Genomic DNA, 52419 nt, shown 5'->3' on the forward strand with positions numbered 1-52419 from the left:
GGTATCAGGGACATCACCGTAACTAAGGTTTGAGGACGCGGTATCAGGGACATCACCGTAACTAAGGTTTGAGGACGCTGGTATCAGGGATATCACCGTAACTAAGGTTTGAGGACGCCGGTATCAGGGACATCACCGTAACTAAGGTTTGAGGACGCTGGTATCAGGGACATCACCGTAACTAAGGTTTGAGGACGCTGGTATCAGGGACATCACCGTAACTAAGGTTTGAGGACGCTGGTATCAGGGACATCACCGTAACTAAGGTTTGAGGACGCTGGTATCAGGGACATCACCGTAACTAAGGTTTGAGGACGCTGGTATCAGGGACATCACCGTAACTAAGGTTTGAGGACGCTGCGCGGCATCAGTTTGGTATCAGGGACATCACCGTAACTAAGGTTTGAGGACGCTGCGCGGCATCAGTTTGGTATCAGGGACATCACCGTAACTAAGGTTTGAGGACGCTGCGCGGCATCAGTTTGGTATCAGGGACATCACCGTAACTAAGGTTTGAGGACGCTGCGCGGCATCAGTTTGGTATCAGGGACATCACCGTAACTAAGGTTTGAGGACGCTGCGCGGCATCAGTTTGGTATCAGGGACATCACCGTAACTAAGGTTTGAGGACGCTGCGCGGCATCAGTTTGGTATCAGGGACATCCCCGTAACTAAGGCCAGGATGTTGTGACTCATTCATACCTGTATGACCAGATGGATCCATGCTGACTGTACCTGTGCCCCAGGTGACTCACACAGACAGGATCCACAGGTACAGCCCACACCTCTCTACATCACCACGATAACCAGGGCTGTGGATGAGAGATATAGCCCAGAGAGCAAGCACACACACACCACAGTGATATCCCTAGCAGGGGTGACAACACACACCACAGTGATATCCCTAGCAGGGGTGACAACACACACCACAGTGATATCCCTAGCAGGGGGTGACAACACACACCACAGTGATATCCCTAGCAGGGGGATAACACACACCACAGTGATATCCCTAGCAGGGGTGACAACACACACCACAGTGATATCCCTAGCAGGGGGGGTGACAACACACACCACAGTGATATCCCTAGCAGGGGGTGACAACACACACCACAGTGATATCCCTAGCAGGGGGGTGACACACACACCACAGTGATATCCCTAGCAGGGGGATAACACACACCACAGTGATATCCCTAGCAGGGGGATGACACACACACCACAGTGATATCCCTAGCAGGGGGGTGACAACACACACCACAGTGATATCCCTAGCAGGGGGTGACAACACACACCACAGTGATATCCCTAGCAGGGGGACAACACACACCTCAGTGATATCCCTAGCGGGGGGTGACAACACACACCACAGTCATATCCCTAGCAGGGGGTGACAACACACACCACAGTGATATCCCTAGCAGGGGATAACACACACCACAGTGATATCCCTAGCAGGGGGGGATAACACACACCACAGTGATATCCCTAGCAGGGGGATAACACACACCACAGTGATATCCCTAGCAGGGGGGGATGACAACACACACCACAGTGATATCCCTAGCAGGGGGTGACAACACACACCACAGTGATATCCCTAGCAGGGGATGACAACACACACACACCTCAGTGATATCCCTAGCAGGGGGGTGACAACACACACCACAGTCATATCCCTAGCAGGGGTGACAACACACACCACAGGGATATCCCTAGCAGGGGGGTGACAAGTGACTCTCAGCTGCCTGTACAACTCTACCAGCTATCAGCAGCTCTGTGTGTGGGTGAAACAGGATGGTAAGTGGATGTGTCAGACAGGATGGTGTGGATGTGTCAGACAGGATGGTGTGGATGTGTCAGACAGGATGGTGTGGATGTGTCAGACAGGATGGTGTGGATGTGTCAGACAGGATGGTGTGGATGTGTCAGACAGGATGGTGTGGATGTGTCAGACAGGATGGTGTGGATGTGTGAGCCTTTGTTACTCTGCTGCCCTAATGACCTCTGACCTCATCCTACTGCACAAAAAGCCCCCTCTACTCATGGTGGGATCAGTACTGTAATGATTTATTAACCTCTGACCCCTGACCTCATCCCTACCATAAGCCCTCTACTCATGGTGGGGTCAGTACTGTAATGATTTATTAACCTCTGACCCCTGACCTCATCCTACCATAAGCCCTCTACTCATGGTGGTGGTCAGTACTGTAATGATTTATTAACCTCTGACCCCTGACCCCATCCTACCATAAGCCCTCTACTCATGGCGGGATCAGTACTGTAATGATTTTAGTGAACAACGACAGTGCAGCTCCCTTCGTGGGTCTATAGTATGGGTTGTGTGTTGTCTCAGTCAGTGGGGGTTGTGTGTTGTCTCAGTCTAGTGGGGGTTGTGTGTTGTCTCAGTCTAGGGGGGTTGTGTGTTGTCTCAGTCTAGTGGGGTTGTGTGTTGTCTCAGTCTAGTAGGGGTTGTGTGTTGTCTCAGTCTAGTGGGGATGTGTGTTGTCTCAGTCTAGTAGGGGATGTGTGTTGTGTGTTGTCTCAGTCTAGTGGGGGATGTGTGTTGTCTCAGTCTAGTGGGGGTTGTGTGTTGTCTCAGTCTAGTAGGGGATGTGTGTTGTCTCAGTCTAGTAGGGGTTGTGTGTTGTCTCAGTCTAGTGGGGGTTGTGTGTTGTCTCAGTCTAGTAGGGGTTGTGTGTTGTCTCAGTCTAGTGGGGGGATGTGTGTTGTCTCAGTCTAGTAGGGGATGTGTGTTGTCTCAGTCTAGTGGGGGTTGTGGTTGTGTGTTGTCTCAGTCTAGTGGGGGATGTGTGTGGGGGATGTGTGTTGTCTCAGTCTAGTAGGGGATGTGTGTTGTGTGTTGTCTCAGTCTAGTGGGGGTTGTGTGTTGTCTCAGTCTAGTGGGGGTTGTGTGTTGTCTCAGTCTAGTAGGGGATGTGTGTTGTCTCAGTCTAGTGGGGGGGTCTGTAGTAGGGGGGGGGTTGTGTGTTGTCTCAGTCTAGTAGGGGTTGTGTGTTGTCTCAGTCTAGTAGTGGGGGTTGTGTGTTGTCTCAGTCTAGTAGGGGTTGTGTGTTGTCTCAGTCTAGTGTGGGGTTGTGTGTTGTCTCAGGGTTGTGTGTTGTCTCAGTCTAGTAGGGGTTGTGTGTTGTCTCAGTCTAGTGGGGGATGTGTGTTGTCTCAGTCTAGTGGGGATGTGTGTTGTCTCAGTCTAGTAGGGGATGTGTGTTGTCTCAGTCTAGTGGGGGGTTGTGTGTTGTCTCAGTCTAGTAGGGGATGTGTGTTGTCTCAGTCTAGTAGGGGTTGTGTGTTGTCTCAGTCTAGTAGGGGTTGTGTGTTGTCTCAGTCTAGTGGGGGGTTGTGTGTTGTCTCAGTCTAGTGGGGGTTGTGTGTTGTCTCAGTCTAGTGGGGTTTGTGTGTTGTCTCAGTCTAGTGGGGGATGTGTGTTGTCTCAGTCTAGTGGGGGTTGTGTGTTGTCTCAGTCTAGTAGGGGTTGTGTGTTGTCTCAGTCTAGTAGGGGATGTGTGTTGTCTCAGTCTAGTGGGGGGTTGTGTGTTGTCTCAGTCTAGTGGGGGTTGTGGGCTCTGTATATAACACCGGTTAAGCTAATTATCAGGCTAGCGGGCAGCCGGCCTAACGACCCTGGGCCTCTGGAATGTCAGTATATACACCACAAAGATTTACACCGACTCAAATTACACCAACACCATTCCTCACATGTTAGCTGGACCTTGCATTGTCCCCGCATCACGACCTGACCATAGTTACCTTGTAGCTGTACCGTTGAATCCAATACAAAACCTACTTCCCTTTCAAAGGAAGAACAACCCCTCTACGTTAGTTATCTAACTTTAACTCTCGCCTTAGTTTAACCATCATCACGGTGGCCATGACAGAAACTATTGATCATACATCAATTCTGCCAATCGTTGAACACGATGACATCTATCCTAATCAATGACCTTGTTATGTTCGCTAGGACGTTATATTGTGTATAGGAGTTATTAACGTTATATTAATTAAAGGGCCTACACTTTATTTTGCCTCCTTTTGAAACAAGTGCTGTCAATGCAGAGGCCCAGTGTGGCACAATGGGTTCAATCCGAGTGGATACGCCCTCGACCAATCAGGAGCCGCCCTGCAGAAAGTTTGCCTTATATGGATAGAGGGGGGTTGCGACGTATGCGGATATAAAACCCGGAGCCTTGGCAACACTTCCTCATTACGTTTCTCACTGCGCAGGAAGAAGGGAGTAAAGAGACAGTTTCTCTGATTAACACCGGTAACTTTTCCCCACTAAAACACAGGTAAGAGCTGTAATACTGTGTTTAAAAAAAATGTTATTTATGTTTAATTGTTACATTTCAACGTAGACAACTAGATAAGTTAGTTATCTGGTTAACTTGTACCGTTTTCAGTGAACGCTCCTAGCTAGCTGTCGTCGGTCCGTTTACACAGGGTTTTAAACGTTTTTTTCCCCGTCATTTTAAAAATGAAATTTATATATATTTAATTTGATTTGTATCTATTTAATTAAATATTTGATTTATCTAGCTCAACATCTGAGTGGGTGTGTTAACCGGGGTCTGTCTTATCGTTGACATTTGGTGTAAATTAAAGTAGTTTAATGGTTCCACTGCTGAAATGACTTCCGGTTGACCGTTTTCCCGATAATGGAGGTTGACTTGTTAAACTCCCTGTTGAGAGGTTTCAAGGATATCTGTTAAAGTTCACCTGCATTAAAGTCAGGCTGTTATTAACTCATTTTTAAAAGTGAGGTAAATTACTTCCTATATGTTGAGTATTTTTATGACTATTTGGCTCATATGAGTCAGTGTTTTTTTTTGTAGGTCAATGTGTCTTTTTTTAATAGGAAACATTTCACACCAGTTACAAGCCTAAAACATATTGGCATTTAGTGTGATCTGAAAGCACGGAAACATCTCCCTGTGTAACCATATTCAGGATAGATGTGACCTAGCCTGGGTTATTGTCTGGCTGTTTATCCCGGACCAGGGAGTGGCCTCTGTCAGACTAACACATGTCAGGGGACGCTCCATCTATTGCCTTATATGGCGACGCCTCGGCCGAAAACACACAGCCTTTTGTCTAGAGGCGCTGTCTGAGTGCCAGTCATCAACTCTGTCTATTTCTACTCTCTAGTTTTACAACTTAACTACACAACTAACCTTTATGCTGAACCTTAAATTAAGCCTCAAAAGCCAATTTAGTTAATGCTTTTTTATGATAAAGCAAATTGAGTGGTTGTAAATGCTGAGTGAGTGAATGGTCTGGATTGTTGCTGTTCAGCGCCACCTAGCGGCCGGTCACTTATAGTACACTGGCTCAATAGTGACAGGCAGGCGACGCACCCCGGTAAAGACGTCAGTCTCATTTCTGTCTTTTTCTTCCCGGTGCAGAAATGGAAGATGAAATCGCCGCCCTGGTCGTTGATAACGGCTCCGGTATGTGCAAGGCCGGTTTCGCAGGAGATGATGCTCCTCGGGCTGTGTTCCCCTCCATCGTGGGTCGCCCCAGACATCAGGTAATTAACTCGGCTATTTAACTGAAATATAACAACTTTATCTGCTATACTTAATGTGGAAACTGTTACATTGCTATTGGAACTAATTTTTGTCACCATTTGACGTTGTCTCTAGTCAACATTACACTGACTGCGTTGTGTAGTGTAGTACACTAGTATGGTTCCCTATAGAATATTTAGCATGTAATTTAATTTTCTGTTGCTATGCAACATCAACCTTAAAAGGTCAGTTCCAATCAACATCATTAATACTGTAGATCAGCCTTAACATTCCATGGAGTACATTGTCACTGACCTGAGTGTGTCTCCAGGGAGTGATGGTTGGGATGGGCCAGAAGGACAGTTACGTGGGAGACGAGGCTCAGAGCAAGAGGGGCATCCTGACTCTGAAGTACCCCATCGAGCACGGCATCGTCACCAACTGGGACGACATGGAGAAGATCTGGCATCACACCTTCTACAACGAGCTGAGAGTGGCTCCAGAGGAGCACCCCGTCCTGCTCACTGAGGCCCCCCTCAACCCCAAAGCCAACAGGGAGAAGATGACCCAGGTAATGTCCCCCTCCACTGTTCACTTCTGCCCTCTCCTCCTCACTCTCCTCCTCCTCCACTGTTCAGTTCTGCCTTCTTCCTCCTCCTCCACTGTTCACTTCTGCCCCTCTCCCCCTCCTCCAGGCCCTCTGTCCTTACAGCTGATCTGTCACCCCTCTGGAAGCTCCAGGTCTCCTGTCTGTCGGTCTGTTCTGCCTCTCTGCACCCTGCTGACTGCTGGATTGACTAGATTAACATGTAGGGCCGCCTGGCCTGTGGGGCCGTGCTGTGAATTAGCTACTCTAGTGGTTTATATTGACGTTACATCATGTAGGAATGGCTGCTGTGTTTCTTCACTAATGACCGTTTCCCTCTGACTCACTGGACAGCATGTTCTACAGGGTGCTGTGACTCCTGTCTCTACTGTAGTCCTCCAGCACTGTGACTCATCCCTCTCCTCTCTCGTCTCCAGATCATGTTTGAGACCTTCAACACCCCTGCCATGTACGTGGCCATCCAGGCCGTGTTGTCCCTGTACGCCTCCGGCCGTACCACCGGTATCGTCATGGACTCCGGTGACGGCGTGACCCACACAGTACCCATCTACGAGGGCTACGCTCTGCCCCACGCCATCCTGCGTCTGGATCTGGCCGGCCGCGACCTCACTGACTACCTGATGAAGATCCTGACGGAGCGCGGCTACAGCTTCACCACCACGGCCGAGAGGGAAATCGTACGAGACATCAAGGAGAAGCTGTGCTACGTGGCGCTGGACTTTGAGCAGGAGATGGGCACCGCTGCCTCCTCTTCCTCTCTGGAGAAGAGCTACGAGCTGCCTGACGGACAGGTCATCACCATCGGCAACGAGAGGTTCCGCTGCCCAGAGGCCCTCTTCCAGCCCTCCTTCCTCGGTGAGTCTCTTAACTAACCTCTCTGGATCAGCTGATCCGTTCCATCTGGCAGCCATCTTGTGTTGCGTTGCCCCGTAGTGACGGACATTTTGTCTCCTCTCTCTCCAGGTATGGAGTCTTGCGGTATCCACGAGACCACCTTCAACTCTATCATGAAGTGTGACGTGGACATCCGTAAGGACCTGTACGCCAACACTGTGCTGTCCGGAGGAACCACCATGTACCCCGGCATCGCTGACAGGATGCAGAAGGAGATCACCTCTCTGGCCCCCTCCACCATGAAGATCAAGGTGACTAAATAAACCAAGTCCATATCTCTGAACCATCGGTCTGCTTCCTCCTGTAGTTAGCAGCATTACCTGATGCTAGAACTACAGTGTGAAGGTCTGTACTCATGTTAATGTGTCGTCCCCATCTGTCTCTCCTCCAGATCATCGCCCCTCCAGAGCGTAAATACTCCGTCTGGATCGGAGGCTCCATCTTGGCTTCTCTCTCCACCTTCCAACAGATGTGGATCAGCAAGCAGGAGTACGACGAGTCTGGTCCCTCCATCGTCCACCGTAAATGCTTCTAAACAACCCGACCCGTACAGACTCTCTCCTCCTTCCCATTCCAATGAAGACTCTGAGTCGGTGTTGCCTGTTAGATCTCCCTCCACTGGCGTGTCTTCTCCTGCTGTCGGTCTGTCTGAGAGCCTCCCTGTTTGGCTGGATGGACAGGATGTGATGTCGTCGTTGTCTGACGGTCATGACTCTCCACATGTCCTGTTAGTTACAGTCTAATGTTTATGTTCCACCTTATTGACCTCTATGGAGGTGTTGCTGTCCACCCCTATCCCCTACCTAGTGCGCTAGTGACCAGGGCCCATAGGGATCTAGTGCATTACCTAGGGGATAGGGCTGTATTTGGGGCTTTGTGTGGAGGGGGGGAAGCTTAATGTAAATGATTTAATTGATATAAAAACAATATTGTTTTTGTATTTTCAGTCTTATAGATACATGGTCCAGTTTGTTATGCAAAAAAAGGTTTGACCATTCTGAGAGGTGTTTCTCTCTCTGGGGGGGGTGTAGGGTGGGGCAGGGGGCTCCTGTTGTGGACCAACACAACTAATAAAGTGCACATGTCTATTGAAATGGTTGTATTCTCTTCTGCCTTCCTCCATGGTGTTGATCCGGTTGTACTGGGTACCGGTCTTTTTTGGTAACATCCTGCTCCTTTTGCCTTACTGCCCTGTGAAGTAGTGACAGAATTCAGAACATGGGCTGTTACAGTGTTCTCCCTGTACACCAAGTCAGAACCGTAGGAGAAATGAAGGCTCTTACAATATTACACTTCTCACACAGGTTATAGTCAAGTAAAGAACCAAGTCAGAACAGTAGGCTAAATTATTAGGGTGAGGCACATGGGCTACTAACCGCTTCCTACACAACACAGTAAGTATTACTTAGCTACAGTATACAGATCTCCCTGCATATTACATTTCTGCAGCAGACGAGACCTTTTCAGATAAGTTCCAAAAGTGTTTTCCCGGTTGTCTTGAACTCAAGTCAGATTTTGCATTTTAAGTCAACAGTTTTGAACGTGGCACAAATCATCCAGACTGCATCACATGAGACCAAGATTGGGAGTCCCATAGGGTGGCGCACAATTGGCCCAGTGTCGGCCGGGTAGGCCTTCATTGTAAATAAGAATTTGTTCTTAACTGACTTGCCTAGTTAAATTTAAAAAAAAATAATTCATTAATAGCATGGCCAATGTTTAATTTTATAATAGGAAAAGAGACCCTTATTCTTAGACTTGACTAGCAGGCTAATGCTTGCAGTTAGCTACTGATTCCTTCCAAATCACTCCTTGTTGAATTTTGCGATTTCCAACTTGTGTAATGTTAATGGTCGATGAGCACCGATACATTTTATCTAAGTTCTCATATATCTTATGACAAGGATTTGCCAGTAGATTGTCGCCTTCATAATGATGACTGCTGAGATTGTGAAAGTCTGACATCAGTCCAATCAAAGCTACTGTAGTTTAACGTGATTTGATGTCATTTTATCTGTGGCCAATGACCCGGAGCCTTCTTGGATGGGCACTTCCAATGTAACTATGGCAGCACCCAAGGGGCTTGATTTTTTTGAGCTCTACCCTTGGACTCCATGAGTGACACAACACTGAGCCAATTACAGTGCAATGTTCCTATTTTTCTGGCTTTCCTCACTACCACAGAAAGCACTGAGCTGAAACACCTGCATTTTGGAGCTGCCTTACTCTAGAAAACAAAAAAGAGACCATGTTTGTATGTGGCTTTAACTCAATTATATTGTTTGCAAACTGATATGTGACACGTATTAATGGCAAAACAGGCAAGCCCCCCCAAAAAAACCCACATGTGGGGCTCAAAACAGGGACCTGCCATCAAATCAAATTATATATATAGCCCTTCGTACATTAGCTGATATCTCAAAGTGCTGTACAGAAACCCAGCCTAAAACCCCAAACAGCAAGCAATGCAGGTGTAGAAGCACGGTGGCTAGGAAAAGAACCTAGGAAGAAACCTAGAGAGAAAGGCAAAACCTAACAGAACATGGAAGATGTTCAAATGTTCATAAATGACCAGCATGGTCGAATAATAAGGCAGAACAGTTGAAACTGCGTCACTGCGATCCCCATTCTGTCACAGACCCTGTAATGGCTACATAATAGATTCACAGATGTCACACCTTTCCATCTCTAATGAGCAAGCCAGACAAGATATGATCTTTCCTCTTAAATAGGAACTTGTTTCCCATAATGAAAACATCAACAATAATTGCCAATTGAGGCCCTAAAGGAGAATTGAAATCATTTATTTATTTTATTAGCTAGTATGAACCATTTTGGAGTGAAATTACATTCGTTTTTTTTTATAGGGAAGACAACCCTCTCTGGGGAAGACTTTGTAGGTGTGACTTCCGGAAAATGTTCCGTCCTCAATGTTCCGGTGAAACGCAGCGTTTTACTTCCGGTCGTTCCAGTCACATGAAGTTCTCTGCTGGTAGACATGCACTGATTAAAAACACACACAAAAAAAACTATGACTTCGTCTGTTAACGGAAGAGTATTGGATGAAGATATGGACAATCAAATTGTACAGGTTGGTTAGAATAAACCAGCGTAACGTTAGTAAAAACGAGCTAGTTTACTGTTAGCTGTCTACCGGTGTTAGCTTGTTAGCTGTCAAATGGAAATAAAGGCGTTGTGTGAGTATGATATTTGGGTGAAAGTGTGCTTTTGATAGCCGGTAACTGGCTATTCGGCTTAATCAGGCTGGTAATACGCAATTCATGTTTAATGTATAAGTTAGTTACAGTCTAAAACGACACATGAAAATGTTCCTTAATAGAGATCTGATCTGGTAGGTATATTACATGACTAAAAGTATGTGGACACCTGCTCGTCGATGGGCATTAATGTGGAGTTGGTATAACAGCCTCCACTCTGCTCGTCGATGGGCATTAATGTGGAGTTGGTCCCCTTTGCTATAACAGCCTCCACTCTGCTCGTCGATGGGCATTAATGTGGAGTTGGTATAACAGCCTCCACTCTGCTCGTCGATGGGCATTAATGTGGAGTTGGTCCCCATTTGCTATAACAGCCTCCACTCTGCTCGTCGATGGGCATTAATGTGGAGTTGGTATAACAGCCTCCACTCTGCTGTCGATGGGCATTAGATGTGGAAGTTGGTCCCCTTTGCTATAACAGCCTCCACTCTGCTCGTCGATGGGAAGGCATTAATGTGGAGTTGGTATAACAGCCTCCACTCCACTGCTCGTAACGATGGGCATTAATGTGGAGTTGGTATAACAGCCTCCTCTCTTCTGGGAAGGCTTCCCACTAGATGTAGGAACATTGCTGCTATAACAGCCTCCACTCTCCTGGGAAGGCTTTCCACTAGATGTTGGAACATTGCTGCTATAACAGCCTCCTCTCTTCTGGGAAGGCTTCCCACTAGATGTAGGAACATTGCTGCTATAACAGCCTCCTCTCCTCTGGGAAGGCTTTCCACTAGATGTAGGAACATTGCTGCTATAACAGCCTCCACTCTTCTGGGAAGGCTTTCCACTAGATGTAGGAACATTGCTGCTATAACAGCCTCCACTCTTCTGTGAAGGCTTTCCACTAGATGTGGACATTGGGACATTGCTGCTATAACAGCGTCCACTCTTCTGGGAAGGCTTTCCACTAGATGTAGGAACATTGCTGCTATAACAGCCTCCACTCTTCTGGGAAGGCTTTCCACTAGATGTAGGAACATTGCTGCTATAACAGCCTCCACTCTTCTGGGAAGGCTTTCCACTAGATGTAGGAACATTGCTGCTATAACAGCCTCCTCTCTTCTGGGAAGGCTTTCCACTAGATGTTGGGACATTGCTGAGGGGACTTGCTTGATGTTGGGCCATATTAGACTCATATTCAGGGTTCCAATTCAGCGAAATTCAAACCTCTCAGATGTAAAAAAAAAAATACTAATAAAAAAATTGAGCAAATTTGTCAGGACTGAGAACTCAGGAACACTCAACATGTTTTGGAAAGCCGTTCTTGCAGAATAAAAACAACAACATTGTTTCGATTTTCAGAAGACTGAAGTGGGTTTTGCTCTAACTTTTTTACCTGGGCTTTGTTCATTTCTTTTGTTCCTGACAAACTTCCCAGGTGACAAGCATACCCATAACATGATGCTGCCGCCACCATTTCTATATTTAAGTGTAGACTTTCTATAGACGCTGTCTTTTTGTTTTTTGTTTTGGCTCTAAAAAAGTAAACAATAACAATAACTAAAAGTTGGGTAAACAAAACTTTCCTGTGGATATTTTGTGAAAACTTTCGAGCCGCTGAAGGACAACCACAAAGACAACCTGTATGTTTTACATTTATTTTTATTCATCATTCTCTTCGCTTGAAAGGAACATTTACATGACATTGCATTAGTGTCAGGCTGTATGTACCAATGAATTGTTTTTACAGCCTGATTTAATCAAGACTAGTAGCTAGCCAACTGTCACACCACGGGCTAGCTAGACTTGTGTATTACAGCCTGATTTAATCAAGACTAGTAGCTAGCATACAGTATACAGTGCCTTTGGAAAGTATTCAGCCCCAATGATTTTGGGGCGGCAGGTGCCTAGTGGTTAGAGTGTAGAGGAGGTAGGTAGCCTAGTGGTTAGAGTGTAGAGGAGGCAGGTAGCCTAGTGGTTAGAGTGTAGAGGAGGCAGGTAGCCTAGTGGTTAGGTTAGAGGAGGCAGGTAGCCTAGTGGTTAGAGGTAGAGGAGGCAGGTAGCCTAGAGGTTAGAGTGTAGAGGAGGCAGGTAGCCTAGTGGTTAGAGTGTAGAGGAGGCAGGTAGCCTAGTGGTTAGAGTGTAGAGGAGGCAGGTAGCCTAGTGGTTAGAGTGTAGAGGAGGCAGGTAGCCTAGTGGTTAGAGTGTAGAGGAGGCAGGTAGCCTAGTGGTTAGAGCGTACAGGAGGCAGGTAGCCTAGTGGTTAGAGCGTAGAGGAGGCAGGTAGCCTAATGGTTAGAGCGTACAGGAGGCAGGTAGCCTAATGGTTAGAGCGTAGAGGAGGCAGGTAGCCTAGTGGTTAGAGCGTACAGGAGGCAGGTAGCCTAGTGGTTAGAGCGTTGGGCCAGTAACCGAAAGGTTGCTAGATTGAATCCCGGAGCTGACAAGGTAAAAATCTGTCGTTCTGCCCCTGAACAAGACCGTCATTGTAAATAAGAATTTGTTCTTTAACTGACTTGCCTAGTTAAATAAAGGTTAAATAACAAATAAAAACGTCTAGATTGAGTACTTGGCTGCCAGAGCCAGTCTACCTCTGAATATAACATAACATCCTACATACAGGGAATTTAAAAAACATTTTTATTTCACCTTTATTTAACTAGGCAAGACAGTTAAGAACAAATGATTATTGACAATGACGGCCTACACCAGCCGAACCCGGAAGACGTTGTGTCGCCGCCCTGTGGGACTCCCAATCACGGCCTACACCAGCCGAACCCGGAAGACGTTGTGTCGCCGCCCTGTGGGACTCCCAATCACGGCCTACACCGGCCGAACCCGGAAGACGTTGTGTCGCCGCCCTGTGGGACTCCCAATCACGGCCTACACCGGCCGAACCCGGAAGACGTTGTGTCGCCGCCCTATGGGACTCCCAATCACGGCCTACACCGGCCGGTCGGGAGCCCTGCTTCAGTGATTTAAATTCTACATATCCTCAGAGGGTAGAGGGAACTCGTATCAGTGATTTAAATTCTACATATCCTCAAGAGGGTAGAGGGAACCAGTCAAAACAGCTCATCAAGTCTGTCAGTGAATACTAGGGAGAACTGTAATTCTGTCTCTCATTCTGTCTCTCTCTCTCTCCCTCCACTCTCTCTGTCTCTCTCATTCTGTGTCTCTCTCATTCTGTGTCTCTCTCATTCTGTGTCTCTCTCATTCTGTGTCTCTCATTCTGTGTCTCTCTCATTCTGTGTCTCTCTCATTCTGTGTCTCTCATTCTGTGTCTCTCTCATTCTGTGTCTCTCTCATTCTGTGTCTCTCTCATTCTGTCTCTCTCTCATTCTGTGTCTCTCTCATTCTGTGTCTCTCTCATTCTGTCTCTCTCTCATTCTGTCTCTCTCTCTTTCTGTCTCTCGTTCTCTCTCTTTCTCTCTCTCTCTCTCTCATTCTGTCTCTCTCTCATTCTCTCTCTCTCATTCTCTTCTCTCTCTCTCTCTCATTCTGTGTCTCTCATTCTCTCTCTCTCTCTGTCTCTCTCTCTTTTTTTTTTCTTCCCCAGGCTGTGTGTGTAGAGGATGGGATAGGGGTGGTGTCGGGGTCGATCGGGATGTCAGACTTCTCCGATGAGATCTTGTTAAGTATCCTGTGCTATGTCTCGACCTCTGACCTTGTGAATAACGTTTCCCGGACCTGCCGCAAGCTACACACGCTCTGCTATGACAAGACACTGCTGACCACGGTCACACTGTCTGAAGAATACACGGTAACACGCACACACACACACACACACACACACACGCTCTGCTATGACAAGACACTGCTGACCACGGTCACACTGTCTGAAGAATACACGGTAACACACACACACACACGCCACACACACACACACACGCCATACACACACACACGCTCATACACACACACACTGCAACAAATGATTTTATCTTAATTCTCTGACTTCTCTCTTCAGGCAGATGACGGCGCTATTCGCCAGGTGCTGAAGCATCTATCCAATCACGTGCAGTCCCTCAGCCTTAGCGGCTGCTATTGGCTGTCGGGTTCAACCATCGACCGCCTGATTCGCTGTCGCTCCCTGGTGCGTCTGGACCTATCAGGTTGTCGCGTCACCTCCCTGCGTCTGTCCCGCCTCCTCTCATCCCTCCTCCGATCTCTCGCTTTTGACGTATCGCCTGGCTTCGATTCCGCCCAGCTGAGTGGGGAGGCCCGTGATTCGCTGTCTCGGCTGTCGGAGCTGAGACAGACGGTCCTGACGCCGAGTTACGGGGTCGTTCCCTGCTGCTCCAGCCTCTTCAGTCTGCAGCTGCAGCTGGACATACTTGACGTCACCAGGTGGCACCTTTCAACTGAAACCTCTCTGGTTTGACTGTGTGTGTGTGTGTGTGTGTGTGTGTGTGTTTATTGTGTGTGTGTGTGTGTGTGTGTTTATTGTGTGTGTGTGTGTTTATTGTGTGTGTGTTTATTGTGTGTGTGTGTGTGTTTATTGTGTGTGTGTGTGTGTGTTTATTGTGAGTGTGTGTGTGTTTGTGTGTGTGTGTTTATTGTGTGTGAGCGTGTGTGTGTTTATAGTGTGTGTGTTTATAGTGTGTGTGTTAATAGTGTGTGTTTATAATGTGTGTGTTTATAGTGTGTGTGTGTGTGTGTTTATAATGTGTGTGTGTGTTTATAATGTGTGTGTGTGTTTATAATGTGTGTGTGTGTGTGTTTATAATGTATGTGTGTGTTAATAGTGTGTGTTTATAATGTGTGTGTGTTTTATAATGTGTGTATGTGTGTGTGTGTGTAGGGAGGGTACCAGTATGTGTTGCCAGTTGATGATGGGTCAGAGCAGTGTTCCTCACTACCAACAGCTGGAGGAGTTTACTGCCTGTCTGGCACCTGGAGAGGTAAGGTCAGGGTGTTTATAATGTGTGTGTGTTTATAATGTGTGTGTGTGTGTGTGTTTATAATGTGTGTGTGTGTGTTTATAATGTGTGTGTGTGTGTGTTTATAATGTGTGTGTGTGTGTGTGTGTGTTTATAATGTGTGTGTGTGTGTTTATAATGTGTGTGTGTGTTTATAATGTATGTGTGTGTGTGTGTGTGTGTTTATAATGTATGTGTGTGTGTTTATAATGTGTGTGTGTGTATGTGTGTGTGTTTATAATGTATGTGTGTGTGTTTATAATGTGTGTGTGTGTGTTTATAATGTGTGTGTGTGTTTATAATGTATGTGTGTGTGTTTATAATGTGTGTGTGTAGGTGAACCAGACTCTACTCCTCCTCTACCTCGCTGTGTTCAGTGTTCGTGTTCCGGAGCGTCTCCGCTCCTTCCTGGTTTCAGTTCCTGGTCCGAACCCCGCCCACTGGCCTTCTGCGTCCTCATTGGCCCATAGCCTCGTTCAGCATGGCGACCTGGAAGCCCTGCAGTTGCCTCGCTCCTGGTTGGACGCCACGTCGCTAGGACGGGTCCTTCTTAGCAACGCTCCCAAGCACTTGAACTTCTCCCGTTGCCCCACGTTACGACAAACTGTCATCCAATCGCTGACTGGCACTGGAGTGAGAGACTCAACGCGATTGGTCAGCCTGAATCTTAGTGGTATAGGCCACACCTCCAATTATCCAGAGTGCAGTAGAGCGCGGGGAGAGGAGGAGCTTGTTGCCGAGGCGATGAGCCGGTTGGTTATTTGCTGTCCCAATCTGTCACACCTCAACCTGTTACACACACACTATCACCATGACAACGCACACACACCTGGGCTGGAGGCCAACACACACCTGTGTACCAGCCTGTCCAAACTCACACACCTCCGGTCTCTGGCGCTGCCCGCGTGCGCCCTGTCGGACGGTTCACACACACCGTCCCCTTCCCCCTCCCCCTCCTCTCTGCTGCTGGGACTGAGGAAGCCGTCCCGCGTGGGGCTCCAGACCTACAGGCCAGGCTCCGGGGACTCTCTCCCCAGGGAGGGCACCTCTGGGCTGGGTACCCTGCTGGCCGGCTGCCCCTGTCTGGAGGTTCTGGAGATAACAGGACCGGGCTTCATCTCTGCCCTGCCGCGTCTTGAGCCCTGTGCCAGGGTGTGTGTGGATCAGAGGACGTGTGTGAACGCTCGCGGGGTGGGGGACGCGCACGTTGCGGCTCTCCGGGGTTCCGGGGCTGCGGAGGCTGACGCTGGCGGGGCTGCCGGGGTCCTGAAGGGGACTGGGCTGGTACAGGTGGCTGAGCACTGCCGGGACCTTCAGGCATTATCTCTGGCCAACCTGGGGTCCTTAAAGACCTGGAACTACAGCGCCGCCCTGCTGGACACACTGAGGAACTGCACCCAGCTCACACAGCTACGGTGAGACTACATACACACACTGAGGAACTGCACCCAGGTCACACAGCTACAGTGAGACTACATACACACTGAGGAACTGCACCCAGCTCACACAGCTACGGTGAGACTACATACACACACTGAGGAACTGCACCCAGGTCACACAGCTACAGTGAGACTACATACACACTGAGGAACTGCACCCAGCTCACACAGCTACAGTGAGACTACATACACACTGAGGAACTGCACCCAGCTCACACAGCTACGGTGAGACTACATACACACTGAGGAACTGCACCCAGCTCACACAGCTACGGTGAGACTACATACACACACTGAGGAACTGCACCCAGCTCACACAGCTACGGTGAGACTACATACACACTGAGGAACTGCACCCAGCTGACACAGCTACGGTGAGACTACATACACACTGAGGAACTGCACCCAAGTATTATAATATTATATTACTACAATATTATAATATTCATTATATATATTTACATCAACAGGCCTTTCTGTTCTTTACTAGCTACAAACTGTTTTATACATTATATACATTATATACACAGTATATACATTATTTATATACATTATATATACTATTATATTCATTATACACAAAATACATTTTACACATTATATATACATAGACATTATATACATTATATATACATTATACACATTATATATGCTATTATATACATTATATATACATTATACACATTATATATGCTATTATATACATTATACACATTATATATGCTATTATATACATTATATATACATTATACACATTATATATGCTATTATATACATTATATATACATTATACACATTATATATGCTATTATATACATTATACACATTATATATGTTATTATATACACATTATATTTACATTATATATTTACATTATATACTAATACATTATATTTACATTATATACTAATACATTATATTTACATTATATACTAATACATTATATTTACATTATATACTAATACATTATATTTACATTATATATTTACATTATATACTAATACATTATATTTACATTATATATTTACATTATATATTTACATTATATTTACATTATATATTTACATTATATACTAATACATTATATTTACATTATATATTTACATTATATACACATTATATTTACATTATATACTAATACATTATATACATTATATTTACATTATATATATTATACATTATATACTAATACATTATATATACATTATATTTACATTATATATTTACATTATATACTAATACATTATATTTACATTATATACTAATACATTATATTTACATTATATACTAATACATTATATTTACATTATATACATTATATTTACATTATATTTACATTATATACTAATACATTATAATTACATTATATTCATTATATACTAATACATTATATATACATTATATTTACATTATATATTTACATTATATACTATATTTACATATATATAATACATTATATTTACATTATATACTTATTCTATTTACATTTTATACTAATACATTATATACATTATATACATATATACTAATACATTTATACATTATATTATACATTATTTATTATATTATACATTATATTTACATTATATACTAATACATTATATTTACATTATTTAATACATTATATACACATTATATACATTATATACTAAGACATTATATTTATATATTATACATTATATATTATATTAATACATTATATATACATTATATACTATAGACATTATATATATATATTATTTACATTATATTTACATTATATTATATATTCTAATACATTATATATATTTTACATTATATATACATTATACCTAATACATTATATATATTATACATTATATTATACATTATATATCATTATATACATTCTAATACATTATATATATTATACATTATATATATTATACATTATATTTACATTATATGCTACATTATATATATTAGCATTATAAACATTATATACACATTAATTATACATGATATATACTATTATATATACTATTTATACACATTGTATATTTTACATTATATATACATTATATATACATAATATATTTACATTATATTTACATTATATAGATTATATATATTCTATTATGTACATTATATATAGGCCTTTCTGTTCTATTATACACACATTAAATACACATTATATACATTATACACATTATATATTATACACATTATACATTATTTACATTTACATTATATAGATTATATATACTATTATGTACATTATATATACTATTATATACATTATATATCAACATATACTATTATGTTCTTAATATAGCCACAAATTGCTATACACATTATACACATTAAAGAGGAGTGGAGGCCCCGGTGCACAACTGAGCAAGAGGACAAGTACATTAGTGTCTCGTTTGAGAAACAGACGCCTCACAAGTCCTCAACTGGCAGCCTACAGAAAAGCACATTTTTTTGTCCATTAAAAATAACATCAAATTGATCAGAAATACAGTGTAGGCATTGTTAATGTTGTAAAGGACTAAGTGCTAAGTGACCCTAAACTTTTTGAACAGTAGTGTACATGTATACATTATAAACATTTTATACATTAAATACTTTATATATACATGCATTATATACATCATACACATATTATATGCATTATATATATATATATATATATACATATACTTTATACACATTATATACGTTTTATATACATTATACACATGTATATATGTTATACACATTTATATACATTTTACACATGTATATATGTTATACACATTTTTATACATTATACACATTATATATATATATATACGTTTTATACATTATACACATTATATATATATATATTTTATACATTATACACATTTATATATATATATACTTTATACATTATACACACATTATATATATATATACTTTATACATTATATACACATTATATATATATATACTTTATACATTATACACATTATATATATATATACTTTATACATTATACACATGTATATATGTTATACACATTTATATACATTATACACATATATATATATATATATACTTTTATACATTATACACATTATATATATATATACTTTATACATTATACACATTATATATATACACTTTATACATTATACACATGTATATATATATACGTTTATATACATTATACACATTATATATATATATATACTTTATACATTATACACATTATATATGTTATACACATTTTATATACATTATACACATTATATATATATATACTTTATACATTATACACATTATATATGTTATATACATTTATATACATTATACACATTATATATATATACACTTTATACATTATACACATTATATATGTTATACACATTTATATACATTATACACATTATATATGTTATATACATTTATATACATTATACACATTATATATATATATACTTTATACATTATACACATTATACACATTTATATACATTATACACATGTATATATACCGCACATTTATATACATTATACACATTATATATATATATACACATTTATACATACATTATACACATTACCCTATATATATATATATATATACATTATACACATTTATATACATTATACACGTTTATATACATTATACATTATATATATATACCATTATACACATTATATATATATATACTTTATACATTATACACATATATATATATTATAATAATATTTTATACTACACATTATATATGCCTTATACATACTTTATACATTATACACATGTATATATGTTATACACATTTATATACATTATACACATACATATATATATACCGCCACATTTATATACATTATATACGCCATTATACATATATATACTATATACATTATACACATTATATATATATATACTTTATACATTATACACATTATATATATATACTTTATACATTATACACATTATATACATATATTTATACATTATACACATTATATACATATATATATACATTATACACCTACATATATATATACTTTATACATTATATACATTATATATATATATATACTCCTTATACATTATACACATTATACACATTATACACATTTTAAACATATATATATACCGCCCCTACCTTGTCACAACACAACTGATTGGCTCAAACGCATTAAGAAGGAAAGAAATTCCACGTGAACTTTTAATAAGGCAAACCTGTTAACTGAAATGCATTCCAGGTGACTACCTCATGAAGCTGGTTGAGAGAATGCCAAGAGTGTGCAACGCTGCCTTCAAGGCAAAGGGGGTGGGGGGATATTTTAAGAATCTCAAATATAAAATATATTTAAAAAATAGAATTTTTTTTTTTAAGAAAATAGTAAAAATAAAACTGAAACTGGAATGAGTAGGTGTGTCAACTTTGACTGGTACTGTATATAATGTGTGTGTGGGTAGGTTGGAGCAGCCCTACCTGGTGTAACGGTGCATTCTGGGAGGCGTTGTCATGCTGTTCTCGTCTCCGCCGCCTCTGTCTCATCTCGCGGAACGGAACCTTCCACCCCGCTGCCGTGGTTACCTTCATGGAGTGTTGCCGTGACGTCATGGTGTGTCACATGTTCTTGGGCGGAACTCTGGTGGCGTGTCGGACGCTACAGAAAACACTGCTAGACCGGTGAGTCTGTCTTCTGTCTGACTAGTGAGTCTCTCTGTCTGACCGGTGAGTCTGTCTCTGTCTGACCGGTGGGGAGTCTGTCTCTCTGTCTGACCGGTGAGTCTGTCTCTCTGTCTGACCGTGAGTCTGTCTCTGTCTGGGAGTCTGTCTCTCTGTCTGACCGGTGAGTCTGTCTCTCTGTCTGACCGGTGAGTCTGTCTCTGTCTGACCGGTGAGTCTGTCTCTGTCTGACCGGTGAGTCTGTCTCTCTGTCTGACCGGTGAGTCTGTCTCTGTCTGACCGGGGAGTCTGTCTCTCTGTCTCCGGGAGTCTGTCTCTGACTGGTAGGGAGTCTGTCTCTCTGTCTGACTGGGGAGTCTGTCTCTCTGTCTGAGGAGTCTGTCTCTCTGTCTGACCGGTGGGGAGTCTGTCTGTCCTCTGTCTGACCGGTGGGGAGTCTGTCTCTCTGTCTGACCGGTGGGGAGTCTCTGTCTGTCTCTCTGTCTGACCGGTGGGGAGTCTGTCTGTCTCTCTGTCTGACTGGGGAGTCTGTCTGTTCTCTGTCTGACCTGGTGAGTCTGTCTCTCTGTCTGGCCGGTGAGTCTGTCTCTCTGTCTGACTGGTGAGTCTCCCTCTCTGTCTGACCGGTGGGGAGTCTGTCTGTCTGACTGGTGAGTCTGTCCGTCTGGCCGGGGAGTCTGTCTCTGTCTGGCCGGGAGTCTGTCCGGGGCCGGTGGGGAGTCTGTCTGTCTCTCTGTCTGACCGGTGGGGAGTCTGTCTCTCTGTCTGGCCGGTGGGGAGTCTGTCTGTCTCTCTGTCTGACCGGTGGGAGTCTGCCTGTCAAGTCTTCTCTCTGTCTGACCGGTGAGTCTGTCTCTCTGATCAATGGTGGGGATAGTTCTGTCTGACCAATGATAGTTCTATACAATGATAGTTCTATACAATGATAGTTCTATACAATGATAGTTCTGTCTACAATGATAGTCTCTCTGTCTACCGGGATAGTTCTATCTGACCGGTAGTCTATACAATGATAGTTCTATACAATGATAGTCTATATGTAGCTCTCTGACGGTGGGGATAGTTCTATACAATGATAGTTCTGTATACCGTGGGATAGTTCTATATACCGGATAGTGTCTATACAATGATAGTTCTATCAATGATAGTCATATGGGGAGTCTGCTCTATGACAATGATAGTTCTCTGTACTGATAGTTCTATATCTGTAGCTCTATGACCAATGGGGAGTAGTTCTGTATGACCGGTGAGTAGTTCTAGTCTGAGGATAGTCTCTGTCTGAGGATAGTCTGTATCTGATAGTTCTACCGGTGAGGATCTCTCTATATGAGTGAGTAGTTCTATATGAGGATAGTTCTATATGAGGAGTAGTCTTCTGTATAATGATAGTCTCTTGTCTGAGGATGAGTCTGTCTCTGATGAGGAGTAGTTCTGTCTGACTGGTGGGGAGTCTGTCTGACCGGTAGTCTGTGAGGATAGTGTCTATATGAGGATAGTTCTGTATGAGGATGGGGAGTCTATATAATGATAGTTCTATATGAGGATAGTCTGTCTATATACTCTAGTTCTATATGGGGAGTCTGTTCATCATATGGGGAGTAGTTCATCATCTGGAGGATAGGGGAGTCATATGAGGATAGTTCTGTATACTGATAGTCTATCTGTAGTTCTATATGGGAGAGTCTGTCTGAGGATAGTTCTATATCTCTGTATATGGGGAGTCTGTAGTTCTATATGAGGAGTCTTTTTCTAAATGATAGTTCTATATGAGGATAATTCTATAACAGAATAAATGACAGTTCTATGTAATGATAGTTCTATATGACGATAGTTCTATATATGATAGTTCTATACAATGATAGTTCTATATGATGATAGTTCTATATGAGGATAGTTCTATACAATGATAGTTCTATATAATGATAGTTCTATGTACGGATAGTTCTATATACTGGATAGTTCTATATCAATGATAGTTCTATACAATGATAGTTCTATATGACTGATAGTTCTATATAGGATAGCTCTATGTAATGATAGTGCTTTAATACTGAGAGTTCTATATACTGATAGTTCTATATCAGGATAGTACTATATATGATAGCTCTATATGATGATAGTTCTATATGAGGATAGTTCTATATGATGATAGTTCTATATAATGATATTATATGAGGATAGTTCTATATGAGGATAGTTCTATATGAGGATAGTTCTATATGAGGATAGTTCTATATGAGGATAGCTCTATATGATGGATAGTTCTATGTAATGATAGTTCTATATGAGGATAGTTCTATATACTGATAGTATATACTGATAGTTCTATATGAGGATAGTTCTATATGATGATAGTTCTATATGAGGATAGTCTATATCTATATAATGATAGTTCTATATGAGGATAGTTCTATATGAGGATAATATAATGTTAGTTCTATATGATGATAGTTCTATATGAGGATAATCTATATGAGGATAGTTCTATATGAGGATAGTTGTCTATGAGGATAGTTCTATATAATGATAGTTCTATATGAGGATAGTTCTATATAATGATAGTTCTATATGAGGATAGTTCTATATAATGATAGTTCTATATGAGGATAGTTGTATATACTGATAGTTCTATTGATATCATGATAGTTCTATTTAATGATAGTTATATATGAGGATAGTTCTATATGATGATATTTCTATATGATGATAGTTCTATATGAGGATAGTTCTATATAAGGATAGTTCTATATAATGATAGTTCTATATGAGGATAGTTCTATATGATATCTTGATATTCTATATACTGATAGTTCTATATGAGGATAGGTCTATATGATGTTAGTTCTCTATGAGGATAGTTCTATATACTGATAGTTCTATATGAGGATAGTTCTATATGAGGATAGTTCTATATAATGATAGTTCTATATACTGATAGTTCTCTATGAGGATAGTTCTATATACTGATAGTTCTATATGATGATAGTTTATATGAGGATAGTTATATATGATGATAGTTCTATATGAGGATAGTTCTATATACTGATAGTTCTATATGATGATAGTTCTATATAATGATAGTTCTATATGATAGTTCTATAGAGGATAGTTCTATATACTAATATTCTATATTCTATATATATATGATAGTTCTATATGATGATAGTTCTCTATGATGATAGTTCTATATGAGATAGTTCTATATGAGATAGTTCATATGAGGATAGTTATCATGATGATAGTTCTATATGAGGATAGTTATATATGAGGATAGTTCTATATACTGATAGTTCTAGTTCTATATGAGGATAGTTATCTATGATGATAGTTCTATATGAGGATAGTTCTATATGAGGATAGTTCTATATACTGATAGTTCTATATGAGGATAGTTCTATATGATTATATGATGATAGTTCTATATATAGTTCTATAATGATAGTTCTATATGATGATAGTTATATATACTGAAAGTTCTATATGAGGATAGTTCTATATGAGGATAGTTATCTATGATGATAGTTCTATATGATGATAGTTCTATATGATGATAGTTCTATATGATGATAGTTATCTATGATGATAGTTCTATATACTGATAGTTCTATATGATGATAGTTCTATATGATGATAGTTCTATATGATGATAGTTCTATATGATGATAGTTCTATATACTGATAGTTCTATATACTGAAAGTTCTATATGAGGATAGTTCTATATACTGATAGTTCTATATGATGATAGTTCTATATACTGATAGTTCTATATGAGGATAGTTCTATATGATAGTTATCTATATGATAGTTCTATATGACTGATAGTTCTATATACTGATAGTTCTATATGATGATAGTTCTATATATGATAGTTCTATATATGATAGTTCTATATGAGGATAGTTCTATATACTGATAGTTCTATATACTGATAGTTCTATATGAGGATAGTTCTATATACTGATAGTTCTATATAATGATAGTTCTATATACTGATAGTTCTATATGAGGTTAGTTCTATATGAGGATAGTCCTATATGAGTATTGTTCTATATAATGATAGTTCTTTTTAATGATAGTTATATATGAGGGTTGTTCTATATACTGATAGTTCTATATACTGATAGTTATATATACTGATAGTTCTATATGAGGATAGGTGTATATGATGATATTTCTATATGAGGATAGTTCTATATAATGATAGTTCTATATGAGGATCATTCTATATAATGATAGTTATATATAATGATAGTTATTTTTAATGATAGTTCTATATAATGATAGTTCTATATGAGGGTTGTTCTATATACTGATAGTTCTATATACTGATAGTTCTATATGAGGATAGTTATATATACTGATAGTTCTATATGAGGAGGATAGTTCTATATAATGATATTTCTATATGAGGATAGTTCTATATATAATAGTTCTATATACTGATAGTTCTATATATGAGGATCATTCTATATAATGATAGTTATATATAATGATAGTTATTTTCTAATGATAGTTCTATATAATGATAGTTCTATATAGAGGATAATTCTATATAATTATAGTTCTATATAATGATAGTTCTATATGAGGATAGTTCTATATAATGATAGTTATATATAATGATAGTTATTTTTAATGATAGTTCTATATAATGATAGTTCTATATGAGGATAATTCTATATAATTATAGTTCTATATAATGATAGTTCTATATAATGATAGTTCTATATAATGATAGGTCTATATGAGGATAATTCGATATAATAATTATATGATGATAGTTCTATATAATGATAATATAATGGTAGTTCTATATAATGATAGTTCTATGTAGTTCTATATGAGGATAGTTCTATATGAGGGTAGTTCAATATGAGGGTAGTTCAATATGAGGGTAGTTCAATATGAGGGTGGTTCTATATGAGGGTGGTTCTATATGAGGGTGGTTCTATATGAGGGTGGTTCTATATGAGGGTGGTTCTATATGAGGGTGGTTCTATATGAGGGTGGTTCAATATGAGTGGTGGTTCAATATGAGGGTGGTTCTATATGAGGGTGGTTCTATATGAGGGTGGTTCTATATGAGGGTGGTTCTATATGAGGGTGGTTCTATATGAGGGTGGTTCTATATGAGGGTGGTTCTATATGAGGGTGGTTCTATATGAGGGTGGTTCTATATGAGGGTGGTTCTATATGAGGGTGGTTCTATATGAGGGTGGTTCTATATGAGGGTGGTTCTATATGAGGGTGGTTCTATATGAGGGTGGTTCTATATGAGGGTGGTTCTATATGAGGGTGGTTCTAAATGAGGGTGGTTCTGGTTTATGAGGGTAGTTCTATATGAGGGTGGTTCTATATGAGGGTGGATGAGGGTGGTTCTATATGAGGGTGGTTCTATATGAGGGTGGTTCTATATGAGGGTGGTTCTATATGAGGGTATGAGGTGGTTCAATATGAGGGTGGTTCTATATGAGGGTGGTTCTATTTGATGATAGTTATATATAATTATAGTTCTATTTGAGGGTGGTTCTATATAATGATAGTTCTATTTGGAGACTTATCTCCCTCACCAACTTCAAACATCAGCTATCTGAGCAGCTAACCGATCGCTGCTGCTGTACATAGTCTATTGGTAAATAGCCCACCCATTTTCACCTACCTCATCCCCATACTATAGTTTTTTATTTATTTACTTTTCTGCTCTTTTGCACACCAATATCTCTACCTGTACATGACCATCTGATCATTTATCACTCCAGTGTTAATCTGCAAAATTGTAATTATTCGCCTACCTCCTCATGCCTTTTGCACACATTGTATATAGACTCCCCCTTTGTTTTCTACTGTGTTATTGACTTGTTAATTGTTTACTCCATGTGTAACTCTGTGTTGTCTGCTCACACTGCTATGCTTTATCTTGGCCAGGTCGCAGTTGCAAATGAGAACTTGTTCTCAACTAGCCTACCTGGTTAAATAAAGGTGAAATAAAAATAAAATAAAAATATTTGATGATAGTTATATATACTGATAGTTCTATTTGAGGGTAGTTCTATATGAGGGTTGTTCTATATAATGAAGCCCTCTCCTTCCTCTAGGTTCTCTGTGGAGCGTCCGGCCCTCAGTGTGGTCATCTACCCTCTGCTCCATGAAGACCTTCCATTGGTCATCAGAGACATGCCCTCCCACTGCTCGATCAACTGACCCTCTTCCAAAGCCGCGTTGCCCAGGCCCCGCCCTCGTCACAATTGGGACACCAGAGAGCAAAGAGGCAACTAGCCAATCAGAGCCCCTCATCACCATGGTGATGCCAGAGAGTGAAGAAGCATCTAGCCAATCACAGCCCCTCAGATTAGAGGTCTTCACGGGTTCAAAAGTTGGACCTGTTCCGAACTGGACCTGGGGCTGTCCCACCCGGACCCGAAGTGCATCAATTATTCTGTTTAATATAGAGACTGAGGACAACTAGACCCGTTCCATATCGACATGGTTGGATCCAGACCCGATCTGAGTGAGAAAAAAAGAAAAGTCATATTTTTTAAACTACTTTATTTATCGAAGACGATGAAGTGTGAGAGGAGGGAAGAGACGTGCCTCTAGCAGGGAGGGAGAGAGAGACGTGCCTCTAGCAGGGAGGGAGAGAGACGTGCCTCTAGCAGGGAGGGAGAGAGACGATGCCTCTAGCAGGAGGGAGAGAGAGACGTGCCTCTAGCAGAGGGAGAGAGAGAGACGTGCCTCTAGCAGGGAGGGAGAGAGAGACGACGCCTCTAGCAGGGGGAGAGAGAGAGACGTGCCCTAGCAGGGAGGAGAGAGACGCCTCTAGCAGGGAGGGAGGAGAGAGACGTGCCTCTAGCAGGGAGGGAGAGAGAGAGGTGCCTCTAGCAGGGAGGGGAGAGAGAGACGGCTCTAGCAGGAGGGAGAGAGACGTGCCTCTAGCAGGGAGGAGAGAGCAGAGGTGCCTCTAGCAGGGAGGGAGAGAGACGTGCCTCTAGCAGGGGAGGGAGAGACGTGCTCTAGCAGGGAGGGAGAGAGACGTGCCTCTAGCAGGGAGGGAGAGACGCCTCTAGCAGGGGAGGGAGAGAGAGGAGGTGCCTCTAGCAGGGAGGGAGAGAGACGTGCCTCTAGTGGGAGGAGGAGAGAGAGGTGCCTCCAAACAGGGAGGAGAGAGAGATGCCTCTAGCAGGGAGGGAGAGAGAGGTGTCCTAGCAGGGAGGGAGGGAGAGGTGCCTCTAGCAGGGAGGGAGAGAGACGTGCCTCTAGCAGGGAGGGAGGGAGAGAGACGTGCCTCTAGCAGGAGGGGAGAGCCTCCTAGCAGGGGGAGAGAGACGTGCCTCTAGCAGGGGGAGAGAGACGTGCCTCTAGCAGGAGAGAGACGTGCCTCTAGCAGGGGGAGAGAGACGTGCCTCTAGCAGAGAGAGACGTGCCTCTAGCAGGGGGGAGAGAGACGTGCCTCTAGCAGGGGGAGAGGAGAGCAGGGGGGGAGAGAGACGTGCCCTAGCAGGAGAGAGACGTGCCTCTAGCAGGAGGGAGAGAGACGTGCCTCTAGCAGGGAGGAGAGGAGAGCTCTAGCAGGAGAGGAGAGAGATGCCTCTAGCAGGGAGGGAGAGAGAGGTGCCTCTAGCAGGGAGGGGAGAGACGTGCCCTAGCAGGGGAGAAAGCCGATGCCTCTAGCAGGGGGAGAGAGACGTGCCTCTAGCAGGGGGAGAGAGACGGCCCTCTAGCAGGGGGAGAGAGACGTGCCTCTAGCAGGGGGAGAGAGACGGCCTCTAGCAGGGGGGGAGAGGTGCCTCTAGCAGGGGGGAGAGAGAGGTGCTCTAGCAGGGGGAGAGAGAGGTGCCTCTAGCAGAGGAGGGCCCTAGCAGAGAGAGGTGCCTCTAGCAGGGGGAGAGAGAGGTGGCCTCTAGCAGGGGGGGAGAGAGGTGCCTCTAGCAGGGGGAGAGAGAGGTGCCTCTAGCAGGGGAGAGAGGTGCCTCCCAGTGGGGGAGAGAGGTGCCTCTAGCAGGGGGGGAGAGAGGTGCCTCTAGCAGGGGAGGGAGGTGGCAGAGAGAGGTGCCTCTAGCAGGGGGGAGGTGCTCTAGCAGGGGGAGAGAGAGGTGCCTCTAGCAGGGGGGAGAGGGAGGAGAGAGAGACGTGCCTCTAGCAGGGGGAGAGAGGTGCCTCTAGCAGGGGAGGAGGGGAGGGGGAGAGACGTGCCTCTAGCAGGGGGAGAGAGAGGTGCCTCTAGCAGGGAGGAGAGAGAGGTGCCTCTAGCAGGGAGGGCCTCTAGCAGGGGGAGAGAGAGGTGCCTCTAGCAGGGGGAGAGGGCCTCTAGCAGGGGAGAGAGACGTGAGGGGGGAGAGAGACGTGCCTCTAGCAGGGGGAGAGACGTGGCAGGGGGAAGAGACGTGCCTCTAGCAGGGGGGAGAGACGGAGGGAGGCCTCTAGCAGGGGGAGAGAGAGGTGCCTCTAGCAGGAGAGGGAGGGGAGAGAGAGGTGCCTCTAGAAGGTGGAGAGAGAGGTGCCTCAGCAGGAGAGGGGGAGAGAGAGCCTCTAGCAGGGGAGAGAGGTGCCTCTAGCAGGGGGGAGGGGAGGGGAGAGAGAGGTGCCTCTAGCAGGGGGAGAGGGAGGGGAGAGAGGTGCCTCTAGCAGGGGGAGGAGGTGCCTCTAGCAGGGGGAGAGAGAGGTGCCTCTAGCAGGGGGGAGAGAGGGAGCAGGGGGAGAGAGACGTGCCTCTAGCAGGGGGAAGAGGCCTCTAGCAGGGGGAGAGACGTGCCTCTAGCAGGGGAGAGGAGGGAGGGGGAGAGAGGTGCCTCTAGCAGGGGGAGAGAGAGGGGAGGGGGAGAGAGAGGTGCCTCTAGCAGGGGAGAGAGAGGTGAGCAGGGGGAGAGAGGTGCCTCTAGCAGGGGGGGAGGGCAGGGGGGAGAGAGAGGTGCCTCCTAGCAGGGGGAGAGAGACGCCTCTAGCAGGGGGGAGGAGGGGTGCCTCTAGCAGTGGGGAGAGAGGTGCCAGGGGGAGAGAGAGGTGCCCTCTAGCAGGGAGAGAGAGAGGTGCCTCTAGCAGGGGGAGAGAGAGGTGCCTCTAGCAGGGGGGGAGAGAGAGGCCTCTAGCAGAGAGAGAGTGTGCCTCTAGCAGGGGGGAAGAGAGGTGCCTCTAGCAGGGGAGAGAGACGTGCCTCTAGCAGGGGGGAGAGGAGGGAGAGAGAGAGAGGTGCCTCTAGCAGGGGAGAGGGGAGAGAGAGAGGTGAGCGGGGAGAGGTGCCTCTAGCAGGGGGAGAGAGACGTCACCTCTAGCAGGGGAGAGAGAGACGTGGGCTCTAGCAGGGGGAGAGAGGTGCCTCTAGCAGGGGGGAGAGAGACGCCTCTAGCAGGGGGGAAGAGACGTGGAGGGGGAGAGAGACGTGCCTCTAGCAGGGGGAGAGAGACGTGAGGGGGAGAGAGACGTGCCTCTAGCAGGGGGGAGAGAGACGTGCCTCTAGCAGGGGAGAGAGACGTGCCTCTAGCAGGAGGGAGAGACGTGCCTCTAGAGGGGAGAGAGACGTGCCTCTAGCAGGGAGAGAGATCGCGTGCCTCTAGCAGGGGGAGAGAGACGTGCCTCTAGCAGGGGGAGAGAGACGTGAGGGGGGAGAGAGACGTGCCTCTAGCAGGGAGGGGAGACGTGCTCTAAGCAGGGGAGGGAGACGTGCCTCTAGCAGGGAGGAGAGAGAGACGTGCCTCTAGCAGGAGGGAGAGACGTGCCTCTAGCAGGAGGGAGAGAGACGTGGAGGGAGGGAGAGAGACGTGCCTCTAGCAGGGAGGGAGAGAGTGCCTCTAGCAGGGAGGGGAGAGACGTGCCTCTAGCAGGGAGGGAGAGACGTGCCTCTAGCAGGAGGGAGAGAGAGGGAGCAGGAGGAGAGAGAGACGTGCCTCTGGCAGGGAGGAGAGGGCAGGGAGGGAGAGAGAGCGTGCCTCTAGCAGGGAGGGAGAGAGACGTGCCTCTAGCAGGGAGGGAGAGAGAGACGCGTGCCTCTAGCAGGGGAGGGAGAGAGACGTGCCTCTAGCAGGGAGGGAGAGAGGTGCCTCTAGCAGGGAGGAGAGGAGAGGTGCCTCTAGCAGGGAGGAGAGACGTGAGCAGGGAGGGAGAGGGGTGCCTCTAGCAGGGAGGGAGAGAGACGTGCCTCTAGCAGGGAGGAGAGACGTGCCTCTAGCAGAGGGAGAGAGAGGGTGCCTCTAGCAGGGAGGGGAGAGAGGTGCCTCTAGCAGGGAGGAGAGAGAGAGGTGCCTCTAGCAGGGAGGTGGCAGGGAGGGGAGAGAGACGTGCCTCTAGCAGGGAGGGAGAGAGAGGTGCCTCTAGCAGGGAGGGAGAGAGAGAGTGCCTCTAGCAGGAGGGAGAGAGAGAGTGCCTCAGGGGAGGGAGAGAGACGTGCCTCTAGCAGGAGGAGAGAGAGAGGTGAGCAGGGAGGGGAGAGAGAGGTGCCTCTAGCAGGGAGGGGGAGAGGTGAGCAGGGAGAGAGAGAGGTGCCTCTAGCAGGGAGGGAGAGAGACGTGCCTCTAGCAGGAGGGAGAGACGTGCCTCTAGCAGGAGGAGAGAGGTGCCTCTAGCAGGAGAGGGAGACGTGCCTCTAGCAGGGAGAGAGAGAGACGTGCCTCTAGCAGGGAGAGAGAGAGACGTGCCTCTAGCAGGGGGAGGAGAGAGAGGTGCCTCTAGCAGGGAGGGAGAGAGACGTGCCTCTAGCAGGGAGAGAGAGAGACGTGCCTCTAGCAGGAGGATGGAGAGAGCGTGCCTCTAGCAGGAGGGATGGAGAGGTGCCTCTAGCAGGGAGGGATGGAGAGAGGTGCCTCTAGCAGGAGGAGAGAGACGTGCCTCTAGCAGGGGAGAGGTGAGAGTGACACGTGCCTCTAGCAGGAGGGAGGAGACGTGAGCAGGGAGGGAGAGAGACGTGCCTCTAGCAGGGAGAGAGAGACACGTGAGCAGGGAGGAGAGAGACACGTGCCTCTAGCAGGAGGAGGCCTCTAGTAGGGAGGAGAGAGACACGTGCCTCTAGCAGGGAGGGAGAGAGCTCTAGCAGGGAGGGAGAGAGACGTGCCTCTAGCAGGGAGGGAGAGAGACGTGCCTCTAGCAGGGAGGGGAGAGACGTGCCTCCTAGCAGGGAGGGAGAGAGGTGCCTCTAGCAGGGAGAGGGAGAGAGACGGTGCCTCTAGCAGAGAGAGAGAGAGACGTGCCTCTAGCAGGAGGAGAGAGAGAGGGAGAGAGGAGAGAGAGGTGCCTCTAGCAGAGGGGAGGGTGGGAGGGGAGAGAGAGAGGTGCCTCTAGCAGGGAGGGAGAGAGAGGTGCCTCTAGCAGGGAGAGAGAGAGGAGGGCAGGGAGAGAGAGAGGAGGTGCCTCTAGCAGGGAGAGAGAGAGAGAGGTGCCTCTAGCAGGAGGGAGAGAGAGGTGCCTCTAGCAGGGAGGGAGAGAGAGAGGTGCCTCTAGCAGGGAGGGAGGGAGAGAGAGAGGTGCCTCTAGCAGGGAGGGAGAGAGAGGTGCCTAGCAGGGAGAGAGAGAGAGGTGCCTCTAGCAGGGGAGGGAGGGAGAGGGAGAGGTGCCTCTAGCAGGGAGGGGGAGGGAGAGGTGGAGGGAGAGAGAGAGAGAGAGGTGCCTCTAGCAGGGAGGGAGGGAGAGAGAGAGAGGTGCCTCTAGCAGGGAGGTGAGAGGGAGAGAGAGAGAGGTGCCTCTAGCAGGGGAGGGAGAGAGGTGCCTCAGCAGGGAGGGAGAGAGACGTGCCATTTAGGATACAACCATAATCCTCTGGGTGAGAGAACAGGAGACCCAGAGAGACTGATTTCTCAGAAGCATCGTAAGACTAATAAATTCCTCTTTAAAACCTTCGTTAGGAGCATCATTAAATCTCCTTCAATGTTTCCCCAAAACCATCATTATATTAATGTTGTACTTGAAAAAGCTTGTTAAAAAAACAAACAAATGTCAGCTAAGTGCTAGATGTTGTACACTGTAAACTCAGATCTCACTGAACATACATCAAGATGTTGATCTCTGCCTGACGGTGCCCGCCAGGTCACTTCAGAGCGGAGTTGACGACAGAATACAAAGTTGCCGATGTCTTTGTCATTGTTCCAAACACGCGATGGAAGAAAGGCTGCTTCAAATGACCCTACATCCCTACCCAGCATCGGCCTGTAATTACATCACATGACATCTACATCCCTGCAGCATCGGCCTGTAAATACACCCACCTCATTACATCCTGCAGCATCGGCCTGTGTAATTACATCACATGACCTCTACATCCCTGCAGCATCGCCTGTGTAATTACATCACATGACCTCTATCCCTGCAGCTCCCTGTCTAATTACATCACCATTACATCCCTCAACATTGACTCACATGTCTCTAAATAAAGACACCTTAGTCATCACACAGACCTCTAAGCTCCCTGTCTCTAAATAAAGACACCTGGTCTCAGCATTGACTCCCTGTCTCTAAATAAAGACACCTTGGTCTCAGCATTGACTCCCTGTCTCTAAATAAAGACACCTTGGTCTCAGCATTGACTCCCTGTCTCTAAATAAAGACACCTTGGTCTCAGCATTGACTCCCTGTCTCTAAATAAAGACACTTGGTCTGGCATTGACTCCTGTCTCTAAATAAAGACACCTTGGTCTCAGCATTGACTCTGTCTCTAAAGTGACCTTGGTCTCAACTGACTCCTCTAAATAAAGACACCTTGGTCTCAGCATTGACTCCCCTGTCTCTAAATAAAGACACCTTGGTCTCAGCATTGACTCCCTGTCTCTAAATAAAGACACCTTGGTCTCAGCATTGACTCCTGTCTCTAAATAAAGACACCTTGGTCTCAGCATTGACTCCCTGTCTAAGTAAAAAGACACCTTGGTCTCAGCAGTGACTCCCTGTCTCTAAATAAAGACACCTTGGTCTCAGCATTGACTCCCTTGGTCTAAAAGTAAAGACACCTTGGTCTCAGCATTGACTCCCTGACTCTGGTCTCTAAATAAAGTAAAGACACCTTGGTCTCAGCATTGACTCCTGTCTCTAAATAAAAGACACCTTTGGTCTCAACATTGACTCCTGTCTAAATAAAGACACCTTGGTCTCAACATTGACTCCCTGTCAAATAAAGACACCTTGGTCTCAGCATTAAAGACACCTTGGTCTCAGCATTGACCTGTCTAAATAAAGACACCTTGGTCTCAGCATTGACTCCTGGTCTCAGCATTGACTCCTGTTTAAATAAAGACATCTTTGTCTCAACATTGACTGGGTCTGTCAACTCAGCCTGTAGCACCGCAGGAGAACATTCCTGGTCCGTTCACTGGTTCTCCCTTCACCGGGCACGACAGTTCGGAGTTCAAGAAGAACCAGGTATGGACACTAGACTCTCCTCTCCACACTGGCCGGGCTGGAGCGACCCTGGCTGGAGGACTTGGTCTGGCACTCTCCCTCTCCACACTGGCCGGGCTGGGAGCGACCCTGGCTGGGAGGACTTCAGGTCTGGCCTCTCCTCTCCACACTGGCCGGGCTGGGAGCGACCTGCCTGGATGACTTCAGGTCTGGACTCTCCCTCTCCCACCGGCCGGGCTGGAGGACTTCAGGTCTGGCCTCTCTCTCTCCACACTGGTCGGGCTGGGAGCGACCTGGGCTGGAGGACTTCAGGTCTGGCCTCTCCCTCTCCCACACTGGCCGGGCTGGGAGGACTTCCAGTGTCTGGACTCCCCTCTCCACACTGGCCGGGCTGGGAGCAACCCTGGCTAGGAGGACTTCAGGTCTGGTCTCTCCCTTCCACACTGGCTGGGCTTGAGAGACCTGGGCTTGGATGACTTCAGGTCTGGACTCTCCCTTCCACACTGGCCGGGCTGCTGGTCCCGCTGGTCCTTGCAGAAGACGCTGTACCGGGAAGAGAGGCAGGATGCTGGGCAGGAGGTAGGACAGGAGGAGAGGAGGATGAGGGAGGAGGAAGAGAGGCAGGAGGCTGGGCAGGAGGTTGGACAGGAGGAGAGGAGGATGAGCGAGGAGGAAGAGAGGCTGGGCACAAGGAGTAGAGGCAGAGGAAGAAAGGAGGAGAATAGGCAGGAGGAGGTGATGCAGGAGGCCGGGCAGTGTAATGACATCACACAGTACTGGTACTTGTGTGTAATGACTATCAGCGAAAACAACGTAGTAATGTCAGGCAGCCTGTCATTTTTGTGTTTATACTTTTTCATAACGACAACCACAATGGATAAAATGACTGCGCGGAGAAACATTGGAACCATTTCCATGTTTTGACCACTAGGTTTTATGGGTAGTATGACATTTCACTGTTGGGGCTCAACAACGGCACGGATACAACGATGAGCCCTCTATTCATCTCTATGGCAATTACACCCATAGAGATATAATGAATAGAACGGTCTTGGAACCTCTAACCCCGACAATCTGACCGGTGAACCCATTGGTGGACACACAATGGCTGCCTGGTATTAATGATGCGATCATTTCCGTGGTAATGTAGAATGTTCATTCTATTGATGTTTAACTGATGTGCTTCATGCAATGGAAGGTATTGTTTTGTAATGTTTGTTTTAGTTTGTATTGGATTTTTCTGGGATGATTTGTATTTATTAAGGATCCCCATGAGATGACCTCCCCCCCCCCCTCTTCCTGGGTGTCTGGCAACATTAAGGCAGTTATGTAGTCATGGCTCTATGTAGTACTGTGCGCCTCCCATAGTCTGTTCAGGACAAACCTCTGGTGGCATGTCTTGTAAGCTGTGTGCTAGTCGTTTAAACAGACACCTCGGTGGATTCAACATGTCAATACTGCTCACAAATACAAGTAGTGATGAAGTCAATCTCTCCTCCACTTTGAACCGGGAGAAATTAACATGCATATTATTAATGTTAGCTCTCTGTGTACATTTAAGGGCCAGCCAAATCAACAAATCCCAGCACATATTGATGGGTACACTTCCTGCTTTTACTTCCTGCTTTGCCCCTATGTGCTCGCAATGTCTGCCAGTCCAACCATTATGCCATCGTTGGGGACCGCCGTTCTATTCATTATATTTCTATGATTATAACCTTTCGTCTTAACCCCGCTTAAACCTTAACCTTAATCAAAGTGCTAAAACCGAACTTTGAATGAAGACCCAAAAAGTTGAATACATTTTTTTTACGACGAAAATTCACATTTTTAACGTTGTTGCCGTGGTAACTGAGGGGAACGCTTCTCGGCCGGTCGCCAAGGTGACGCGGTATCCGTCACGTCCGGTCTGAGGTTTCCGGAACCCGGCGCGAAAAAATAAATTCAACAGGAAAACTAAAGTCGTGAGAAGGAGCCGTCCCCCTTTTTTTGTTGTTGGATGAACTACTTTTAATTAATTTACTCCTATATATATTGCATCTAACGGTGTCGGTTTCTCACTCTTTATAACCCGTATTGTCAACTAAGAAGTGATCCACTTTTCAAGCAAAGGTAACTTTAACTAACTAGTCACATCCGCTTTTGATACTCCTTTAAGTATGAAAATAAACATGTGTTTTCTCTGGTCAAAGTTTTGTGTTTTTGGGTTGTGCTGAGGCTGAGTTAGTTGGTTAGATATTGAATAGGATTAGTTAGCCTCTGTGCACCTTCATCAATTATCTATTTATCTCCACCATTCAGAATTGAAAGTAATAGTTTGTTTCCCCTAACTAGTGACATTAAACTAGTTGTTTACAGATCATTGAAGTTGAAGCAGTGTGGTTTATAGTGAAGGACATACACTGCAGTGTGGGGTTTATAGTGAAGGATATACAATGCAGTGTGGTCTATAGTGAAGGATATACACTGCAGTGTGGTTTATAGTGAAGGATATACACTGCAGTGTGGTTTATAGTGAAGAGATATATAATGCTGTGTGGTTTATAGTGAAGGATATATAATGCAGTGTGGTTTATAGTGAAGGATATACACTGCAGTGTGGTTTATAGTGAAGGATATATAATGCTGTGTGGTTTATAGTGAAGGATATATAATGCTGTGTGGTTTATAGTGAAGGATATACACTGCAGTGTGGTTTATAGTGAAGGATATACAATGCAGTGTGGTTTATAGTGAAGGATATATAATGCTGTGTGGTTTATAGTGAAGGATATATAATGCTGTGTGGTTTATAGTGAAGGATATACACTGCAGTGTGGTTTATAGTGAAGGATATACAATGCAGTGTGGTTTATAGTGAAGGATATATAATGCTGTGTGGTTTTATAGTGAAGGATATATAATGCTGTGTGGTTTATAGTGAAGGATATACACTGCAGTGTGGTTTATAGTGAAGGATATATAATGCTGTGTGGTTTTATAGTGAAGGATATACAATGCAGTGTGGTTTATAAGTGAAGGATATACACTGCAGTGTGGTTTATAGTGAAGGATATACACTGCAGTGTGGTTTATAGTGAAGGATATATAATGCAGTGTGGTTTATAGTGAAGGATATACAATGCAGTGTGGTTTATAGTGAAGGATATACAATGCAGTGTGGTTTATAGTGAAGGACACAATGCAGTGTGGTTTATAGTGAAGGATATACAATGCAGTGTGTGGTTTATAGTGAAGGATATACAATGCTGTGTGGTTTATAGTGAAGGATATATAATGCAGTGTGGTTTATAGTGAAGGATATATAATGCAGTGTGGTTTATAGTGAAGGATATACAATGCAGTGTGGTTTATAGTGAAGGATATATAATGCAGTGTGGTTTATAGTGAAGGATATACAATGCAGTGTGGTTTATAGTGAAGGATATACAATGCAGTGTGGTTTATAGTGAAGGATATATAATGCAGTGTGGTTTATAGTGAAGGATATACACTGCAGTGTGGTTTATAGTGAAGGATATATAATGCAGTGTGGTTTATAGTGAAGGATATATAATGCAGTGTGGTTTATAGTGAAGGATATACACTGCAGTGTGGTTTATAGTGAAGGATATATAATGCAGTGTGGTTTATAGTGAAGGATATATAATGCAGTGTGGTTTATAGTGAAGGATATACACTGCAGTGTGGTTTATAGTGAAGGATATACACTGCAGTGTGGTTTATAGTGAAGGATATACAATGCAGTGTGGTTTATAGTGAAGGACATACACTGCAGTGTGGGGTTTATAGTGAAGGATATACAATGCAGTGTGGGGTTTTATAGTGAAGGATATACACTGCAGTGTGGTTTATAGTGAAGGATATACAATGCAGTGTGGTTTATAGTGAAGGATATATAATGCAGTGTGGTTTATAGTGAAGGATATATAATGCAGTGTAGGGTTTATAGTGAAGGATATACACTGCAGTGTGTGGTTTTATATTGAAGGATATACACTGCAGTGTGGTTTATAGTGAAGGATATATAATGCAGTGTGGGGTTTATAGTGAAGGCATGCTGTGTGGGGTTTTATTGAAGGATATATGCTGTGTGTTTATAGGATATATAATGCTGTGTGGTTTATAGTGAAGGATATATAATGCTGTGTGGTTTTATAGTGAAGGATATATAATGCAGTGTGGTTTATAGTGAAGGATATACACTGCAGTGTGGGGTTTATAGTGAAGGTTTGCAGTGTGTGGTTTTATAGTGAAGGATATACACTGCAGTGTGTGGTTTTATAGTGAAGGATATATAATGCAGTGTGGGGTTTATAGTGAAGGATATATAATGCTGTGTGGGGTTTATAGTGAAGGATATATAATGCTGTGTGGTTTATAGTGAAGGGTATATAATGCTGTGTGGTTTTATAGTGAAGGATATATAATGCTGTGTGGTTTATAGTGAAGGATATACAATGCAGTGTGGTTTATAGTGAAGGATATACACTGCAGTGAAGGATATACACTGGTTTATAGTGAAGGATATACAATGCAGTGTGGTTTATAGTGATATACAATGCAGTGTGGTTTATAGTGAAGGATATACAACACTGCAGTGTGTGGTTTATAGTGAAGGATATACAATGCAGTGTGGTTTATAGTGAAGGATATACAATGCAGGGGTTTATAGTGAAGGACATACAATGCAGTGTGGTTTTATAGTGAAGGATATATAATGCTGTGAGGTTTATAGTGAAGGACATACAATGCAGTGTGGTTTATAGTGAAGGATATACAATGCAGCGTGGTTTATAGTGAAGGACATACAATGCAGTGTGGTTTATAGTGAAGGATATATAATGCTGTGTGGTTTATAGTGAAGGATATACAATGCAGTGTGGTTTATAGTGAAGGTTTATATATACAATGCAGTGAGGTTTATAGTGAAGGATATACACTGCAGTGTGGGGTTTATAGTGAAGGATATATAATGCAGTGTGGGGTTTATAGTGAAGGATATATAATGCAGTGGGGTTTATAGTGAAGGATATATAATGCAGTGTGGGGTTTATAGTGAAGGATATACAATGCAGTGTGGTTTATAGTGAAGGATATACAATGCAGTGTGGTTTATAGTGAAGGATATATAATGCAGTGTGGTTTATAGTGAAGGATATACAATGCAGTGTGGTTTATAGTGAAGGATATACAATGCAGTGTGGTTTATAGTGAAGGATATACAATGCAGTGTGGTTTATAGTGAAGGATATATAATGCAGTGTGGTTTATAGTGAAGGATATACAATGCAGTGTGTGGTTTATAGTGAAGGACATACAATGCAGTGTGGTTTATAGTGAAGGATATATAATGCTGTGAGGTTTATAGTGAAGGACATACAATGCAGTGTGGTTTATAGTGAAGGATATACAATGCAGCGTGGTTTATAGTGAAGGACATACAATGCAGTGTGGTTTATAGTGAAGGATATACAATGCAGTGTGGTTTATAGTGAAGGATATACAGTGCAGTGTGTGGTTTATAGTGAAGGATATATAATGCTGTGAGGTTTATAGTGAAGGACATACAATGCAGTGTGGTTTATAGTGAAGGATATACAATGCAGCGTGGTTTTATAGTGAAGGACATACAATGCAGTGTGGTTTATAGTGAAGGATATACAATGCAGTGTGTGGTTTATAGTGAAGGATATACAATGCAGTGTGGGGTTTATAGTGAAGGATATACAATGCAGCGTGGTTTATAGTGAAGGATATACAATGCAGTGTGGTTTACAGTGAAGGATATACAGTGCAGTGTGGTTTATAGTGAAGGATCTATAATGCAGTGTGGTTTATAGTGAAGGATATATAATGCAGTGTGGTTTAGAGTGAAGGATATACACTGCAGTGTGGTTTATATAAATATATTTTGCAGGTTGTTTGGAGACATGAATCCAGAAGACGTGGTTATCATTCTCAGTGATGATGATGATGATGTGTCCATCAACGACTCGGTCTACATCGTCGAAGACATCCAGAACAACGGTAAGACGTCAGCAAAAATAGTTTGTAGGAAGATAAAAGGGGAAAGAACAGGGAAGTGAAAGGAGAGAACTCAAGATAACCACGTCAGCACTTCCTAAAATCCAGAGTGTCAACCTCTGTGAACTTTAGTCCAGTGCTTTCTATATCTATATCATCTATATCTATATCATCGATACCATCTATACCTATATCATCTATATCTATATCATCTATATCTATATCTATATCAACTATATCTATATCATCGATACCATCTATATCTATATCAACTATATCTATATCATCGATACCATCTATATCTATATCAACTATATCTATATCATCGATACCATCTATATCTATATCATCTATATCTATATCATCGATACCATATATCTATATCATCTATATCATCGATAACATATATCTATATCATCTATATCTATATCATCGATACCATCTATATCTATATCAGCTATATCTATATCAGCTATATCATCGATAACATATATCTATATCATCTATATCTATATCATTGATACCATCGATACCATCATCATCATCGATATATCTATATATATCTATATCTATATCATCTATATCTATATCATCTATATCTATATCATCGATACGTCTATATCTATATCATCTATATCTATATCATTGATAACATATATCTATATCATCGATACCATATATATCTATATCTATATCATCGATACATCTATATCTATATCATCTATATCTATATCATTGATACCATCTATATCTATATCATCGATAACATATATCTATATCATCTATATCTATATCATCTATATCTATATCATCGATATCATATATATAGCTATATCACCTATCCATATCATCGATACCATATATCATCTATATCTATATAATATATCTATATCATCTCCATCTATATAATCGATGCCATATATAACTATATCTATATAATCTATATATATATATCATCTATATCTATATCATCGATACCATATATATCTATATCATCTATATCTATATCACGATACCATATATCTATATCATCTATCTATATCATTGATACCATATACCTATATAATCTATATCTATATCATCGATACCATATATAATCTATATCATCTACATCTATATCATCTACATCTATATAATCGATGCTATATATATCTATAACATCTATATCATCTACATCTATATCATCTACATCTATATAATCAATGCCATATATATCTATATCATCTACATCTATATAATCAATGCCATATATATCTATATCATCTACATCTATATAATCAATGCCATATATATCTATATCATCTACATCTATATAATCAATGCCATATATATCTATATCATGTATACCATATATATCTATACCATATATATCTATATCATCTATACCATATATATCTATATCATCTACATCTATATCATCTACATCTATATAATCAATGCCATATATATCTATATCATCTATATCATCTACATCTATATCATCTACATCTATATAATCAATGCCATATATATCTATATCATCTACATCTATATAATCAATGCCATATATCTATATCATGTATACCATATATATCTATATACCATATATATCTATACCATATATATCTATATCATCTATACCATATATATCTATACCATATATATCTATATCATCTATACCATATATATCTATATCATCTATGCCATATATATCTATATCATCTATGCCATATATATCTATATCATCTATACCATATATCTATATCATCTATACCATATATATCTATATCATCTATACCATATATATATACCATATATATCTATAACATCTATATCATCTACATCTATATAATCAATGCCATATATCTATATCATCTACATCTATATAATCAATGCCATATATATCTATATCATCTATACCATATATATCTATATCATCTATACCATATATATCTATATCATCTATACCATATATATCTATATCATCTATGCCATATATATCTATATCATCTATACCATATATATCTATATATCATCTATACCATATATATCTATATAATCTATACCATATATCTATATCATCTATACCATATATATCTATATGGTCTGTTCAATACAGCCACAGCAGGGATGACGGGCTTCATTCTCCCTTCATTCATTCATCTATACCATATATATCTATATCATATGACGGGCTTCATTCTCCCTTCATTTCTGAAGAAAATCACTAACAGGCCGATTGACTTGAGTCTCTTTCAACTTTCGAGTGCCTATCTAATATAACAAGACAGCTAAATCATTTGAATGATTTGAGCTGAAGTCTGTGTTGCACTTTGAATAATCAACCACAGACATGCCTGTCTGAACTCTGAACTCTGAACCAGTCTGGAAGCTGACTGCTGTATTTATGATGGCGGTAGGAGAGCAACTGTGGGTAGGTCTGCTTAATGTGTCTGTGTGTGTCTGTATACACAGTGTACAAAACATTAGGAACACCTGCTCTTAAACACCTGCTCTTTTTAAGGAGGTAGATCAGATTTAATATTGCAAACTGAAGCTTCCATCAATGTAATTGTCTTCATCATTTCCAATCGCCCATATATTTTTTGTAAATATATCATGCAGTAGATCAGTCTAAACCCCTGTGGTCTCTGTATCCCCCTGTGTATATAGTATACCCAGTGAGATCAGTCCTAAGCCCCTGTGGTCTCTGTATCCCCTGTGTATATAGTATACCCAGTGAGATCAGTCTAAACCCCTGTGGTCTCTGTATCCCCTGTGTATATAGTATACCCAGTAGATCAGTCCTAAACCCTGTGGTCTCTGTCCCCTGTGTATATAGTATACCCAGTAGATCAGTCTAAACCCCTGTGGTCTCTGTATCCCCTGTGTATATAGTATACCCAGTAGATCAGTCTAAACCCCTGTGGTCTCTGTATCCCCTGTGTATATAGTATACCCAGTAGATCAGTCTAAACCCCTGGTCTCTGTATCCCCCTGTGTATATAGTATACCCAGTAGAGTCAGTCTAAACCCCTGTGGTCTCTGTATCCCCTGTGTATATAGTATACCCAGTAGATCAGTCTAAATCAAATCAAATCAAATCTTTTCTTTGTCACATGTCCCTGTTGTATATGCGAGTGTATGCTTGTGCTTCTAGTTCCGACAATGCAGTAATCGGTAGTAATCTAACTAACAATTCCAAAAAAACTACTGTCATACACAGTGTAAGGGGATAAAGAGAATATGTACATAAGGATATATGAATGAGTGATGGTACAGAGCAGCATAGGCCAGTAGATGATATCAGTACAGTATATACCCATATGAGATAGAGTATGTAAACCAAGTGGCATAGTTAAAGTGGCTAGTGATACATGTATTACACATAAGGATGCAGTCGATGATATAGAGTACAGTATCCGTATGCATATGAGATGGTCTCTGTATCCCCTGTGTATATCACATCATTTCCCATCGATTCCCATGATTAAAGTGGCTGGAGTAGAGTCAGTGTCATTGACAGTGTGGTGGTAGCCACTCAATGTTAGTGGTGGCTGTTTAACAGTCTGTGGCCTTGAGATAGAAGCTGTTTTCAGTTTCGGTCCCAGCTTTGATGCACCTGTACTGAACCCTTCTGGATGGCAGCGGGGTGATCCCCGGAGTGGTTGATGTGATGATCTTTATGGTCTTTATGGCCTTCCTGAGCATCGGGTGGTGTAGGTGTCTGGGGCAGGTAGTTTGCCCCCTGATGCGGTCTCTGCCACTGTCCACGGTTGAGGGCGGTGCGATTTGCCATACCAGGCGGTGATACAGCCCGCCAGGATGCTCTCTAAACCCCTGTGGTCTCTGTATCCCCTGTGTATAGTATACCCAGTAGATCAGTCTAAACCCCTGTGGTCTCTGTATCCCTGTGTATATAGGCATACCCAGTAGATCAGTCTAAACCCTGTGGTCTCTGTATGTCCCTGTGTATATAGTATGCCCAGTAGATCAGTCTAAACCCTGTGGTCTCTGTATCCCCTGTGTATATAGTATACCCAGTAGATCCAGTCTAAACCCTGTGGTCTCTGTATCCCTGTGTATATAGTATGCCCAGTAGATCAGTCTAACTGCAGCAGGTCACATGATCCTGAAGGAGAAGAGGACCTGGTCGTGACCTTCTGTCAGAGAGGAGAGGAGTGCTGCCTCACGCACGCTATGACTGTACCGCACACACCTTCACGTGAGTGCGCGCAAGCCTTCACATGAGAGGAGACACTTTACACACCTTCACGTGGGAGACACACACACACCTTCACGTGAGAGACACACACCTTCACGTGAGAGACACACACACCTTCGCGTGAGAGAGACACACACAACTTCACGTGAGAGAGACACACACACCTTCACGTGAGAGTTACACACACCTTCACGTGAGAGAGACCCACACACCTTCATGTGAGAGAGACCCACACACACTTTCACGTGAGAGACACACACACACCTTCAAGTGAGAGAGACACACACACACCTTCACGTGAGAGAGACCCACACACCTTCATGTGAGAGAGACACACACACACTTTCACGTGAGAGAGACACACACAACTTCACGTGAGAGAGACACACACTTTCATGTGAGACACACCTTCATGTGAGAGACACACACACATATTTTCACGTGAGAGACACACACACACACTTCTCTGCTTTCTAACATCAACGTCTCCTCTCCTCCAGACCAACAGACAGTGATGTAGGAGGACCAATAGAATCCAACCAGCTCTTCTGTCACCAGTGCTTCTGTTACGTCTGTGACAAGGTCGCCTCGGAGGTGAGCTGTGTGAGGGAGACGTGAAGGTAAACTCTGTAGAGCTGTCAGAGAGATGTGAAGGTAAACTCTGTAGAGCTGTCTCAGAGAGATGTGAAGGTAAACTCTGTGTGTGTGTGTGTGTGTGTGTGTGTGCTGCAGTGTTCTGTGTGGACTGTGTCAGGAGTGTGCCACTGCAACGCCCATAAGAGGAGTGTGTTCTGGAGCAACAAGAGAGACAAGGTGGTTCTGGGATACCTTCAGGTCAGTTTAACCTTCAGGTCAGTTTAACCTTCAGGTCAATGCAATCCCTAACCTTCAGGTCAAGCGAACCTTAACCTCAGGTCAGTTTGACCTTCAGGCCGTTTAACTCTTTAACTCAGGTCAGTTTAACCCCAACCTTCAGTTCAGTTTAACCTACCTCCTGTCTGTCTGTCTGTCTGTCTGTCTGTCTGTCTTTTCATTTAACTTTCTGCAGATGTTTAACTTCCAACCTGCTGGAGATCGACAGCGACCTCCGACTGGCAGGTAGACCAAGACACAAGACACACACACAATGTCCATCCATTACTACACACACACACAATGTCCACATTACTACACACACAATGTCCATCCATTACTACACACACACACACACACAATGTCCATCCATTACTACACACACACACAATGTCCATCCATTTACTACACACACACACAATGTCCATCCATTACTACATACACACACACAATGTCCATCCATTACTACACACACACACACACACACAATGTCCATCCATTACTACAGCCCGACACACTCACAATGTCCATCCATTACTACGAGCCCGCACACACACACACACACACACACACACAATGTCCATCCATTACTACGAGCCTCTACACACACACACACACACACGCAATGTCCATCCATTACTACGAGCCCACACACACTCACAATGCCCATCCATTACTACGAGCCCGTTCTCCCAATTAAGGTGCCACCAACCACCTGTGCTGTACACACACACACACACACACACACACACACACACCTGTGTTCTGTGTGTGTAGAGTCCTTACTGCTGCAGTTGGAGGAGGAGTTGTCCAAAGAGTACGCCTCCTTCCAGAGGGGCGTGGCTGTGAGGGGATTGGCTGTCCAATGTGCCTGTCACTGCCACACAGCCAAATCGTTTGGAATGCGGGAACTGCCATTCAAATCACCTGCTGCTACTGGTCTACGAGTAAGACTCCTTGTTCCATCGTTAATATCCTGTTACTATGGGGACTCTTACTATGGGGATTATTACCATGGGGAGTATTACTATGTTGGACTGGGGAGTATTACCATGTTGGACTGGGGAGTATTACCATGTTGGACTGGGGAGTATTACCATGTTGGACTGGGGAGTATTATCATGTGGACTGATCATGTTGGACTGGGGAGTATTACCATGTTGGACTGGGGAGTATTACCATGTTGGACTGGGGAGTATTACCATGTTGGACTGGGGAGTATTGCCATGTTGGACTGGGGGTACCATGTTGGACTGGGGAGACCATGTTGGACTGGGGAGTATTACCATGTGGACTGGGAGTACCATGTTGGACTGTATTACCATGGGAGTATTACCATGTTGGACTGGGGAGTATTACCATGTTGGACTGGGGAGTATTACCATGTTGGACTGGGGAGTATTACCATGTTGGACTGGGGAGTATTACCATGTTGGACTGGGGAGTATTACCATGTTGGACTGGGGAGTATGGGAGCATGTTGGACTGGGGAGTATTGGCATGTTGGACTGGGGAGTATTGGCATGTTGGACTGGGAGTATTACCATGTTGGACTGGGGAGTATTACCATGTTGGACTGGGGTGTATTACCATGTTGGACTGGGGAGTATTACCATGTTGGACTGGGGAGTATTACCATGTTGGACTGGGGAGTATTACCATGTTGGACTGGGGACTGGGGAGTATTACCATGTTGGACTGGGGAGTATTACCATGTTGGACTGGGGACTGGGGAGTATTACCATGTTGGACTGGGGAGTATTACCATGTTGGACTGGGGAGTATTACCATGTTGGACTGGGGAGTATTACCATGTTGGACTGGGGAGTATTACCATGTTGGACTGGGGAGTATTATCATGTTGGACTGGGGAGTATTACCATGTTGGACTGGGGACTGGGGAGTATTACCATGTTGGACTGGGGACTGGGGATTATTACCATGTTGGACTGGGGAGTATTACCATGTTGGACTGGGGACTGGGGATTATTACCATGTTGGACTGGGGAGTATTACCATGTTGGACTGGGGAGTATTATTACTTATTTACTGTTTTCTGTTGTTTGTGTTAATTTTTGGTGTGTGTGTGTGTGTTGGACTGGGAGTTATTCCAGGTGTTTGAGTGTGTGTGCCGTATTCCTTGGACGTGCGGAGAGAGAGAGACCATGTTGGAAAGCAGCAGCTGTTATGAGACTTGGAGCAGCTCAACTCTTCATTACACACTGTCAACCTCCTGGGTACCATGTTGGACACACACACACACACACATGTTGGACACCACACCACACCACACCACACCACACCACACCACACACACACTGATTTCACAATTGGCTCATAAGATTCCTTTTTCAAACCGTCCTGTGGCCATTTTAATCAAAATCCCTGACTAAAAACATTCCCCCACACAAAGTTAAAATCACCTGTACAGTTACCAAGACTAATGGTTTAAACCCCCACCGTTCACCCAAATGGTATGCTCCTACAGACAGTGAGTCACATGTCCTTGTCATGCTATATGAAGCAGGCAGTCAGGCATCAAGGCATTCAGTGACTGTTCCATTTAACTTAGAATGGGCAAAACTAGTGACCGAAGTAACTTTGAGCCATGTTACTGATGGTCGGTGCCAGTTCCAGTATCTCAGAAATGTCTGCCCTCCTGGGCTTTTCACGCATTACAGTGTCTAGGTGACAAACAAAACACATCCAGTCAGCGGCAGGGTGAAAACAGCTTGTTGATGAGAGGGGTCAAAGGAGAACGGCAAGAATGGTGCAAGCTAACAGGCGGGCCACAAACAGACAAATAACGGTGCAGAACGACATATCAGAAACTCAGTCGGTCCTTATCACAGATGGACTATTTCAGCAGACTATCAGATTAAAAACAAGAAGAAGCAGCTCCAGTGTGCACGCCATCACCAACACTGGACAATTGAGGAGTGGGAAAACACTGCCTGGTCCGACGAATCTGTTCCACCACGCTGATGGAAGAGTCAGGGTTTGATCCATGGATGGACCCCATCCTGCCTGGTGTCAAAGTACAGGCTGATGGAAGAGTCAGGGTTTGATCCATGGACCCATCCTGCCTGGTGTCAACGGTACAGGCTGGTGGAAGAGTCAGGGTTTGATCCATGGACCCATCCTGCCTGGTGTCAACGGTATAGGCTGGTGGAAGAGTCAGGGTTTGATCCATGGACCCAGCCAACGGTACAGGCTGATGGAAGAGTCAGGGTTTGATCCATGGACCCATCCTGCCTGGTGTCAACGGTATAGGCTGGTGGAAGAGTCAGGTTTGATCCATGGACCCATCCTGCCTGGTGTCAACGGTACAGGCTGATGGAAGAGTCAGGGTTTGATCCATGGACCCATCCTGCCTGGTGTCAACGGTACAGGCTGGTGGAAGAGTCAGGTTTGATCCATGGACCCATCCTGCCTGGTGTCAACGGTACAGGCTGGTGGCGGTGGTTTAATGGTGTGGGAGTGTTTTCCCTGTCACACGTTTAGGTCCCTTGTTCCCCAATTGATCAACATGTCCATTCCCCCGAAGAATTCAGGCTGTTCTGAATAATTCATGTTACAATACAAGTCCCTGGAGAAGGATGTACTTGGACATTTCATGAGTAGGGGTCTGAGTGCCACCACATTCAATAGACATAGGACGTCATTTAGGTCCAATGTTTTCAGAATGCTGATGGCAGAAGATGTTAATGGTTTCAGAAGATGTTAATGGTTCCAGAAGATGCTAATGGTTTCAGAAGATGCTAATGGTTCCAGAAGATGCTAATGGTTTCAGAAGATGCTAATGGTTCAGAAGATGTTAATGGTTTCAGAAGATGTTAATGGTTTCAGAAGATGCTAATGGTTCCAGAAGATGCTAATGGTTCCAGAAGATGTTAATGGTTTCAGAAGATGCTAATGGTTCCAGGATGTTAATGGTTTCAGAAGATGCTAATGGTTCCAGAAGATGTTAATGGTTTCAGAAGATGCTAATGGTTTCAGAAGATGCTAATGGTTCCAGAAGATGTTAATGGTTCCAGAAGATGTTAATGGTTCCAGAAGATGTTAATGGTTCCAGAAGATGCTAATGGTTTCAGAAGATGTTAATGGTTCCAGAAGATGTTAATGGTTCCAGAAGATGCTAATGGTTCCAGAAGATGTTAATGGTTTCAGAAGATGTTAATGGTTTCAGAAGATGCTAATGGTTTCAGAAGATGTTAATGGTTTCAGAATATTGAAGTGTCCGTTTGGATGCGGAGTGCTGATGATCATTTTGGCCAAACACTTCATTACCCCCAAACGATCCAACATAGGTCTTCACTACCCCTAGTGATCCAACATAGGACCACCACATTCAATAGGACATAGGACTTCATGGGTATCACTTCCAGATCCTGTACCTTCCAGATCCAGTACCTTCCAGATCCAGTACCTTCCAGATCCAGTACCTTCCAGATCCAGTACCTTCCAGATCATATACCTTCCAGATCCTGTACCTTCCGGATACTGTACCTTCCAGATACTATACCCCCTTTTTCTCCCCAATTTCGTGGTATGCAATTGGTAGTTATTCTTGTCTCATTGCTGCAACTCCCGCACGGACTCGGAGAGGCGAAGGTCGAGAGCCGTGCGTCCCCACGAAAAACACAACCCAACCAAATCATACTGCTTCTTGACACAATGCCCACTTAACCCGGAAGCCAGCCGCATCAATGTCCCGGAGGAAACGATGCACACCTGGCGACCAAGTCAGCGTGCCTGTGCCCGGCCCGCCACAGGAGTCGCCAGTGCGAGATGGGACGAGGACATCCCTGCCGTCCAAACCTCCCCTAACCCGGCGACACTGGTCTCCCGGTCGCGGCCGGCTGCGACAGAGCCTGGACTCGAACCCTGAATCTCTAGTGGCTGTGATGCAGTGCCTAAGACCACGGCACCATTCGGGAGGCTTCACACTTCTAATATGACTAAATCTGCCTCGACGTCTAACCCCTGACTTCTGTGACCTCTAACCCCTAACAGACCAGTGATTTCCCATCATCTTGAGGCCAGGACAGCTGAGGCCCTGCCCTTGCTGCCAACCAGGTACACACACACACACACCAAATCCCATATGGACCCCTACACCCTAAAGCACGTGGCGATCTCAGGTATTTGGGATAGGGGAATAGCTCCACCTTGCATTCTGATAATCTTGGTAAGTTTCAAACATATTGCTGAGACTCATCAAATTTCTCAGACCTCCACAAGTGGTATAGGGTGTAGGGTCTAGGAGTCCATTTAGGACTGGGTAACACCATAGGGTCTAGGAGTCCATTTAGGATTGGGCAAACAATTATAGGGTCTAGAGGTCCATTAGGACTGGGTAATGTCTATAGGTCTAGAGGTCCATTTAGGACTGGGTAATACCATAGGGTTCATAGGAGGTCCATGACTGTGGTAACACCATAGAGGTCCATTTAGGACTGTACACCTCATAGGCTCAGAGGTCCATTTAGGACTGGGCAACACCATAGGCTCCAGAGGTCCATTTAGACTGGGTAACACCATAGAGGTCCATTTAGGACTGGGTAACACCATAGAGGTCCATTTAGGACTGGGTAACACCATAGAGGTCCATTTAGGACTGGGTAACACCATAGAGGTCCATTTAGGACTGGGTAACACCATAGAGGTCCATTTAGGACTGGGTAACACCATAGAGGTCCATTTAGGACTGGGTAACACCATAGGGTCTAGAGGTCCATTTAGGACTGGGTAACACCATAGAGATCATTTAGACTGGGTAACACCCATAGAGGTCCATTTAGGACTGCACACCATAGAGGTCCATTTAGGACTGGGTAACACCATAGAGGTCCATTTAGGACTGGGTAACACCATAGAGGTCCATTTAGGACTGGGTAACACCATAGAGGTCCATTTAGGACTGGGTAACACCATAGAGGTCCATTTAGGACTGGGTAACACCATAGAGGTCCATTTAGGACTGGGTAACACCATAGAGGTCCATTTAGGACTGGGTAACACCATAGAGGTCCATTTAGGACTGGGTAACACCATAGAGGTCCATTTAGGACTGGGTAACACCATAGAGGTCCATTTAGGACTGGGTAACACCATAGAGGTCCATTTAGGACTGGGTAACACCATAGAGGTCCATTTTAGGACTGGGTAACACCATAGAGGTCCATTTAGGACTGGGTAACACCATAGAGGTCCATTTAGGACTGGGTAACACCATAGAGGTCCATTTAGGACTGGGTAACACCATAGAGGTCCATTTAGGACTGGGTAACACCATAGAGGTCCATTTAGGACTGGGTAACACCATAGAGGTCCATTTAGGACTGGGTAACACCATAGGGTCTAGAGGTCCATTTAGGACTGGGTAACACCATAGTCAGAGGTCCATTTAGGACTGGGTAACACCATAGGGTCTAGAGGTCCATTTAGGACTGGGTAACACCATAGAGGTCCTTTTAGGACTGGGTAACACCATAGAGGTTCATTTAGGACTGTGTAACACCATAGGGTCTAGAGGTCCATTTAGGACTGGGTAACACCATAGGGTCTAGAGGTCCATTTAGGACTGGGTAACACCATAGAGATCCATTTAGGACTGGGTAACACCATAGCGATCCATTTAGGACTGGGTAACTTGTCTCTGTGTGTGTGTGTGTCTCTGTGTGTATCTCTGTGTGTCTCTGTGTTTTCAGGGTAATGGAGGCGGTGCGGAGACAGATGGTGGAGTGTGACTTCAGTCCAGAGTTTCTCCAGAAACTTCAAGGTTT

General features: G+C 43.7%; 1 protein-coding gene, 2 long non-coding RNA genes and 1 pseudogene across 4 annotated transcripts; all 4 read left to right on the forward strand.

Moving 5' to 3' along the window:
• Positions 1-4175: 4175 nt before the first annotated feature.
• On the forward strand, positions 4176-8120 carry LOC121844290 (actin, cytoplasmic 1-like). The gene is made up of 6 exons (XM_042314224.1): positions 4176-4307; positions 5421-5545; positions 5857-6096; positions 6549-6987; positions 7096-7277; positions 7418-8120. Exons 2-6 carry the CDS (start codon positions 5423-5425, stop codon positions 7559-7561), a joined length of 1128 nt encoding a protein of 375 aa, XP_042170158.1. The 5' UTR covers positions 4176-4307; positions 5421-5422; the 3' UTR covers positions 7562-8120.
• A 1554-nt stretch (positions 8121-9674) lies between these two features.
• LOC112240901 lies at positions 9675-27775 on the forward strand (annotated as a pseudogene).
• An 8782-nt stretch (positions 27776-36557) lies between these two features.
• LOC112241393 lies at positions 36558-43362 on the forward strand. Its single transcript, XR_006081937.1, has 3 exons — positions 36558-36660; positions 40469-40578; positions 43343-43362. It is a non-coding gene; the product is annotated as an uncharacterized LOC112241393 (long non-coding RNA).
• Positions 43363-44735: 1373 nt separating this feature from the next.
• Positions 44736-45640, forward strand: LOC121844291. 2 transcript variants are annotated; one of them, XR_006081935.1, is made up of 3 exons: positions 44736-44779; positions 45280-45373; positions 45512-45640. It is a non-coding gene; the product is annotated as an uncharacterized LOC121844291 (long non-coding RNA). The 2 variants fall into 2 exon arrangements; XR_006081936.1 differs by lacking the exon at positions 44736-44779 and adding an exon at positions 44937-44949.
• The last annotated feature ends 6779 nt before the right edge of the window (positions 45641-52419 follow it).

Source organism: Oncorhynchus tshawytscha, unplaced genomic scaffold, assembly GCF_018296145.1.
Source record: "Oncorhynchus tshawytscha isolate Ot180627B unplaced genomic scaffold, Otsh_v2.0 Un_contig_3085_pilon_pilon, whole genome shotgun sequence".
In the NCBI taxonomy this organism is placed as follows: Eukaryota; Metazoa; Chordata; class Actinopteri; order Salmoniformes; family Salmonidae; genus Oncorhynchus; species Oncorhynchus tshawytscha.

Coding starts and splice junctions, on each gene's coding strand:
- LOC121844290 (XM_042314224.1), top strand. CDS start 5,423: ATGGAAGATGAAATCGCCGCCCTGGTCGTTGATAACGGCTCCGGTATG. Junction 6,097..6,548: donor ACAGGGAGAAGATGACCCAG/GTAATGTCCCCC, acceptor TCTCGTCTCCAG/ATCATGTTTGAGACCTTCAA. Junction 6,988..7,095: donor CTTCCAGCCCTCCTTCCTCG/GTGAGTCTCTTA, acceptor CTCTCTCTCCAG/GTATGGAGTCTTGCGGTATC.